The following is a 72,089-nucleotide window of genomic DNA, read 5'->3' on the forward strand; positions in this document are numbered from 1 at the left end:
TGTGTGCATGTGTACATTATGAAATTTCTCCCTGGAGTCATATACATTACACATTACAAAATAAGATAAGTTAGAATCAAATTGTTTAATAATAGAACTACCTGTTTGATGAGAACTGCATTTCAGATTTTTGGTAAAAAGAAACAACACAAGCAAAACAATTACACCATGATTTGTATTTAAATTAAGTAAAATAAAATGCTCTGCTTTGGTTTTGAACAAGGCAAAAAAATTTGTTCTGCAGAGGAGGATTTGTTAAAATGGTAAAAAGTTGATGCGAAATATTCTAAAAAATTCAGTTAAGGAAGAAATAAATCTTAAAAAATTCAGACTATAAAGGTCAGGTTGTGTTTATTAAAAAAATATTGAATTTTTCACATTATTTGTGAAACAAAATTCACACACACTGAAAGAAAATCCAGTATTTCTGGTTTTGAGCCGTTGAACAAGGTCAGAACTCACAGTTTGCAGTTCAATTGGAAGTACCTGTTTTACTGACTAAGTTTCCATGTGCCATCTGTCCCAAACCATATTTGCCCCTCCACCACCCCCCAAGAAGAAAAATGTAAAGCAATCCTTTTTCACTTCCTTCTGCAGTGATCAAGGTCAACTACACAAAATGTTGAATTTAGAAGACACAATTGAAGATTTAAGAGTGCCAGCAGAGACCACCTGAGCCCCCCCCCCCACCCCTCCAGCCCTGAACACAGGGTCACACTGATAACATAAAAAAAAATAAGACTGGACTCCACGGGGATACTTTTAATGTTCACGTCGCATTAAATGTTAAAGAATTCCTTGACTCAAGATGATTTTCTAAAAAATCCCACATTAAAATTCTAAACATTATAAAATCTAAGAATTATTTTAATATATTCTCTGCAGTATTTATTTATTTATTCATTTATTGTTTTTGAGCGGTACATTTACAGCATTTTGAATCATGGGCTGATTATTCATTTATTGAAATTAGCACTCCTGGAGAGCTGAGGCGAGATTACTCCTTTTCTCAATTCCTTTGGCACAACTCTAAAATGATAATGAATATTTTCAAAATGTGTGCAAACCTCCACTCCACTGGGCCGTCGTTTGAAATTGTCATTCTGTTTCTACACGTTACAGCTTCTTCTGTTCGTGCAATTTTCACAAATTATTCTTTGAATATATCTAGATGATAAAAACAGAAATCTGTATTAATGTATGTAAATGCAATAGTTCAAATCTGATACACATTATTAGAATTTTAGTTAAATGGATTTATTTCTGTTAACATAATTGGTGAAGTAAATTGTTCTTCATTGCATCATAATCCCTGTAAATCCTGGCCTGGTAAATAATGAGCAAGGGCAACTGCCCGCTGGAGGAGGAGGTAATGATCCACGGTGGGTGGGAAGGAAGCGGAACAGAGGAAGGCCACAGTTGTGGATCATGTATTGACCATAGCATCACGACGGCAGAGACCGGTCCCCAAGTGCATCCAAATGTAAACTGTGTTACAGTTTCTCCAATTATCCAAACACTCGGCAGGAGAAGCAGATAATCCATGTAGGTTGTACGAGCGCTGTTCAGAATTATAGTGTAAAAAAAAAAAAAAAATATATATATATATATATATATATATATATATATACAGTTGAATTATGCTACATCACTAAAAATCATTGCATGTCTGGAGTTCATGTTCGTCTAAGGAATACATGAGGCACGTTGGACATTTGTGCTTGTCAGCGCTAATAAAAATAAAAATGTTGGAATGACAGACATCCAGAGTGCAACCCTAGAGGATAGTGGTGTCTTTCAACCTATCAACTGGACGAGCTCATCTACTATAAAGAGTATTGAAAAGACTGTAGGTGGCCATGAAACAATCCCATAAGTCATATCGATTGTGCGAAACAGAAGGAACAGCGTCAGTGAACGATTCTCCTTCATTTATTATGGCCTGAATATATTACACAGAACATTCGTCCCTCTGCCGTGAGTCAACAGGAGTAATAGAGCTAGGAGGACGAGGATGAAGCTGGTTTCAATCTGGAGCAGGAGGCAGGAGACGGCCTAAAATATTATCGAAGGCCATCCGGCCACGGCGGATATGCTGGGCCAACATGGTGATGTCCCAGCATGTGGTGCAATATCTGAGCGATTTTATCCCAGAGGAATCACCGGGTAACTTTAGTGAGGGAAAATATCAGGTGTGATGCTGCAGCCTCAGACACTCAGGACACCCAGTGAGCCAGTCTTTAGCAAAGCACTCCAGCATTATATCACTGTTGTTTTTTGTAAATAATAATAATAATAATGAAAAAAACAACACACTGACAATTTCTGTGGAAATGTGAGTGCAATGTGAAAATTTGCATCTGAATAGCGTTCAGTTTAATTTGAAGTAGCTTTGGATTAGCTCAACAAAAAACAAAATTTGACTACAGGGGACGTTCAGGGTCAGTGAAAAGACTGAAAAGTGGATAAAAGGAACATTTCCAGGGTCCAGTGCCAGAGTAAACACAGCACTATTGTTTAAACAGTGCAAAGAGGATGTTTTTCATTTTCAGGGCATTCTATTTTTCCCTGTTTATATCGAGATTGTATTCAAAGTCAGCACATTAAATCAGAACAAACATAAAACTGAAACGTGCACGATTAAAAGGAAAAAACTAACCAACAAACAACTTTAACATCAGGAAATGTCAGTTTTATCACAGTTTGGGTCTTAAAGTCATGAGAAGTAGAAATTATGACCAAGACTGAGACATTAACAATGAAATCAGATGCTTCAAACAAACACTATAGATTCTCCAAAGTATAATTACATAGCACACCTACCTGTTCAATTATACCTCCAATAGACATTATATTATATTTTGAGCATTTTAAAGCTTTTTGATATGTATATACTGTGTATTTTTGAAAGTTAGAAATTAGTTTCATAATTCATAGTTTTTCTGTGAATTTTCCTATTAAAATGAATGATTCACACGGCCTGGAGCAGCACCGTGTGTTTTAATGCACAAATTAATCCGTATTAAACTCGTCAGTGAAACAACTTTGATTTGAAGTGTGAGCTTTGGTTGGGTCATGAGAAGTTATGAGCTGTTTTAAGGGATGCATCTTGAGAATGATAACACTCTTTCTGTGAACGGATGAAACTGACCGAGGAAGAACTGTAAAGCACTTCGGCTGGAGAAGGAGTTAAAGCTCCATTTAGAGACGGCCGCACTCGATGCGGTTCGTGGTTGCAAAGCCGGTTGTGACATGCAACCTTTCTATGTCGACTCCCAGCATCACTTTTCATGTGAAAAGTGTATCCCAGAGACGGAAGAGCTACAACACATTATAGTCATCTTATTAATCCATTACATCACTCAGCCCCTGTGGGAAGCCTGCTTTGAGGTTGATAATTTCAGAAATATGGGCAAAGCAGTCCTGCATGGAAAGATCCGTGAAACACAACACGAAGAGGAGAGAAATAGTCCTAGGTTGAGTTTCACCTTTAATAAACTAATAAATTAAGGGGCCCCGAGTTTTATTACTTCAGAAATGGAATTAAAGTATAAATTCCTCCCTTTTACCTTTTGATATGTTCTCTCATTAAGAAGGGGCTGAAATTGCACCTCCTGCTGCTTGGTGCTCTCTGAGCAATTGTTCTTTTACAGTGTTGTGCTTTCAAGGCAAGAGTGTAATCAAAATCCCGAGCATTGCAATTAGATACAATGGCTTTCCCTATCCCTGTGTGGGCATCTGCTGAACAGAGCACAGAGGGAAAAGCGCAGTGAATATATTGTGTCTGCATTGAAGGAGGGCGAGTAATCTGGTATGTATTGTGAGTGCACACTCCACAGACCACTGGCTGTGAATAGTCTTTCTTTTTTGAACTGGCTTTAAAGTTCTCCAAGTAATTGGAAATAGTGCTTAAACATGATTATGTTGCTGGATTTTTTCAGCCTTCAAAGGAAGAGAAGAGCGTGGGGGAAAAAATCTGTTGTGATTGGCGTGCAAAGTCAATGAATACCAGATAGAGACAAAACAATAACATCAGCGTCAATTTGAAAGATCATATCTGGCCTCGGAATATATCTCACATGGTTTAAATCTGCGTCCATATTCACTGACAGACACCCATTATATTATCTTACAGAATATGACACAGTGCTGTACGTAAAGCCTGCTGTGCTCCCTTTTTTAGGTGTTTCCTATTACCATGTTCTGGATTAATACTGCTAAATACAGATAATAGGTGGAAAAGGGATTTAAAAAGAACCCAAGTCAAGGCAAGCGTGTCGTTTTTATGTATTAAAAGAAGAGAATCCTGCTCCTGTAGTTGTTTTTGTGTGTGTGTGTGTGTGTGTGCTTTTTTTTCTGTCTTAACCTTTGACTGCTCTTTATTTCCTGTGGTTCAGGTCTATTATGAGATGGGACACGTTCTAGCTGGACTTGACTTTTCCTTTTCCTCTCCCCTTTTGTCTTACCAAGTGGGAGGGATAATCAAACACACGTGTTTACATTGTGGAGAGGAAAAAGAGGACGAAGGTGAGTGTTGGGTTTCAACACAGCATAGACCCCCGCTTGAACGAGAACTTTCAGTAGGCACAAAGTATTTGAAACTGACATAATTAATCCAGGGAGTAGGCAGGAAACTAAACTGGTTTGTGAGCTACACAACACGGGGATTTCATCCGCTGCTATTGGCTCATTAAACGTGTTTAATGCTGCAGTGGTGTCGGGCTTCTTCAGTATGAGCTTCAAGGTTTTAATGTGTTTAAAGCCAAAGATTAACTGCTGAAAGAATAAAATGCACTTTATAAATATTTAACCGTAATCAGTCCAAAATCTAAAACTGTACCAGTTATTCTACTACAAGTTATATGATTATATATTTAACTTGAGCTATGATATCATTAATATTTACACCGTGTTTCTCAGTCTAGTGTTCTTGTGTCGTACTTGTTGTTGCTGACTCTGACATCAAGTTTGAACGACTTCTTGGGCAAGTGACTGATGTCTAATTCGTGAAGTTGCGAAACCAATATAGTGAACAACTGGTGCTACAGTCACCAGCGAACCAATAATGAATATTGAAATTAACAGAACTGACGCACACAGCAGCCTGCATTTATACAAATTCAGATTAAATTGCTCCGGCCTTGCTGGGCTTACTAACTGGAAACAATTTGAAATCAATTCAACTGTATTTAGTCTAATGGCTGAGCCTCCGCAGCGTCCTGGCTTTCTCTCCAAATTTACATTTGTTTTTTTCCCATTTTGTCGTGATCCTCTCCTACACCACAACATTTGAGATAATAAGGAACGGGATGAAGGCCTCTCTCGTGTTGAGTGTTAGGAATTTGTCACGTAGAGGTGGCGTGCCGGTGTAAAAATTCTCATTTGTTTCTACAATGGGAGACGGGGAACACAAATATTTTTGATCGGATGCTAGAATGAGAGAGCCCAGCAGTGAATAAATCTTTTGTGGGTTTTTGGCATTTTTCATATTCTCACGCTGGGATTTCAACATCTGGAATTGGTGGTGGTGGCAGCGGAGGAGGGGCGATGGAGGGGGTCAGTTTATTACAGAGCGAGTAAACTTTGTGGTTTCTCCTCATAGAGCAACAACAATTCCCAAATACACAGTACGATACACCATGGTGTTTTCATTTTCTCCTCTTTGACAAGACGCATGCTTTCAGCCGATTTCTCTCCAATATGTGAGGCCCCAACATATTATGTGTCAGACGCTGGGAGTCACATCTCAGAGTAAAATACCTCTTTTGAATCTCACTTTAGAGGATTGAGTTTTTTTTTTTTTTTCTAGCTTTTATCTGCATAAGCTTTCTTGTTTCTCAGCCTGAGACAACGGATTCTCACCAATTCCACAAATCAAGCGTCTGTGTCATCCACAAAACTAAAATTCGGTTCGCACCTGTGGACGAGAGTGAGGATTTATCACAAAGTGCCTCGCTGAACAGCCAAGGCACAAGCAGGCACGCATTTAGAGATTCATGATACAAACATCCGAGGAACTCTGCAGCTTTCTTTCATGCGTGGATGACTCATTATTAGCAGAGTAGTAGGTGAAATTTGGCTGCGAGTTTGTGTCGAGCATTTTGGATTAATACACGTTCGGATGACATTACACTGCAGCGTTTTGCCGTCGGCCCAGATTCACCATCTGCATCCTCGCACAAACATTATTTACAGGATCTCCAAGGTCTGTAATATAGAAGGGACGTGGAACCAATTCTACCAGACGGTGCCAGTTACTGCGAGCGGGGACACGCCGAGGTGGTCAGATCAGGCCGATGTGAATCAGACAGAATTAAGCTGTGATGAGGTGAACCGTGATTGAGTGTTGATCTAAAGCAGCTGGGCTCTTTGGACCGAATCCACGCTGAACCATGAAAGACAGATTGTGGAACGGTCGCTGGCACGCACCCCCGCACTGCAACCGGCCACACACACACACTGGATCGCAGAAATGCACACCTCGTCTGCGAGCGCACAAGTGATGAAAGTATAAACACAGATACACAGTCAATTATGTGCTTGTGCACAACAGAAGTACACACTCCAACAAAAGCATATGGGGGATGACACACCTTGCACATTCTGAAAAGGACAAGTGTGTGCGGTTGTACCTGGGTGTGTGTAAATTCAATCACTGTTGTCGGAGGTCCAAACTCTGTGGGCAGAATTGGTTGCAGATGCCACCTCTCTTCGGCGAGTATTGTCCAGCACATTTTAATGGCCGCCCAGTGAAACCCCCCTCTTTCAATCATGCTCCTGGTAGCGTTGCTTCTCTTTAGGACACGAGGCCTGATAAGGCGTCATTATTGGAAATGTTTTCCACACGCCTGTAGCATCTTCATTCAGACGTGTCAACGGGGTCGGGGGAGCAGCTGAACACGCTGGCCTTCTGTGAATTTCATCCTTGACAAACTCTCAGCGTCTGAAAGGCATCTCGGCTCGTCGAGAGAGGAACCTCTCAGTCGACCTGGAAAATGTGAACCGACAAGGCAAACAACTGATAATTACAAACACTGATAATGTTAATTAAGCATCGCTTGTAGGACCACTGCAATGCCATGGCTAATGAAGACCTTTCATTTAATGAGGAGTGTGGTGTGATTATGGCGAAAGACAAGGAGTCCTCTGATCACTTGTCAGCGACAGTGGTTGTTTCGCACACGTGCTAGTGTTGTCATCAGCATTTGTATTCCCTCGTTGGTAGTTAACACTGATGCCAGTATTGAGATTTATGGCAGTCAAGAGTGTCTACTGTTTCCCCTGTAGCTTATCAACAGGATCAGATTATCATTAGGGGAATGATGCAGTAGCTGTGCAACGGCTGCACGTCTGTGCAGAGGAGAAAATTCACCCTACAGACTTTTCCAGGGACTTTCAGCATCATTGCAGGATGGACAGACAGAAAAGAGCTGCCTGTCTTCACCGCAGGGCAAAACAGTCTTTTGTGTAGAATTTACTTACTGGGTCAGTGTTGATCAAGGTCAAGAGTCTGAAAAGGATCAGCTGTTTCTTTGTAAAAAAAAAAAAAAAAACATCATTTGAGGAATTACCCTCCTGAAATAATGGGGGCATAATGCCATCTTGAGTAAGAAAGGGTAAACAAACTAAAACAAAAAAAAAAAAAACAGAGAAAGAAAGAAAGGGGGGAAAAAACAAGTAGGGTATCGAATGGATTTACATTTGGACATCTCAAACGGCCACGTTATTTTGCAGCCAGTATCCTGAGTCCATCTATGGGTCCTAAAAAAGTTATATTAACAAACCAGAGCAGTTTTTCATGCTTCCGTAATGAGCACATGTTTCAGCAGAGTACTTCAAGCTGAGGGGAAGTCAGCTGTCATCCTTTGTGGACTCTAACTATAGAGGTAAGCAATACAAATGGGCTCTCTCTTATAATGAGATGTTAGCCCAAGTATCACATAGAGCTTTTAATCGTCCGTAACATGCTCTGTGGGAAGATAAAGTGAGATAACAAGCTAAGTGTTGGAGTTCAAAGGAAGTCTTGCCAAGAGAGTCGCTCGCACTATGATGTCGGGTGTATATGTGTCGGCCTTTGTGGAAGCAATCTGCGATGTTTATGATGTAAACAGGCAGCATCGAAGCTCTTTAAACTATCACGATGACACATACATTTTCAGCGACATGCAAAGCAGATCTTTTTTTAGAAACTGAGTTTTAAGTTTGTGCTTTTGAAATCATGGTTGTTGGCAGTGCCATAGATGTATATTTTTTGCTTCTTGTCTTGCAAGGAAAATCCATTTTAGCAGCAGTTCCTTTTTTTCCCGCTCTCTCTCTTGTGACACAAGCAAAGCTATTGCTCCTTCACTGCCGACGGTGTCAAGAAAACAATCTGCTCTTTCTTCGTGCGGGCTGCATATATGTGCAAGTTTCCCCATTTTTCTCCTGCACAAAAACAAATATCGATGTTCTTGGAGGGACTGCATCACAGTTAGAAAGGCCAGCATCATGATGGCACTATTTTGAGTACACCTTAAGGGGAAGATCCGCTTCCCACGCTGCTTCCGCCCCATGTATCGACAATAAATTAATGGACTCCTGTAGCACTCAGCACTCAGCCAGTGAGTGGCACCCCATTGATTCCAAGGTGTACTCTTGCCCATACATGGCTTTCTGAATAACCCTTTAAGGTGCAGGAAGAGTGCTCAGACAGTCCACCGCAAGGATGAAGCTCTGTCTGGATAAATATTTCAACACTTGGACTTTGCTTATTGATTGGAGCAGTAATTTCCACACATGCCACCCAGGGGAGACAGGCACTAATGATGCTGGTTCCACCATGTCCAGCCAAGGCTTTCCCACAAAGACATACTCCCAAGTCCCGGGCCTGTGAAGTATGGGATAAAACATTAACAGCTTTAGAATGTGTTGCATGTGTTTCTTCTTTTCTTTTTTTTGTCAGCCACGAACAAAGTCTGGTCTCACTCATCATCAGGCCCCAACCAGGGTAATGGCATCTTTGGTTTGAAGCCAAACTGCCGGGAGGAAGAAGATGCACAAAAACACTTTTTGACTTTGAAAATAATTTTGCTACACTTCCCGAAGTGTGAAGTTGTGATTTGTTTGTCAAAAAATGTCCAGTAATTGTTCCGATTACATTTATTTGAAATGGATTTGTGGCGGAATATCTGCCTTTGTCTGTTAGCAACGGAAGCCCTGAAATTCTGAAAGATTTCAACCATGCACTGTCTCACATTAGGTAAATTCCTTCATTTTCTATTGTCTTAGCGCCCATGGCATAGCCAGTACTGATGTATGTGCCCAAAGCACTCCAATGGCTTGTCACTTTTCTTGCCTCTGGCAGAAGTACCACTCTAAATCCCAGTTGTTTGTATGCATGTCTTCGCCTGTGCCCCTCTAAAAGGGAGCTGTATTGGATTTGTGTGTCCCCCATGGGCTCCATAAAGAGTAAAATATCTCATGAAGACACTAGCCGCATGCTGCGAGGATAGCGGTTTAATATATGTTGCTGTGTCTCACATCCTCTGGGGTGATGAGGTGATGAGAGCTAGTTTCCCACCTGTGGGGGCAACAGTAACAATTTGTGCTAACGCTAAGGCAAGTCAGCCCAGCCTCAGCAGCAGGAGAGCAGAGAGGGGGAGGACCGCTGTTACTCAGACGTGCTAATTACCTCTCCGGTAAAGTGTGCAGTGACTTCCCCCCTCTTCCCTTGGCCTGGCGCCTCACACCATCAACATAATGAGAACATAACTTTTTATTCTGAATACCTAAATATCTCCTTAAGTGATCGATAATGTGCATCACCATCAATCACGTCTGGGATTGCCTGAAATTATTCCAGAAGTCAATACTGTGTGCCACAGAAGACTTTTGAGAGCGACTAATGGTGAGATATAGCTGCCTTTGGGGAGATATGAGGGATATTCATGCATATGTATAGCGCAAAGTTTCTCACCCCCGAGCAGAAGTGAGACCGGGGGTTGGCGCTCGAAAGGCACTTCTGGGCCCGCCGTGTGGCATTGGGCCCAGCAGGAAGAGCGGTGTAACTGGTGTCTGGTGGTGAGCTCGGCCGTGAAAATGCACCATTAATTCTTAACGCAATTAAGCCGGCATCGAGAAGAGAAATTAAGAGAGCTCCTTATTTAGCAGACGGAGAAGTCTTTTAAAAAAGGCCACTAATACCGTGATTACTTAGATTTGAGGGATATTATTCACTAAGGAGCCACATGGGATGGAAGGGACTACGTTCATGCTTAGCTGGCGTTTTAGAGGAAGTTTGTTCGTCCCCTGTTTATTGTTTTCATCTCACTTTGATAGTTTCAGATAGTGAAGGTTGAATACACAAGGCTTTTTTTTGTTGTTGTTGTTGAGCTGGAGAACGTTTGCGCAGCTATTAAAGTAATAAAAAAGCTCTAACTCCATGATGGTTTTTAAAGGCTTCTGGAGCACAAAGCCTCAGATCTCCAGTGGCACCACATGCGATCAGCTGCTATCATTACTTGTTCCTTTGAGTTGAACAGGGATTACCCCACAACAACTCCTGGGCTGTGGGTTTGAATTATGAAGAGGCAACAGCAACAACAACAAAAAAAAATTACAGTACATCTAAATTTGTGATAAATAAATCGAAGTATTGGCCAACGGTGTGATTTACTGGAATTATCTCAACTGAAAATGCATTGATAAAAATCAGTTAAATTAATTTCCAAAGATCTTCTTCTCCTTCTTTCAAAAATTTGTTTAAACCTTCATTTATTTTCCCAGTTTACAATTAATTGAAAAGTGTTATCATTCTATGATTTACAATTTTTTTCCTTTGTGGCAAAAAAATGCAAAAAAACAAACAAAACCTTCTCTTTTGTTTTATTTTATTTTTTATATATTAGTCCTGGAAAAGGGGGAATGCATCCTGTAAATACTTCTTTCTTGCCTTTTCATCCATCATGCCATTTGTTAAAATGATGAAACTGCAAACATGTTTGATGACTGATGTTTTTTAATTGCACATCATAAACACTGCTGATTAATCTCTCTCACTGAGTGAAAATATATCAACATTTCATGAACTTTAAATGTAATGGATTAAAAATAATCTTTTCGACATTGATTTTACTTTCATCTTTACTCCTTTTGCATATTATTTACTGGGGTTTTTTTTGTTGTTGTTTTGTTTTTTTTTTGGGCTGTGGTCATATCTGTTTGATTATTTCTGCTGCTGCTGCGGGTGAGAAAGAATTTAAAAAACAAACAAAAAAAAAAGTCCTAAATTGTAGGCACGTGACAGCAGCCTGAGAAATGAGCAATTTCTGCTCCTTAGTATGCACACAGTTTTGTGATGGACTCGGGAATACAGCTGTGGAAGCACCTGCAGCTTCATTTGCAAGCTAGCATTCAAAATCTCTGAGGAATCATTTCAAACTCCTGATTGGACACCTGCCAGCTCTTTCGATTCACCAGACATTATTAAATTGTAGCTAATGATTGGTAAATTCTAGCCAATCACATGGATTGACAAGAGGACTCCATAAAAGAATTTGTGTCAGCGCTGCTGTGGAAGAGGCGAAGGCTCAGTAAATTAGTGTCTGTGTGGATAATACATTTGATCCTGATTAGTACATGCAAAATGTCAGAAGAACTTGAGAAACGCTGACAACAAGCAGAAGATCCTCTAAGAGCAGTCAAAAGTTTTTATTTTTGCAAGTATGTCATGGACATTGGAAAAATATTTGTGTATTTGTGAGAGAGAGAAAGAGTGTGTGTGCGTGTGTGTTTGTTGTGTACAAGGCCTTTGTGAAAGCTTGTTCTGTGAGCGTGCTCGCCAGTGGACGCTCATGCATGTGTGTGTGTGTCCCAGAGGGAGGGTGCTGAATAACAGGCCCTTCTTGACAGGCTGGGACGCTGAGAGCTGTCAGCCCCCTCGCCAGGCCTGGGATGAGTAGCGAGAGAGAGAGAGGAATAGAAAAGGAGAGAGAGAGGGGAGAGACAGGGGATTGGGGGGCTCCATGTGTTTAGACTAATAGGAGGCCAGCGTTCAGCTTCTCCTCCAGCAAGAACAGACAGTTGAAATCTCTGGGCAGTTAGCACAGCGCTGCCTCTCAAAGATTTCCTGTCAGATCATGTCTATAAGAGGGGAAGAGGTTCTCAATAGTAAAAGGGGGGAGGAAAAAAAGAGGTGGTGGTGGGGGGGGGTAGAGAAAAAAAATCAGCACCTGGAAAAATTGTCTTCATGAGAATTGAGCAGCTTGAATGGAGTTCTAAAGTTTGGCTTGACAAGGCGATCACGCACAATCCTGGTGTTTGACGACGTGAATCAAAAAAAAAAAAAAGTCAGAGGCCGAGGATGCCGGAGCGTTTAGCAACAAGAACACCATGATGGGATTAATGAGATAAAACACAGCAGTTGGAGTGTTTCACCTTCAGGCAGTTGGCACAAGTTGAATGAAATGTATCTGAATGAAATGATTTCCACAAAACCCCTCACATCTTCATCACACACAAAATCAAGAGGAAATTCTAAAAACTGAATTTCTGAGTGCTGTAAGGTCGAATTCAAGTGCTAAACGTATAGAAATATAAAAGCCTGGCAATTTTAATTCTAAAAGAAATTTTTGCTGCCTTTCAAATGTGTTTAACTTTGTTTCCATTTTGTTCTCTGAGCAGTCAGCGTTTAACACTTAAATGTCAAATGTACTTCTTTATTACAACCTTTAACTTCACATATAGGTAGTTTGGGTTAGTTTGAAAATGTCACATTATTAAATGACTAAGTGCCTTTTTGCAGTAGAGATAAAAAAAAAAAAGCACCATTAGTCATCTGGAAGACGCTTCAAGAAGGAAAAGGAGGGAGTAGGAATAAAGGTTGATAGTTTTGTAGGTCAACAAAATGCCTTACCCTCTTGCCATAACATCCCTTTACTCCGCTTGTGCTTATTCACACATAAAAAAAATTGTGTGTGTGTTGTCTGGGTTTTCTTTATTCTTCCTAGTAGAACGGTCCCCCTGTTTACAAAATGCTCTCATTTTGTTGCAAGAGTTGCTGACAACACTGACCTTAAGCCCATTATGAAGCGCTTTTCTGATTTCTAAATATTTAATTGCATCCTGTTATGTAAATGATGCAAGACTCAAATATCAATTATAGCACACGTTGTGTACAACAGTGCTGTCTCCGCACACTCTCATTTCTTATCTATGGATAATTGAGGTATTATGTAGACATTAAGCCGAGAAACAGACTAGTTTGCGGGCATGCTGCAAAACTACAGAAAAACATTATTCAATGCGCGAGTGAAATGTCAGTATTACCATACGTTGGCAATTCAGTGCTTTTTCTGCAGGTATAAAATCTGGAGTTTTTCACATAATGAATTATTGCCAGTAATTGCCATCGAGAGGCATGATATTGAATGTAAATATCAAAGTGTTTCCTCCTTTTGTCTGGCTGGGGGGGTGCGTGGCAGTGAGTTCAGGATGAATTGATGCTGAATGGATGCAGGCGGCTTCCTTCGCAGTCAGTTCTCTGCCAACACTACAGAGACAAATGCATTTCATCTAATTAGCGATGCCTGCTGCAGAACATGTGTCTCTGTGTATGTGAACAGGCAGCGAGACAAACCTAAAACGCACGTCAGATATCTTAAACATATTGTTTGTAGGGGGGACAAGTGATTTGCAGATCAGCTAATGCCCCGGATTACTCTGATCTGAAGTTAATCTGATATGGAGATTATGGTAAACCAAAATAAAGGCTTCCTGCTTTTCTCTGCTTCCTCACGCTGTCCTTCACCTCTGACCCATTAAAGGATGAGTCAACAGGATACTTCAGAATGTAGAAATAATATAACCAAAACTGAGAAAAAGATAACTAATAAAGATACAACATATTAGCGTAAAATATATCAGAATAATCCTCAACACAGGTAGAAAAGTGTAATTCCAGGTGGAGCAGTTTCACTATTTGCACACTGTCAGAGTGATGTGACTTGTAATGACCGGCAACAATCATTTACTTCAGTTTCTTCCTGTTTCTGTCGAGCACAAAAATGCGGCACGGCGTCTGGAGGAGAAGACACACCGGACGAGATAAACGTCCTGAAACAGAAAACAATTAACACAGTGACCCACAACACTGACAGCCTTCCCAGCTTGGCACCGGCGTGCTCTGGGATCTGTCAAGCTTTCTGGTCGGATGTGTCGGAATGCGTCTCTGCTTATTGAATTGTTGAGGAGCAAAGAGCGGGTTCGGGTGGAGGCGGCGGGGGGCTTGGCTTGCCTGGGGGTTAATACAACAATTTACTCTGGACTGCCTGTGGATGTGTTGCCATGATTTGTTTGGTGAGCGTTGTCAGCCTGCAGGGTTTGGCGCGCTCTCTTCTCCTCCCGTTAAATAGGAAGATCTAGTGAGTTCCGGGGGAGCTCCATCATTTGCCTCCCACTGAAACGCTGCTTAATAAGTCACAGGAATGAAAGATGGCTTGATGCATCACAAATTTGTTTCTCCTCACTTTTTAAAATTTCTTTCTTTTCTTTTCTTTTTTTTTTCTTTCCAGGAACATCGTGGCCAAATCTCATGTGTGTAGTTTCCATTTATCTCGGCTCTGTATTAGTGTGATTATCATTACATTCCCCTACAGTTCTGCTTCATATATTAAAATATGTCACATTATTGTAGACACTTTAGTACGTATCAAAATGAATCATTGTACTTCTGATACATCTGTGAAACAAAACTCACCTGCTTTTATTATATCATCATAAATCACCATTAAAGGGAAGCTACTTTTATTTGTATTGGAAGAAAGAGTTGGCCAATGAAAAAGTCTTACATATTTCACACACATTCACCACACAACAAAACCATCTACACGCACAGACATGAAACATAAAAAGGTAAATCAGTGCACATCATTTTTATGTGGCGTAACTTCATCTGAGTCATCGCAGCCGCTACACCGTTTGGTTGTGAGATCATGAACCTTCATCATAAGGAAGCTCTCAGCTGCTTTTAACGTGTGACTGGTGATGAACCTTATTCTCTGTGCTGTAAGAAGCGCTCTGTAGATAAAACAGAGATTTTTTTATTTTGTTGATGAACCTCAGCCTGCAAAAAAATGTAAATGCTATGTAAGAACAACTTATTATCACTGGCAATAGTAAAATTACAAATTTCTATAAATACACAAATAAGTTACGTTCTTCACAAGAAAAAAAGAGCTGGCAGGTTGTGACTGTCATTTTGGGGGAATCCGGCGTGCGGTTTGATTTACAGCAGCGCTTGTTGATACCGTCACATTCATTCATGTTTCCACCTGACACGTTTTTGTTTCTGTTGCAACCTCTGTCTTTGCACCTCTGCCATTTCTTTATGCCTCAGGTGTCAATGAAACTACGATGGTATGGAGTATAATGAGGTTTATATTTAGCTGCCCTGCACCGCCCGCCTCGCCTAAAGTTTGAGTGCATGCTACAATCTGTCAAAACAAAAAAAGGCCTATATTTCAAATATGTCTGCTCAATACAAATTATTCCTCCCTGTGGGTTTTATTTTTTTATAATTTTTTTATTTTTTTTTGGCCGTGTCATGGGGATCATCAACATTCAGCAGGTTCCGGCCCGCCTGTCTCTGTGCAGTGCCATTAATGACCAATCACAGAGGCGGGAGACCTTCGTTGTGGATTGTCTTATAGGCTCCTGGAAGAGTAGAGCAAACGAACGCAGCTTTTTTTTCATGAAATAAAGTGATGTCCAGATAAATATTGCAGACAGGTGTTGGAGCTGTATCATCGGGAGAGGGGTCAGGTCGGGGCTGCAACAAAGTTGGCGCTGATCTGGAGGAGGCACGAAGCAGCTTTTTGCTAAATGGAGGTGGAATCATCTTCCAGGTGGGTAGCTTCCCCTTCAATTTAAGCTCTCCGTTTCATCAGGATAACCACTGTTTCACTGTTGTCCCCTCGCACAGAAGCAGGAAAAGAGCGGGGAAGGGAACATCTGCTGGCAGGTATGATTGTACTCCAACACAATGTTATCATCCGGACACAGTTTTGTTGAACATTTGGAGAAAATCATTTTCCTCGATCTTTGACTGTCTGCTGGGCTGTGAGGCAGCTGTGGGGATGCTCACCACCTGGTGAGCAGCTTTGAAGTACACTTTGAGGATTAAATTATTCATTCAGGGTGGCAACATGTATCCAGCTTGCCTCTGACTGTGGAGACGATTTTGCCTCCTGCAGCTCGGCTTTACTGGACACTCTTTCAGCTTCATCCCACTTCATGGAAATACAGACTTTTCATAAAAGTCGAAGGTCTTTGTAGACAAGGACTTGGTAATAAGAGAGCGCAGCCTCCCGTCGTGAAAACGGAGATTGTGATCATTATTAACATGATAAAATATTATTGTACATGCAATATTTTATGATCCGCTGCCTTTGCAGCATGTCTGCATGATGTCCCGGTTTTAAAAATGAATGAATGCACCAGGAAGCTTTGACTTTAAAAGGAATCCTTCTTCAATGAAAATTAAGTAGGATATCCACCTCAAAAATATATATAATTTAGCTGTTATTTTGACTTTTAATGGAGTTACAGCACTTTGAAGAGACATCTTTGTGCTCACAACAGTTTGAGCCTACAAATAGAAAAAGCAATTTAGATTTTATTAATAACGTGGGTGACTGACAGGAAATTAAAATGGGCTCGGACTGTGACAAGGAGACCCTGTAGAAAAGAAAAAGAAACAATTGTGCCATTACTGAATAAATATGCTCTTTTTGATGGTCTGCCCATCACCAAGTCTTCATTTCTTTGTTATCAACGCTGTAGATGCCTGCTTCGCCTCTGACTTTGATCAAACAAGCGACTGCACAGAATATCAGCCCTCATCTTCCATTATCACATAAAGGTATAGCCTTCAGTTGTCATGAGAAGGAACTGCTGTAAAATGGTCCTATGATGTTTGTTTTTAAGAATAAAATGGCACAATCATCCGAATCCTTGTGGGAAGTTTTTGTTTTTTTTTAAGTAAGACTAACATTTTGGACATATTCATTGTCATGAACTATGATCTTCTGTCTTTAAGGGCCTCCGTCTGATGTGCTTCATGCCCTCGATGATGGAGGTCAGTCCTCTCAGGGTAAGACAGGATACAAATAGCTCAATGAGACACTTCAGGGCAACAGAATCCAAGAACCAGAGTGCACGATTCACTTTAACAGTTTAACCTGATGGATTGTAGAAGTCCGAGGTGCCGTCCAGGATTTGTAGAGTGGCCCATTAAACCATTAAGCAGCACAACAGTCATCCAGGAAACTAGACAATGACAACTGTGGAAATGTTGTTAAGTGAGTCTCCTTTGTTACCCAGATTTTTTTCTACATCTGTCTGTTTTCAGTGAAACAGTGAAAATGAAATCCTACTTTTTAAAGACTTTACAGTAAATCTTAGTGTTTCCTTGTCTCGCTCTTTCTCTCAGATTCATCGATAAGCCAGTTAAATTACTCTTTTTTCATGCTGACTTCTTCCAGAGTCACTGTTGCAGTAAATTTTGATTTTATTCATTGTTGTTAAGATTCTAAACTGAAGATAATTTGTGTTTGTTCCCATATATTATCAGAACAATATTGTAGAAAATATAAAGCTGAATTTGCTAATTAATTGTAAAATCTCCACAACTGTGATCGTTCCAAAGGTGAAGTCATTCAACCATTGTAATAGTAAAACTATCTGTCTATATTAGAGGAAAAAATAACAATAACAACACAATAAGTAATTCTCAGCAACACCTTTCATACAAACTTATGTAAATTTGTTTTTGCATTTCATTTGACAAAGAAGGCAAAGATCACTCATATTGTTTTGTTTCCGTCTCTTTTTGTACAAACGGGGGGGGGGGGGGGGGGGGGGGGGGTGGCGGCGTTCTTTGTTCCAACACGTTGTAAAAATGTTTTTGGACCATGCTTGTTTTGTGACTGTTTAGAGCAGCTGTTTGTTAAATTGTAGGGTAAAATCTAACGTTTTACCTTCTACCATCAGCTGGATCAATCAACTTGTGTTACTGGTGGCAAAGCTAAGTGCAAAAATCAAGTGTTGCTAACATTCCAGGCAGTTTTCTCTATTTAATCAATCAACGGTACAAACATCTTATTGAATCATTGAGGTAACATACTGCCTTTGCTTTGATGGAGTAAATCAAGAGAAGATAAACAGAAGCCGCAGAATGTAATACGAAAGAAGTATATAATTATTTCTCCGTGAAGCAGCTCAGTATCATCCTACACATTATGATATCTGAAAATGAGCCGATGTAACCTGCAGTTTGATTTACATGGTGGGGAAATGTTGCAGAGCCTGTTTTTCTCTGCGAGCAGGCGGGGAGGTGCTGCATGATTTTATATTTACTGACACAGGGGAGCAAATTATGGGAAGGCCCTGAAGGCCTGTGTACTACAGAAAATGTGAACCTTGTGTTTATGTAACAATTATCCAGCCTCGCTGAAAAACACCACAAACTTCTCACTGCTATTGTGAGATGAAGGTGCAGAAAGAAATTTGCTGCTGCTACTTGAACACCATAATAAAGCTTAACCACATTATTATCCCGGGCTGTTTCTGAAGAAGCCCTTCAAGCTGAATGGTCGTATCGGTTGTCTGGCCATACCGCTCTGAAGCAACCCATAGGAACGCACTCTTAAATTGTCCATCACTCCCACTGTAATTATTATGTGCAATAAAGGTCGCTCGACAATAAAACGTTTTTCTGGGTCATAATAAGCCGCTTCCATCTGACGACCCCCCGGCTCATTTTACAGGAGGACGGTCTTTTTCTGAAACAGGGTTTAGTGCCTGCTGACTGGCTCTGTCCTCGCGGGATATGCGGTATTAGGCTGTGTATGGTAAAGCCTATTATGTCATTTTCAATTTTCCCTTTCTCCCAAATCCGGAACTACCTCCTAAGACTTCCTTTTATTCATATTTATGGCCAGGCTAAGATGGTATCGGCTTATTATTGGGTACGGTTTGTCAGATTTATGAGCACACTGTGCATTGCAGATGTAGGACTGTGACTGCTGCTAAACTCGCACTGAGACTGACCAATATCGCCATCGTCTCCACAGTGCCCCAGATCTCTGGTAGATGCTATACTCTCTCAGGCATATGCAGCTTGAGGCTACTTCCATGTGGCACAGATTTAATTATGTGCCATATTTAGACGTATTTTAAAACGATTTTGGGGACAAAAGGAGATGATGAAGTCCCAGGAATCCAAGATGAAGCAGAGCTACAGTCAAAATAGGAGATAATCTGGTTGAGTAAGCCTACTACTGTCTCCGTGGCTCTTGACAGCCCCAGACAGGTCTCCACTTTTAGTAATTAAATTAGACAGTCATAGTTGGCTGCCAACTTTTTTTTTTTTTTTCCTGATGATTTGAAATGAATGGGAACGCTCTTGAATCACAAAAGGAGTCAAACTGACCCTCTTGGCTGGTACTCCTGAATTCCGCCTGGGAATGTCCGTCCTTGAATAGCATTTATAGTTCGAGATAGACGGGCGAGCCGCCATATGCTTCAAGATTCCTGCAAAGCTTCCTGGTGAGGGGGGAATAATTCAACTTGTCACATCTGCTCACAGACCGGTCCAGAAGGATTTATCACTAATTCAAGTGGTTTTTAAACTGTTCGAATTACAACCATGAAGGCTGTACTTTCCACCATAATCTTCTTACATGTTCCCATCTGCACCGCAGAGGACTTAATGTTGTTCCAAGGAGGAAGCGGCCAACGGGGCCTATGATCACCATTAATGGGGAGTGGGGGCCATTTAGGTGAACTTGGCGTGGGCCGGACAGTGTCGCCAAAGTGGCGGTTATCTCGCACACGAAGATTTTTGGACTGGAAATTATAATGGAAAGTACATCTTCTGGTCTCGCTAACACATAAAACGCTGAAAGAAGACGGATGGAAAATGTGAAACTTTCCAGCTGTTTTTTTTTTTTTTTTTTCTTTTTTAGGCCCATTTTAGATCATTTTGTACAACCAGCAGTCAATGCTAATAAATATCAACAATAATCATCTGCAAATCCTTCAGTAATATTTCAAAGTGGCCAATGAAAAGCAACAATAGTGAAAACTTATTCTGTTTGGAAAGTACCAGGATGTGACAGTCACAGTGTGTGTGTGTGATTTTACGTTGTTACATAAGATGATTTTCCCAGTTTATGTTATGGACAGAAGGTCCTATGACCATCGTTAATGGGAAGTGGGGGCTGTTTAGGTGAACGAGGCGGCGCGGGTCAGGACAGAATTGCCAAACTGACATTTATCTTGGATACGGAGATTATGAATTATTCATGGAACATATACTCTCTGTCTCTGGGATACATAAAGAACTAAGTCTAAAAGTAGAGTGGAAAATATGAAATATATGTTTTTCAGGAAGAGGGATGATGGCTTTGGTCTGTTTGTTTTTTATTTGGATAGATAGATAATACAAACTAGAGAATAAAAAAAGTAAAAATTTAATATTTAATGAAAATAAAGTTCTGAAGGATTGAAAATATGAAATATACCTATTACCTTTAAAATGCCATAAAAGGTTAAATATGAATAAAAGTAAATCTTCATCAGAGGCAGATACTGATGTCAGGTGCCTGTCGGTGAGTGGTGGGCGGGGCCTAACAGCGTCAGTCAGGTGTTTCATTGTACCCGGAAGTCGCAAAGAGCCACGTGCTGTATTTGAATTAATTAGCATTAAAACTAAGCGCGGAAAGGTCGAACCGGTTCCTGGATGGAGGCTGAGTCCGGCACGGAAGGGACCAGGCCCGGCAGGACCGGCAGCAACAGGCCGGGGAGTTAACGGAGGTGGACGGCTGCCAGGTGACCGGACCGGACCGGACCGGACCACCGGGCTGTCAGCCAGGATTATTTCAGAGAATGAAGTGTTGGACCGGATCCATGCTGGACTCCTGCAGCTGTTGGTGAGTCAAGTTCTGTTTACTGGATACTTATCGGCACATCAAACGTTTGTATCTGTCTTCTCCCACATTTCTGTCGCGATGGCTGCTGCTCATGTTGTCTTTAGTTTGTGTACAAAACAAATTAAATATAGAGCTGCTCCAATTTGGCCAAATGAGTGGCTGCTGCTGCTGATGCCTGATTTCAGCGTGTGTTTGCCCCTGTTGTCGCCCTGATGCCTGATTTCAGCGTGTGTTTGCCCCTGTTGTCGCCCTGATGCCTGATTTCAGCGTGTGTTTGCCCCTGTTGTCGCCCTGATGACTGATTTCAGCGCGTGCTCGCTCCTGTTGTCGCCCTGATGCCTGATTTTAGCGTGTGTTTGCCCCTGTTGTCGCCCTGATGCCTGATTTCAGCGTGTGCTCGCTCCTGTTGTCGCCCTGATGCCTGATTTCAGCGCGCGTTTGCCCCTGTTGTCGCCCTGATGCCTGATTTCAGCGTGTGTTTGCCCCTGTTGTCGCCCTGATGCCTGATTTCAGCGTGTGTTTGCCCCTGTTGTCGCCCTGATGCCTGATTTCAGCGTGTGTTTGCCCCTGTTGTCGCCCTGATGCCTGATTTCAGCGTGTGTTTGCCCCTGTTGTCGCCCTGATGCCTGATTTCAGCGTGTGTTTGCCCCTGTTGTCGCCGTGATGCCTGATTTCAGCGCGCGTTTGCCCCTGTTGTCGCCCTGATGCCTGATTTCAGCGTGTGTTTGCCCCTGTTGTCGCCCTGATGCCTGATTTCAGCGTGTGTTTGCCCCTGTTGTCGCCCTGATGCCTGATTTCAGCGTGTGTTTGCCCCTGTTGTCGCCCTGATGCCTGATTTCAGCGTGTGTTTGCCCCTGTTGTCGCCCTGATGCCTGATTTCAGCGTGTGTTTGCCCCTGTTGTCGCCGTGATGCCTGATTTCAGCGTGTGTTCGCCCCTGTTGTCGCCGTGATGCCTGATTTCAGCGCGTGCTCGCCCCTGTTGTCGCCGTGATGCCTGATTTCAGCGCGTGCTCGCTCCTGTTGTCGCCCCTGTTGACTGGAGTTGGTCTGGTCTCAGTCTCCAGCCCTGAATCCTGTTTATAAGCCCTGCTGCTCATCTAATGCCTGTTTCCCTTCTGCAGTTGTTTTAATGTCTGCCGGCTGCAGCTGTGACTGTAAATCCCAAACAAAGAAACACAAAAATTGCAACAACAACAATCACTATTTGTTGCCTTGAATATCAAAATGCAGAGGTTTAACAGGCAGAACTGCCACCAAGGTTTAGATGGCAGATGTTTCATTGTTGATAGATGTTTTTTAATGTGAATAATTTCTCACCCCTTTTTTTTTTATATGATTTCTTATTTGAGTCAATAAATAAGAGTTTGGCATGACTTTAATTTCACCAGGCACACTGAGTTGAAAATCCTTATTTACTCCATTTTCTGTGCAGTTATCCCCCCGATGCTCTTACACTAGTTCACAGTCTGTAAACTGGCACAGATTAGTTGACTTATTCATTACAGAGGGTGTCTGTTGTCGATTGCAGAGCTTATCCAGTGTGATTAATGTTGGGTTTGTGGAACTACCAAAGCAAACAGACTGGTCTTTTAAAGGGCCTCCACCACAAAGGGATGCGTCAGGAAAAGATGCTCACAATATGCCACATGCTCTTTTGTTGTCGCTGCAGTCGCAGCCACTGAGGTGTTTTAGTGGATTTGTCTAACTGCTGCTGCACTTCTTCTTCTTCTCCAATCATTTTAAATGCATTCATTTGGTTGTGTGTAGAGGACCTGATGAGAATCATCAGCAGGAGTCTGATTAATTTTACGCTGTCCATGACTCTGTGTATAAACAATGCAAGGTTTTCAATCCATGAAGACTTTTGCCCCTGGTTTGTTCCTTTCTGCTAATACCGCTTCGATTTATTCATTGGTGATACGAAATATCATGCGGTTGAGGTCTGCTGGTTCTCCAGTATGTATAAATTTGTAGTAAAACTGAGATTTGCTTCTGTCAAAATCCTCTTTCCTGTGACATGGGTATATCACTTGGAGTTCTCCTCACTGCTGGTTTACATGTGCACACTCGCTGGCGTGTGCACGTTCATGAATACGCACATATTCATGCACATGAATCCGCTGCACTGTTTCAGCTCAGTGTTAGTATTGGACATGGACAATTCCCCGAGGCAAAGATCTGCTCTCCACCCAAACAATGAGGTGCAGCTTCTGCTCTCTCAGTGAACGATGGGAAGCAAGCCCGTTCAGGAGGTCAGCTCCGAGCTGTTGACATAGCTCCCTGGTTGCCTGTAGTTCTGGGCAGAGCCTCATTATCACAGGGTCTGCTTGAGGAGAGAGGGCTTCGTTAGGAAGCAGCTGTCAGTGCTGAGGGGGCGAAGGAAAGGAAAAGAGGAGATAAAGTAGAACCTACTCTGTGGTCCATAGTAGTGGTGCTCAAGGGCCAGCTGGCTGCAGTATTAAAGTGTGTTCTCGTGTGTGTGTGCGTGTGTGCGTGCGAGCGTGCATGAGCATGTCAGGTTAATCCTGCAAGAAGTACAGCAGTAGTTTCACTTGTTACAAGTCTTCTTGTCAGTATTTTGTTTCTGTCACAGACCTGCTGTCAGTTGGAATATACTTTTTTTTTAATATATATATTTTTTTTACTTTTACTGGTGCCTACATTTTTTTTTAAACGGCTGCATTTATAAACGACAGTAACAATTTTAACTAATAACATTCAAATCACCATATTGAAAATATCATTCAGTTAATAAAACATGAACTCCTCATTGAATGACATTGAATTCACCTGAAGCCAGTTGGTGTCCAGCCAGTGAAACACTGATTGGAGTTGTGAGTTTGGCCGTTTGCCATAAAAACACTTATATTTTTGAGTTGGTAATGTGACCCGGGACTCTGAGACTAACCTATAAGAACTGCTGATATGCAAAAAGCTGAAATGTTGTACATCCTCTCATAGAGGTTAGAAGTTGATCAGTTAGCTGAACCGTTGGTGAGGTCATCCTGCGACTGTTCGACTCGCTCATGAAGATGACATCAATGACGCTGATTAATGTCAACAGGATTCTCAGTAACCGTTAAAGGAATCACAGGAGCTGGAGTCACACAGGGATCATGGCAGACAGCCGGATGGAGCATGGTGTCCTCTCATGGAACGAGCAGTACGACTGATTGATGGAACTATGGCTGAACCTTTTACGATTGCTGTCATCAAATAACTTTGTGCAATTGTATAAAATAAAATAAGCTTTTGTGGTGCAGAAAGGACACTGCAGACCAACATGATCCTACAAGTGTAGCATGGTGCCAGGTGGATCATGAATTTGGGGCTTTTGTTCCCTCCAGGTCTGGACGTCTCACTGTCAGTTGGAGGGAAATGAAGTAAAGTGAATCTACTTGACTATACAATAGGAGCTTTGAGTGTGAGGTGCCAGGGAAGTTCAGGGGAGGAAATAAACTGCAGAAAAGAACTGTAAACAATTGGTTCGCTAAACTCTATGCATGAGGAAAAATTGATCTATTTTCAGAGTCTGGGGTGAGCAGAAAATGGAAGAAGTGTGCGAAGTATATTCCTTTCTGCAGTCTGCATCGACTACCTCGGCACCGTCACACGTGTCAACACAGGAGCTCGCATGATACACAATCTGATTGAGCCGAAAGTACGTCTCAAGTTTTTTGAGAAGTCCAGTGAAAGAGAATATTGAGAGAAGTTGGTTTTAATCCAACTTGTTGGACATCAGTCTGCGCTGCCAGTGTCAAAACCACAAATGAAGAAAAGACCAAAAAAAAAAGTGTTCATTCACTTGTAGACTTGTAGAAAATGCTAAGATGGCCTCTCTTTTAATTTACCACCTATTGAGCAATATGAAACACCCTTATTGTGAATACATTCTGTACATAAAGGCACACATGACTTCAGTGTCGAGTGAATTTACATCCTGAAGGATAAAAGATTCAGACAGAACAAACATGACTCTTCCATATCACTTTTCCATTGTGGCATACGTCCCCAGTTAAAGTCGTAGAATAATTGCTAAACTTGCAATTTGCCATTTTTCAGGTACTATGGGAGGCGAAATGAAATGCATAGTGGAGGTCTGCAGCATGTGTCAGGTTTCATGTCTGTCACAGTCGATCAGTGACCGGAGCTAATGAGATGCTACATGCTGCCTGAGACTCGAGCTGGAAAACTGCTGTTCTGCTGCACATTAGAATCTGGGGAATTCCAAAAATCCAGCATCTGGTGAAAAACAGAGCAACCCTCTGTGGCACAGCGGTCATTAACTTCTGGGATTTACTGAGATACGATACCCTGTTGAGAAAAAGTTTCCAAGCTGATGAGAGAACAGTTCTTCCAACTTTACCAATTTTCTGCCCAGCGTAAGAAACACGAGTCAGGAAGAGAAGCTGCCAATGTCTTCCTATTAGGAAATGTAATGCATACTAAATGATGACATACAGATGTAGTCAGAGGAGCGTGTGAGCCGCAGTGGAATAGATTCATATGGTGCTGCTGGAGGACAGGTGAGACTGCAACCTTTTAGAAGTGGGTGGGAATGATATTGCTTATAGAAGAGTAATTTCGATCAGAATTTGTCTGCACAAATTCTTCATGCATTGCTTGTATTTATTCATCTGTTCATTATGAAAAGTTTTCTAAAATGTATATATAAAACAACAAAGGCTTTTGAGCAGATATTCCAGGCACACCTTTCTTTTTCTGTTTGCATGAATTGGTCCCACGGAAAACCAGACCTCTGTGTCTTGTCTGAGTCATAAGATAAAATGCTTACAGGAAAAATGTGATCATAAGACTCACAACCCTCGACATGAACAGCCTGTTTATCAAAACGTGCGCTGTAATTATTATGTGGTCTAATTGAAGTTGTTTAGCAATTTTGCAGCTGACAGCTGAATTCTTCCAGGAAATTCCAAAGTTTGACCGTTTTGCAGCCTTTCAAATGTGAGAACTTGGTGCTCTGCTTTGCCAGAGGATTTTCAGCTGAATATGAAAACAAGCCTGTGTGGACACATGATGGGTATTCTTCATTTTTGTCTGAGATTTAATCTGTAAATATAATGAAACTGCGAATAATTACCTACTTTAGTTTTTCGCAGTTTAGACCGCACTGCCAAAAACCCCCAAATCACATTTAGACCCACAATACCTCTTTGTGTTTATAAAGTTGTCATATTTAAAAATGCCACCAATTTTGATTTGAAGTTTCCTTTATCTGATCAGGAGTTCTGCTCCTTCTTTGGAGCAGTAATGATGAAAAATCTGCTCTAAGCCTCTAATGCTCTAAATATCTTCTTGTCTTAAGCTGTTTGGTTGATGAGCCACAAAAATCACATTGACATTTATGTTTATTTTGTGTGAAAATTATATATTTTTTTCATATCAAGAATTCCCTAAATATTTAAAGACACATTTCTGTCTTATTCACAGTAATGAAAGTAATTTTTTGTTTTTTGTACTTTTGCCTCGACTTCGTAGTAGAAATTGTTGTAATCACTCAATTTTCCTGATGTTGTCATGACTGAAATGTCAGTAGATTAGAGTTCACCCAGGACCTCGACTGTGAGCACACCTCGGACTTGATTTCACTTCAGCCAAAATAATCCCCTGGAAGATAACAACTGGCCCAGGAAACATGTGCCATTGTTTTAAGACCAGTTGCTCAGTCACTGAACTCCTGCTACCAAATCGATGGGGATCTTTAATAGCAATTTCCCGGCAACCTGATGCTATTGATTTCAGTCGACAAACATTTCACTTTGATCATTATGATCTTGGGCTTGCAGCCCACTTCCTGGGGCTTCTCCTCATGAGAGGGCTCACAATTGGTCTTCAAATGGCAATCCAGTGATGGCTGCCGCATCGACTGTTGCTCCACAACACCGACAGGAATTGAATTGTAGTTGAGGAAACGAAATACACAACATCGACGGACGTGCCTGAGAAACTCTCTTCTCACACTGCTTGTCAAAATGTTTGTTTTTTTTTTTTTTTCTCCCCATTCCTGAAATGGTTCATTATTTTCCAATACTTTATGCCCATTGGTTAACCTCATTGTTCAACAAACCAATAAAATGTGATGAGAAGAAGAACAGAGAAGCAGCTCTAGAGACTAATTAGAAGTCCTCCAACTTAAAAATCTCCTCAAAGTATGGTTGTTGCCAGAACAGAGAGTCAGTGACCTGCAGTCTCATTTAGTGTTTCTAAGTATCTAGTAATGTTCCTTGGGTTATGTTTAGAGCTCAGGGAGTCACAGGAGCAGGGGCTGATGGATGAGAAACAGTAGATGCCCGGCAGGCACTGAACTCTAATATAATGCAGTCCTATGCCTATTGCCTATTTTTTTCCTGTTTCTTTTGTGTGCTTCATTATACTTCTTTTTGGTAGAATATGTTTCTGTTTTAAATAATTTAATGTTCCCATTTTCCAGGTTTTCTCTCAGAAATCAATCAGCGGCTGTCTTCCCGGAGATAAGCACGCCTTATTAATGTTAGATCTTTATCGTGCCAGGAGGACCACCAGCACCGCTGCTGAGTCTGCTGATAATTGACATTTTCTCTCAATGAGGGTATTTATCATTCTATCATAGTCTGCGGGAGGCCTCACAGCTGACCAAACCCATACGATATTCTGAGAGAACGGGGATATTTTTTTATTTTTTATTTTTGGCAGCATGTAGCCAGCATGCCATGCAGTATTCATGTTTCCTCGTGAGAAGGAAAAGTTTTTCTGAAGGGAGAAAGGAAGGATTTCCATTGCAAAGCAAAGCACTGAACAGAATAATACAGGTTGAATGTGAGCTTTTGAAAAGGTGATATGCACCAAGTGACCTTTAAATCTGACTTTTTTTTTTTTTTTGGGGGGGGGGGTGACTGGGGAGGTGCCTTTCAGCTGCACACACAGCGATGTGACCAATATCTTCCTCCAGGGGACACTGGATATTGAAAGCATCCACCACAGCTGACAGTGATAATACCATACACAGGAGTAAGAGAGCGATGTCACCTTCGCCATCAGAATTAGCATTTCTATTACATGATTAGACGATTTGGAACCTTGAGTCAGATTGTAATTATGCAGATTTTGGTGTATCTCAAATATAATGTGCATTTTTTTTTTTTTTTTTTTTTTAAGTAGAAGTTTGTTTATTTGTTCAACACTGAGCGAAAGGCATATTTAGGGCTAATTTTAAGCATTCCTAATAGCTTTGATTTGGTGTTAAAAAGACAACTCTCTCAGACAGATTGGTTTAATAATGGTGTAATAGTGTCACAGTTGTCAGTACCATACAGATCGAGCTGGCGTGGCCTTCAAACAGGACGAAGTGCAGCAATCGGGGGTAAGACGATGTCGTGGATGCTGTAGCTAATCAGTTTCTGGACAAATGTCAGCCCGGTCATTAATTTTTGCACACTTTGGCTGCCATTGTCAATGGCACATGACATTAGATGCAACACAACCAAATGAAAAGCTAAGGAGTGAGACGTGATATATGACGGAGATAAATCCTATCGGGGAAATGCATTTTGAATGAGACCACTTTAACTGAATTTGACACACTTCATTTCATCCTCATCTATCAAGTTTGGCTTCAGACGGTGGTTGATGTTCGTTGCTTAATGGAGGGGACGTAACGTATAACAACATAAACTTTGAACGCTGTCTAAGTGACCTGGAGTCACTTAGACCTGTTTTTTTTGTACTTGGGCGGGGGGGGGGGGGGGGGGGGTTTAGCAGAGCGGAGGTTTAATCCCTCTGTGCTCGCTGAAATGGCAAAGTGAAACAACTAAAACAAAGCAATTAAAATGAACTTGCTTCAAGCTTATTGTGTTCTCTCTCTCTCTCTCTCTCTCTCTCTCTCTCTCTCTCTCAGCAGTTTAGATTAGGAGATAAAATCCTCTTTTACTCTCGTTGAATACTGCCGACCAACATTCAGAGCAAACTCTTTTCGTTATGCTGTTTTATTTTGTGTGATAGTCTGTGAACAGTATTAAAATTTGCTGGGAAATAATTTGGGGATGTGGTTTGAAAACATTTTATTGAATCTAATCAAGTTCAGGAGTGAGATGGACTCGAGCCAAGACCAAAAACAGAAAGAAACTACGGCTACGGAGAGTTTAGTTGCTTGATAACCTTTATGTGTTCAGACCCAGAGGGAGCCCAGACAAGCCAGGGGCTCAAACCCACAACCTTTTTGTGATGCTGCTCCACTCTGACATATTGAATAAGGGAACTGGACTCGAACCAGCTGTCGGAGTCCATCACTGTTTCGACTGTGCAGTTATTGGTCCTAACTAGCATCTTAAAAATTTAGACCTCCAGACTGCTTTCGCTTATCAAAATCAATCAGATATCGACTTTGGGAAAGTCTGAATTCCAAATTAAATGCATATTCAGTGTTTCTCTGTTTGTTGGTTGTAGATCACATTCTGTTCATTGTGGGTTTTTGAAGCCACATACAGGCATTAAGAAATAAGGATGAAGGAGTTGTTGACGTGCTGAGATTCTATTGCTGCAGAGACTTCTGTGCTTTGACACGCTGTAATGAACAGACATTTACTGTGATTAAAAACGTCTCTGCATAATCTACATCACCTTCCCCATGTGGAAGAGGGCTGAAAAAGATTTTGTTTGTCTCTGTCTGACATGTGAAATCAGATTATGAACCCCTGATATAAGACTTCATTAGCGCTGCACTCATTTAACCCCACATACACAACTCCACAATGCAAGCAGAACTTGTTTGTCTGCCGGCCATATCACTCATCAGAGCGCAGCACTAAAACTTTTACTATATAGCATTAATTGATTATAATAAAAAGCCAGACCCAGCTATTTGCCTACACATAGATCACACACTCAGCATCTGGCCTTCATTGGCCTAATTATTGCAAGTAATGAGATGCTAATTTCAATACTCATGCTGCATGCATGAGTGGCCAGATCCATGTGAAACAGAACTTTATGACAAAACTAATAAATAAAACATCTTACTGGTGGTAAACATTAAGCAACCGAGGGAAAGAAAACAAAATGGGGAGGAACATGGGGCCCGATGATTAGCAGTACTTTTACATAATCACGCCTGTGCCTGAAGGATGGTTTCTTTTGCCCCACTGTTTACTGCTTTATGAGGAGAGTGATGGGCCATTTCATTAGCTCAGCAGTAATTAATGCACAAAATTAAGCAGCCTTTGATCAATTGTATGGGCCAGTGTTGTCAGAGCTTTCATTATTTCACAATGTATTCCACACTTAAGTACTGAAACAGTAATTCTAAAAAGTTGGCCGGCATGCTAGCATCAGGTACGGTAGATCAGGAGCCCTTATCGGACTTCTGCGGTGTTTTCCTCGTCTTGCTTCTGTGTGACACTAATGCAGAACGTGCATGCTGTAAGTGTGAGATCGGCGTCCGGGGAAATAAGCTCGATATGGCAGTGAAAAAATTGGCTCTGATATCTTTCCCCAGCCTGTGTAAGGAATAGATCCCCTGGGGCCGTTCCTCACAGCGCGATAGAGGGGTTAACCTGTGAAGTGTTGTTTGTCAACACAAATATTAATGCAGGAGCTTTTCTCGGTTCACCTACCTGTTGATAAGCCCGTGGTATCCACCCATTACTGGTAATAGCCACCGTCTGTACCGGCGTTAGTATTACAGATACAAAAGGATAAGTGATAATAAAGATTAATGTGATAAACACAGAAAGCCGAACACCCCTTCAGATTAATCTCAGGTAGCTTAATGAAAAGTCCCATAAACAGCATCCTGTGAGCGCCAGCGTTGGCCTCTGAGAGAGGAAGCAACAAAGCTCATTTGGAGGATGTGCATACTTAAATATTACTCAGCTTGAGCTTCATCTGAAGGATAAAGATGCAGCTCTTTCATATTTATTTGTTACATAGCAGAGTAAACAGAGTCAAATGGATGCAACCGTCGAAGTCATTCAGAAACGGCCCTTGAACTGTTTCTGCACTTATTTCTCAGAACGCCGGCTTCCGTCAGTTCAGTGGCAGAAGTGCACAAGTGCAAGAGACCCTTAAGATGTAAATAGTTGATTTAAATTTAATGGGGCTGAGTTGAGTTGTCTTCTACATTTGAAGAATTTAAAACCACAGAATCAAATGTCAGCTCGAATGTACTCGATACTCATCTCTTTCCCGAGCGCGGTGATTGATTCAAAACCTTGACTGTGTCACGGATCACTGAAGTAGAAACAGAAAATGTCTTATTCTTCTTTCTCTAGTTCTTTATTGCCATTTTGGATGGACCAATTTTCTCCCTGCAGATGTGCTCACATGGCTCGGCTCACCAAAACAACCAACAATTTAGAGATGCCACATTCCCATTTACCCGTAGTGGCTTACAGCCCAGCTGATGGCTTCACCTTCACCATTTTCAGATATTTGCAGCTGAGGCTTCAAACCCAAAATATGAACATCTGCGTGGCATGAAGTCACAAGATGCTTGAGAAAAAAGTTTTGAGGAATTTTTCTCTGTATAACAGGCTTTATATTCTCAAAATATGAAATTGTTCTTGACAAGGCAATATTTCAGATGAACAGCTGATCAAAGTGTAGTCTGACTCATGAATTATTTCCCTGGGTTACTGAAGTCTCTGGCACTTGATCTCCAACTCTGTCGAGAGAGGGGATTTGAATTGATGTGACTAATGTAAAACAAGGCCAACTGTCAGATGTAAGCCAGTCACTGCTAGTGCACTTTTGCACCCTCCATTTCCAAGGCATAATGATGCATAGCCATCACACTTAAGCCCAGTCTAGTGCCTACATATGGAAAAGGTGTCAGTTGCAGCGAAGGAAATTATGCAGTCCACTAGCTCCCTGTCTAGCATGGCATCTCAGCTGCATGCCGCTTTCCCAGAAGAAGAGATGACATGTTTATGAGTTATTCCCCTGATGGGGTCTACACCTAGGAATACAGACTTGTCCTTTACCCCTGACTGGCCTACTGAGGCAAGTCTATGGTGAATAACTGAATAAAAAATATTTCTAAGATACGGCTTTCACCAAAGCCATCGTCTTGGCCGGTTAATAGTCACGCAGAAAATAGAATTTGCCACAGAAGATCTCCTATTCACTGCTGCATAATTCATATAACTAAATTAACCTTGAGGCTTTAATCATTTTGAACCCCATAATCTGTACGAGTTGTAAAATAACGGCAGATAGATACCGAAGATTTGAAGGGAATCATAAACCAGTCATTTTAGAAGCGTTTTGAAAGCTCGGAGACATTAAGTGTGAACGTGTGCGTCGCTCGGACGAGGAAAACGTGACCCCTGGGCTGTTTGCTCTTTTGTGGCCAACTATTTGACTTAATAAATTTCCCTTGTGGCAGCCAGTTGAACGCAATTTTCAGTGCTGAACGGAAAACTGGCTAATAAAGTGATTAGCCATCTTAAGAACTCGGCTCGCAAAATAGATATTAAGCAGATGCAATCATGTGGAAATACTGAGCGCTGAGGGCACGCTGACAATGTGTTATCCACAAACTGGCATAAAACATCTCAGAATAAAAGCCTTCGTAAGTTCTACTGTCTCGCATGAATAGCCAAGGCTTTTGAAAAGAAGAAGAAAATAACCTGTAATAATTTGTCCCTCCAGTCGTGTGGAGATACTGCTGTGGCGTTCCCCTATTTGTCACTGTCAGCCTCCAGACTGAGGATATGAGAAGGCGGAAGAAAGAATGGGAGCGGCGGCGAAGGGGGGGTTTGTTGCAGTGGCGGTAACGGGAAAGGGGGTGTGTGAAGAAAACGCTGAAGTATGTGATTAAGAATAATGAGTAAAAAATTGCATAAAGCCTTCTCCCAAATCACATATCAACTCCACGCCTGGCATTATCCCTGAAGCATCTCATCAGTCCTGGACCAAGTCCCGATCAGTCTGCAATGCAACTACATGTGCGCCCACTCACACTCACACACAAGCGTAGCCATTAGCAGCTAAAACATGAGCCAACATCGCGCTCCCTTTCTCTTCCTCTCGCTCTCCTTCGGTATATATCTTTCTTTCCCTCAGTGGATCTGAATTGTCTTCGGCGCCGACGGCGGGAACAAGACCTGTCAAGTTTTATATCAATACAGTGACCTTCCGTCCCTGTTCCAGCTCTCCAGCAAACACAGCCTGGCCTGCCTGTTATCTCCAAACCACTGTTTGGAGAAGCATCTCTATCAGAACAGTGGGACAACATCCAATGCATATCAATTGGAGGACTTTGATTTTTATTTGTTCTGCATTTGCTCTGTCTTGCTATGGTACACAGAAATGACAGCAGGGTCCGCTGTATAAACTCTCAAACCACTTGATTCTTGTTCGAATTTTGTGGAGAAATTCAGTGAGTGAATGTTGAATATATGCGTTTTTTCTCATTTTCCCTCCTGCTTCTCTTCTTCTGACTCAATAGTGGCTCTGTCTGTTCATTTGAAGCAAATTTACTTGATGTAAAATGTTTATAAACTTATTAAAATGGGGAATCGGACCCTTTGCTGTGATACGTAAAATAGCTCGGGCTCCTCCCATTTCTCTTGATCCTCCTTTATGTGTCTGCCACCTGATTGGAGTTCAGCTGTGCTAAATTAATTCGTTTGGCCTTGATTTTGGAAACATGCATCCCTGTCTGGATCAGGTCTCGCATCTAAAAATGCATATCAAAGCAAAAACTCAGCATTTGGATTGATGCTGCCTCCCACAGAGCTCAGAGACGGGATCTGAGGGAACCTACGAAAAATGATCTGCTGCATCGAATGGCCCCAAAAGGACAATGGCCCTTCAATTGAATGAGAAAATTGAAAAAGTGTGGAACAAGCAGGACTTTTCTTAGTAATTATGGGAGATGGGCCATCATAAAAAGGTGACGAAGAATCCAATAGTCCCTAAAGCTCAGCTCTGGTCCTGTGTGGACTCCAGCAACGTGCTCATGGCAAAACAGCTTTCCTTCTGTCATTAATGCATAAAAGCTGCTCTGAGTTTGCAAAAACTAAGAGAAGCAAACCAATATTAAAACATTTGACCTCAATTCTCAGGGCAAGTATGAGTGGTTTGTGCGGTTTCCCAAACTGGGCCTTTGTCAAAACCGCAAAAGGATGCAGACCAGACTGAGAATAAAACAAACAGTAAGTAAAACAGCATTGCCATTTCTTATATTGCTTTAGTATCCTTAAATCTCAGGAGAATCTTTAACAACCCCTGCATCCTTCTGCTCTTAAAGCCCAGCAGCACTCAATGGCTCAGGCTCGACAAAACACTCAGGAATAAATCCGAGCAGTGAAACATGCACAGTTCAGCGCAGGGAGGAACGCTGTGGAAACAAAACAACAGTTTCAGGACGCTGCAGCTCAGCCAAATGTGGCCGGAGAAGACTACTGGTTAGAAAGAAGAGTGACAGATCCTGACTCTGGAAGGATCGTCACTAAACGGTGGAGGTGAAGTGTGACGCCTCATATCAGCTCTGAGATCCCACATCACACCAGGGCTTATGTCACACCGATGACTCACACCACAGCACATGTGACCTCACTGACCGTCAAGGTCACAATGACCTCACAGGAGGTTCAGCACTCCAGACTTCGCTCCATTCAGTTGGAAATTAAATCATTTTCATGAACCACATGCAACTCACGCAGGTGGCCTTCATATGACTGGTGGCAGGATCCGGTTTCATCAGCATCCTGTGTGGAGGCCTACAGAGACGAAGACTTTTAGGGGCATGACAGAAAATGGACAAATGAGACAGCACCCGCCTCACGCTTCTGTTGGCAGCCTGTTGTGTGTCGTATTGAAATGTTATTTAAGTTTAGCTTGGTTTGGCATCTGTGTCTGAGACCTGAGTCACTTTTCTCATGAAACTAACGGGATGCTGGATAACTGATGTATTAAAGCTGGTCCTGAACGCGTTATCTCACCTGAGTTGAAAATTCAGGTTTTCAGTGTCTGCTTTATAAAACGTCCCAGCAGACTGAGCCGGAGGTTCGCTGTCCAACAGGACAATAACCACGAGCACAAAGCCGAGACGACAGGAACAACTCTGTGAAAATGAGCCAGATGCCGAGCCAGACGCCTCAGCAATATCAGGGGAAATGGGGAAAAATGGATGCTCACTGATGTTCCTCATCTAACCTGGCAGCGCTGGAGAGGATCTCTAGGGAAGATCGACAGTCACCGAACTCAAAGAATGCTGTACAATACGGAAAGAGGAATGAAGGCTGTAATCACTGCCTGATGTGGAAGGAGGAAAGGATCTGCATACTTTTCTCATTTCTTTCATTTTCAGCCGTTTGTCTGTCAGGCTCATGTGCTGCTGGAGCCAATCCCAGCTGGCATCTCGGTGGGGGGGGGGGGTACGACCTGGACCTGGACCTGGACCTGGACCTGAACCTGGACCTGGACCTGGACCGGTCGCCTGTCTATGGCACGGCCAACAAAGGCAAGGAGGGACAGCGACAAACAACTTTTCACACTCACGCAAGTTAGAGTCCCTAATTCATCTGGAAGTGGATGTCTGGAATGTGAGCGGAAACTCGTACAGGTCCAGGAAAAAAAACACACCGCTTTTGGGTATTGGGTATTAATTGGTGGCTGATTTTCGGCTCCAACCTGAAATGAACGTGACATTGAAGGAGCCTGAATACTTTCTGAATGCACCGTGCATCCAGCAGAGAAGAACATACAGGGGTGACCCTGTTCTGTCCCCTCCCGTCCCCCTCCGTCTGTTCCAAGGCTGATGTCCTCGTCCTTGGTCAGCTTATTTGGCTTTAGTGTTCACATTTCTTCAGTGGTTACATCCGCTCATTGGCCCCACGTGGGGCAAACTGGCCTAACAGAGTTTTTGGGCTTAAAGCGGCCTCTTGAGCATTTTTTGTTTTTTAAATAATTTCTGTGGAGCTGCAATGAAGAATCGATGATCAGTTTATTAATCAGTCAGTGAATCTTTTGTTAATATTTTTATATATTAAAGCTTTTATAAAGCCTCCACACACTCATAAATCTTTTCTGCACTCTTAAACGAACTGAGCAGCGCAGGATGATGAAAGCTAAGATGCTGTGAAGCCAATCAACGCCCAGGATACTGAACAGCATGCTGTCATTAGTTGTGTCTCCTCTATCGGCCAATAGTGTGGCATGTAAGACTAAGCCAAATTTAATTTAATTTAATTTACATTGAATATTTTAAAAAATCTACGAAAGCTGAACCGCGATGTAGCGAGGAATTACTGTGTATAGGAATGTATAATGGGTGTCTATAAATCAGACCTATACTATATCATTAATGTTTATGCTGTTAAGATGTCTTGTGACTGAGAGGAATTTATATTCAAACATCTTGAATGTAATCTGTTAGGTGGAGCTGGGAAAATAGAGCCACCCAGGGAGGTGAAGGCTGAAGTGATTGTTCTGTTCCATCCGTCAAAGCCACAACTCCTCTGTAGTGATTCAGTGCGCACTAATTGAAATGCATTTATTTGGAAATTGGCAGTTTCATTTGAATGTTACTTTGACTGATGTGCTGAATGAAGTCTTTCTTTTCAGAGTTTATCTAGTTGAATATAAAAAATACTTTAATGGTCCATGCTTTCTGTTTTCATTAGGAAAGAAAAAAGCTTTTAAAGACAAAAGCCTCGTTTCTTTAATGCCAGTAATCTGAGGATGCCAACTGCTGCGATGTGATGCACTGGTTTGAATTCTCAACTCTGTAATTCGATCACCATTTTGTCTTTTCTATTTATTTTAATAGCATAAGTAAATTTATATATAACACCCCCCCCCCAAAAAAAAAAGAAAAAAAGACCCTTGTGTTATATTGAAGACGATTTGAAAATAAAGACTGACACTGAAAAAGTACTGCCATTTTCCTATTGACTTCAATACATTCGGCCCCTGATGGCCATTAGATAGAGTGCAGGTTTAAACGCTTTACTTTGCAGCCTCAGGATCTTCACCCACTTTTATAGACGGTGAATTAATGATAACAATGCAACGCAAGTATGATGTTCGACAGCTGCTGCTGTCGGTGAACGACTTCCCAGGTAAAAGGATAAAAGCCGTCTGTTAATGGACAGGTCATATCGACTGCCTGTGGCCAGAAGAGCTCTGCTCGGCCAAATGAACGGCATCGTGGCAAAAAAAAAAATATTTTAATTAAACTGCTATCACTTGGCCTCTCTCGCACCAGGCAATTTCTTGCATAAGGTTAAAGAAAGGAGTGAAAAGATTTGGGGAGGTTTAAAGAGCGACGTTGGGAGTGGAGCACCAGTATGGGCTGTGAATTAAAGCCTGGAAGTCATTACTGCGACACTGGCAGGATAATAAAGACTTCAGGTCAGACGGGGGACGTGTTCATCTCGCCGAAAGAGGTGCAGAAAACTGGAATCATCAGATTTCCAGGTGTTGTTTTTTTTTTTTTCTCTCTTTTTAGGTTCTTGCTTTATTGCAGATGTTTCTATTCTTGACCCGACGTTTCAATTTTTCATTTTTGTATCCCTCCATCTCTCCCCTGCCGTACGAATCGCCTGGCGAGGACATGGAGTGCTAGAGGACGACATAATATCCGTCATCCTCGTCCTCTCTCCCTTCGCTGTTCGTGAACACTGCGTCCATTTAGCAGCTCTCCTTCAGGCCCTTCACCTTCTCCTTCTACCACCTTCTGGGTTTTTTTTTTTCCCTTCCTCAGACTTTTCAGTGGAATTTTCACATCCAAGAAATGTCAGAAATACTGCAGTTTTTATTTGTCCTCCCCAGCTGGACACTCTGGTCTTTGGCAGAGCTGTAACATTTTTGACTTGAATCTGGACACGAGTCACAATTCATTTGCTGGAGTTTGGTTTGTCTGTAAAACTTTATCAACACTGAACTCTTCCACTTGAATATGAATATACATATATATAGTAATGCAAGAGGAGCACACAGCCAAACTAACAAAATGCTGGAAAGGTTTAGTCGCTACACAAACAAACAAACACACACACAATAATCTCGCAGGGTTGAGCATTAGTTAACAATCCAGGACAATGCAGATGGGGAATGGAAACAGACGCAGCGCGCTGTGTAATTATGTTCTGCTTGGCCTTGCACCTGATTCTTATCAGTGATATCTGGTGTTACAGGTTCATTTACAGGTTTTCATCCCGGCAACAAATACCTTTATTGTATCTTCCCTTTAAAAGAAGAAAGGGAGAAAAAGAAAGAGCCTTGATAGATAATGGACATGGACTCTCGGCTCGCCTGCTGGAGTTCAGCTGCCTACACATTCTCCATTGCACAACACCTTTTACTCGCTGAACCCAACATACGCACCACTTTCTTCCATTTTTCACCACAGCTGCAGTGATTATATGTTGGACTCTGGCGGAACATGGCCGACCTGCACTCAGTATTGTCCCTGGATGGATTTATACGGCAGAGGTCTGAGGCTGCTGCCCCGATGGTGGGCTGCTTCTGCAGTCGTGCCCTGCGGTGGTTTCAAACAAAGGTCTCATCAAGCAGACAACAAAGATGTGTTGTGTATTTGTAGGTGGTTTGAGATGAAATGATATTGATTTGATTCCAAGTGCCGTGTTTAATGGCTAATTGTTATAACGTTATCCTCAGGCTGCCTTCATAAATTCAGAATCTTATTTAATTCACTCAGTCGTCGCTCAGAATACATGTTCAACATTAAAAGCAGGATCTGTTGTGATGGCATATTCTTCCGTTAACAGCGAGCCAAAGATCATAAATCCAAACATTATAAATCTAGTCAGATAAATTGGAAATTGTGCAAATTTATTGATCCCTGTGGAGCAACAGTGACTTTGTAGCAGAGGGTGTAATGAAATTCAGAACAAGAAAACACTGGAGGCCGATATCAAACACTGAAATATGTCAAGACAAAAGGAAGAAGTGTTTTCAAAAAATGCATCATTTTAAAGTCCTTTCTTTGAAACAGACAAAGCCAATAGAGAACATATTGTGCTCCTGATTGCTGTATTGAAATATTTTTTTTAACTGACTTTTTTTGTGGACACCAACTTAAAAAAAAAAAAAAAAGTACTTCTCACTTGATTTATTTGCTCAGTAAATGTCTTCCTTGTGTGTTTACAGTTTTTGTCTCTAGTTTCAAGCCTTCTTTGATGCAACATGAAGTTAATTTATTCAGTGATTGTTCCATTGACTGGAACACAGACTGTAAGGCAGCGGACACCCTGGACCACCCAATCAGGACCTCCTCTTCCAAATTTTTGGTTTCAAAAGAACTGACAACAAACTAATGCAAACTCAGGTTCAGGTTTTTTGAGCATTGAGCAAATGGCAAATGATACTACACAAAGACACACAAAAGACACACAGCCTGAGGTATCGGTGCTCTTCGTGCAGAATAGTCGGCTGTACGTCTCACCTGAATATCCTCAGTAATTCTCCTTTTTAATAACAGTCCTTTTTATTGCCCGACACCTTTCTGACATCAGACCATAAAGTGTGCTGTCTCACCTAAAGTGAATTCCTGAGATCCTTCATACGTTTATGTGCTAACGCTGACATTGTGCGACGCTTAGCTGCAGGAAGGAAGCTGATGTTTTTGTCCTGTTGGTGATCAGGAGAGTCGGCTGAATGTTTTATAGTGCAGGTGAAGGCCTCCGGCCTTGCAGCTCATTTTAAAAAATAAAAAAAGAACAGACATGAGTAACATCTAGAATATATAGATGTGAGCAGCTTTGACTATTATTGAACTGCAGGGAGTTCAACGTTACACAACTGTATGAAAACCAGACTTGTCTGATTCAGTACAGAGAGAAACTCACATTGACTTCAGGTCTCCAAGCTACGTCCAGTTAAACTGATGATTCATGAAGCCGAGTTTTTGGCTCTTCAGACAACCAGACCCTTTGGCAAAGAGGATGACGTACTTGGATTGGACGAGCAGATGAATCTGTGCTGTTTCAAAACTTTCAGCACTTCACAACTGAAAGAAAAGAGAAACAGAAAACTTTTTTGAGTGACGCCAGCGTATCATGTAATATTTGCAGCTTTCTCAGGCAGCAGACCGGGATTCCTCTTTCTTTGACCTGGATTTGTTTCGCTTTGGTTTGAAAACGTTGAAGCTTTTCAACTTTGCTGACAAACTTCAATTAAAGAGGATTTCAATCATGCAGTCTGTTTTCCTAGTTTAGAAAATGCACTAGGAAATTTTGAAAAAGAGAAAAAGTGTAGATGCAACCTTTTGAATTTGGATTTTAATTTAATATTTCTTTTGGCCTTCAGCAGACTATTAACTTTAAAGGGATTTACTCAGGACTCAGTTTTTTGTTTTCATCATTGCAAACAATTTTATTAAAGGCTCATAATATAAATGCTTATGAAATAGCTTTGCCTCATCAATAGACATAGAATACAATTCTTGAACTTTGACCTACAATAAAATTGGTTAACAGATTAAAAAAAAGAAAGGGGGCAGTAAAGAGATGCAGGCTTTTTTTCTTACTAGATTTGAATAAACTGCCATGTGCAATGAATTTGATTTACTGAAAAGTAATAAAGTTAATGTAGAGAACACATCAGTTTAAAATTAAACAGCAACAATATGATTGATTGATTTGAGAACTGAGTGAAGAAAGAAATGCCTTCTGTCGTTGTCCGTCCATTTTTCTGTTTCACCTTGACAGGAATTTCAGTTCATGTGTTGACTTCTGTTGTGTCGCGGTTTGAAAGTCAAGCTGCTTACAGACATTTCCTCGGACTTTATCTGTTTTGAGCTCATGAGACTGTTTTTGAAAGTTGAGTTAATCCACCAGAAGTTGTCAAAATGCAAAGTAATCTCTCCTTCCTCTGAATTTTCAAGCCATTTATTCCCACGGATGAATTTTTCAACTCTTCCATTTCCAGACAGAAGGGTGTGGAAATAAAATCTGAATACAGGCAGAATACATTTAAATATATACTTACATGGCACAACAGAGTTATATTGGACATTTCAGTATGGATGGAAATATAGTAATAACTTCACAAGCTAAGAATAAAAATGCCAAGCGTGTGTGTAGAAAGTGTACTTGGCAGCTTTGCAACATTCTTCATGGCAATAGAGCTGAATTACTATCACCATACATGACACGACACAACACAACACAATGTGATTCCCTCTTCATCCAGAGCACCACAGTGATGAATTTGTGTTGGACTTTGTGTGCGTCTTTGCTCCACGTGTCATGGCAACAGCTGCTGTGACATAACTGACTCAAAAAATGACATTTTCACTGTAACTGGAACAAGACAAGCAACACAAACGCCATACGGAGGCAAGCATGGTGTGGACAAGTTCACATTTTATTACAGCCCGAGAAACACACACACAGGCACACAGACAATCCCTTTTAGTGTGTGGCTACAATTGATTTTTACATCTGTGCAAACCTCCACTTTCTCTCCTTCCTTCTAACTTTAATTCAGAGCCATAATGTTTAGTCCACATTGAAAATACGAACCGCGACAAGTCGCCCATGTGAAGTTGAGTACATGAGACTATTGAATCGACATTGAGACTCAACATGTTGAAGCAAGGAACAAAAAGAAAGTTGGCAGCCGGTAATATCGGCCCCCTGGGGAGAAACCATTGTGAAGTGTCCTTGCAGGCACAATTGGATGCTCCGAGTCGTGAGAGAGAGAGAGATTGTGAAGAGACGTGAGAAATCCTGGAACAACGTGCATGTGAAGAATCGTTCTGTTATATCACTCCTTTCTGCTGTCACGTTCGCATGAAATCCTGAAAATAGAGAACTCGCTCTTTATAAATAATTTTTGAAAACTTTTAATGGTTTTTATTTGCGAGACAGTCACTAATGGATTGTTTGTAGCTGTTTATATTTTAGCAGCATTCATCTTACACTGTGTGTGTGTGTGACTGTGGACATTTGATATAAAACACAAACAGTTTAATCATGCCTGCAGGCCCTAATGCAGCATTTCAGAGCAGCAGCCCTGTGCACTAAGGCCTGTCTGGGGAGCCTGGACTCCCAGCTGCGTCTCACATGAGCAGTCCAGTAAAATTAGTTGATGATTGATCCCACTCTTGCGGGAGTGCAAATGTTTTTTTTTTTTTGCTTTTTTTTTTTTTTTTTTTCCTTTCTCTTACCTCTAAATAGATATTATATTCAAATAGAAGATCGACTGCTGACTTTGTAATCCCTGTGCAACTGTAGCTGACAACCAAGAAAAGTCAAGTGGTGTATTTGTCTGTGTGCCACGCTTATCTTTCCTGCTCCCCACAGGCCTGGCTTGTCAATGTCTGTAGCTTCAAGCTACGCTTAGCTGTCTCTGATATTAAAGAGCACTATCTCTGAGGTGGCCATTTGAGGAGACAGGTTTCTTTTCATTCCTGCAAAGACGCTCTTTGCCATATTATTGTGAGCATTTTCACCGTGTCAAGCTGACTGCACTTGCATCGGAACATAACATTTGTAGTCTTCTCCACATTCAGTGGATGTGGATTCAGTGGAAATTCACTCAATCGGCTCTTTGTGTGCATTTATGAAAAATAAATTATGGCAGCAGTGTTGGCAATCAGAATCAGAAATAGTTTTATTGCCAGGTATGTGTAAGCACATTGACAGTGTTTCAATGTTGGACAAGGAAAGGCAGAAAGTAATAAAGGAAATGTATTTATAAATATATATGCATTGAAATTAAAAATATTTGAAGCGGATATATTTACGATAGTTTTATTTTTATGTTTTTATTGAAACGATTAAATGTATTCAAATGCACAAGTAAATGCAAGTTAATCCATATGTATAATGCATCTATAAAAACCATTTAAAAATAATTAGCATACATTTCTAACTCCCTTGCTCACCATTTGCCTTTTAAAAAGTCTGATTATCTGCTGCTGCTTTATTGCAGCATCCCTGTAACAGCTGCGGCAGAGGTGGAAAAGCAACCTTTGTCTGTTAAGCCACAAATACATGACACAATGTGAAGACATTTCTCTGAATACATTTAAAAGACAGATAAAAACTTCTCTTCACCTCGGCCTTTATCTGACCCTGAATTTTCCGATGTGGGCCAGAAATGCTTTTTTGCACTTTGCTTGACACAAACTGCTTTCTCTTAAAATGTTATTGTTCTGCCCTAAATGATGCTCACTATGTATTCCGCTTTCAAAACGTTTTTAACATTGTTATTGTTTTATTTTCATCATGTTAAATTAGTTAGAGCATCATATCTCTCCTTTTATGTTCATTTCTATCTCGGTGCCAGCACTTTCTTTACTGTAAAGCTTTTGAGCTACATTTCTCATTTGAAATGTGCTGAACAAATCAAGTTTATTTTCATTATGTTGTTATTATCCCGATTCTATTTAGAGGCAAGGCTGCATAAGAGTGTAATGAAGGGTTCTCATAATTCTGATGAAATGTAGAACTAGTTTCAGCCTTTTGAAATCAGCTACCCTGCATGCACCAATTAAGAAGTAATTACAAAAGCATCCAGTTTTATCTGTACTAGCATGAGTCCGGTGGTCTGTTATGTACTTATTAAAGTGAATTATCTCTGATAATCATTCTGATCGGGGTTCAGCTCATGTTAGCAGGCTTCCTGCTGAGTGCTAATGTCTAATTACACTGGAGCACGTCTTGATGGGGAAAGGTGCCCCGCAGCCCTCCAGCTCCACGTTCTGCCACGCCGCTCCATCCTCGTCTAATTACACGCTGGACCGTCACGTATGCGTCATGGCCAATCACTAATGATAAGCAGTTGATCAAAGCACCCGGAGAGAAAGTGATCAAAAGGACCATGAGATATGCAGAGGGAGTACATCCCTGTGAGATCATATTTTTCCCCTGAAGATGACCTTGATACCCCAAAGATGAGTCATCCATATTCTCAGCTGTGTGTGTGTGTGTGTGTGTGTGTGTGTGTGTGTGTGTGTGAATAAATCCTACCTTGTGTGTCATGCATGCGCATATGTGCGGGATGACACGGGACTCATAGGTGTATTTCACCGGGACGTGCGCGTAGGCGTTCACTGCAGGCGATCAATAAGCCGTACAGCTATAAAGAGACTCATGGAGAAGTTGTTAAAGAGTATCGTTAAGTTTACCAGCTGCTGAACAAAACAAACTGCAAACTTGCATATAAATGTGTTTCAAAATAATTAGCAAGGCTTAAAAAAAAAAAAAGGCACTCCATCATCACCAGGGCCGGCGACGCACAGAAGTGCATATTAAAATATCAATCTTCACATTAAAATCTTTTTGTGCACAGGGACGCAGATTTGTGTTGCTGTTGTCTTTTCGTGGAAATAAATTGAGTGGAAATCCGCTTCCAAGGTTGGTCATTACCAGGGCTAGGTAGAGTGATTTCATGGCAGCAGATTGGAAAATGGCCCTTTGTAACAACTCCATTTACATAGAGGAATGCTGATGGTTCACAATAATAAATGCGCCACAGTCGACAGAGAGCCGCTCTGCCCGTTGTCTTTCACTGACACTTGATAGTAGTGCATGTACAATTATGCATAATGCACTAATGGCGGCTCTCATAACTGTCAGAGAAGCTGTGGGTAAAGTGTTTCCTTAGCAGACAACTCGATGCTACGACTACTGCTGGCACGTTTTGATTTCGCTGACGCCAGTACCCTCGACAACAAAATAGCTTCGTATCAGCTGAACGGCCTCCCTGGACCATCCTGGCATCCTTGAAAAAGTCGAAAATTGCTTACGTAGATCGGAGTATCACAAGTTTTCTTTCCTTATTTGACTGGAAAATAAATTCTCAGCGTAAGAAGTCAGTTCAATATGTGGACGTTAAGTGTTTTTATTTAGAGGATAGAAATCCTTGTTTAACGAACTTAAAGGATGATGTTTCTGTAACTGCGGGGAGCGAAGCAGACATCAGCACAACATTAAAGTATTTATGGAGATATATATTTCATGCTGACTGGTCCGTGAGGATTACAGTGGGACACATTAATGGGGAGAAGCAGCCATTACAACAACAAGCTGATGAAAAATTGATTACGTTTCCTTGCTTAACTCTGTTAACTGTATCAGACGGTAATTAGCGACAACAATGGTTACAGTTTAAATTATGCTGAAGTGTTGAAAAAAATCTTGTCGGAAATAGAAACATGATCCGTGCTCGTAGGCATTACGTACACAATGTCATTCCTCTGCAATACAATTACAACTTTAAAAATCCCTAAACTTACAATGTTCATTACATATAACTCTTTTAAAAGATTTGTTTTTGGAATATCAATTTACAAATGTACAAATTTAAAACACTCTAAAATATGTTAAGGATCCCAAATGTACTTTTTAAAAGAAACCACTTTAAATCCAGTGGGACTGCAGCTTGTATAGAGTTTTTTTTTATTTGAAAATGTGAAGAAAGGAAAACGTGTATATAATTTTAGTGTCTCATATATTATTTTTTATGCTCGTTATGAAAAGCAGCAGCTTAGATACCTGTGATGGATTCAGACTGATGATTGCAGTGTTGTTTTTTTTTTCCCCCATAATTTTTCCTTTTTTTCACTCCTTGTACTCAATTAGTGTCATTCCTGCTAAATTAATACGACTGCTGTATCGTACATGTCAGCATATGAGCAATGTGTGGGGGAAAAAGAAAACTAAAAATAAAAAATTCTCCGTCTGTTCTCACTAGCCGATTCTGTTTTGACGTACCTGATACTGTAATAACAGTAATATGTAGCTATAAAATGTATAGCTGTGACATGCCAGGTAAGTCAAAGTTGTGTTATGAATCCACAACTTTCTTCACTTCTCATAAATAAGAAAGAGGTAAAAAAAAAAAAATAATTATAATGTTTTGGTCAAGTGCGAAGGACTTGAAGTGTTTTTAATCATTTAATCATTAATCATCAGTCAGCTGTCACGGAACGAGCCACAAAGATAACGTCTCCCATGCTGTGATGCCATCAGGGTTATTTATTTATTCTGGGCCTCCCTTCGACTCCATCTCCCCCGTTGGCAGCTCAAATGAGTTTCTCTTAAGATTTCTTCTTCACAGCTAATCACTTGTTACTTGGATTGAACAAGTACAGTAAAGTCACACTTGCTTGCACTTTACAGAAGAAGAAAATAAGCACAGCTGAATCATCGCCTGGCATGAGGTGATTCTCTCCAAAGCGATTGGATTTCACCTTCCCTCTACCCTCCAATCGAAATGTATGAGCTCGTCGTTTTTTAATTTAAGATTAACTTTACTTTTTCTGTGTCTGACTCCACAGACGGGGGTTTGGTGTCCACCCCCCCTCTCTTTGTCTGCCCTCTCGCCGCCGCTCTAAATTCCTAATATGTTTTGCTCGTTCAGTGCCTGCCGTCAGTTACACTTCTGCCGAGCATCACACGTCGTCAACCCGCTCCCGATGACATCCCAAAGTCCTGACCGTTGATTGGCAGGTCAAGCAGCGAGCACAAGCAGGAAATCGATAGCAGAGGACCTCTGGACTGTACAGGGGGGAGTCTTCAAGGAACTGGCCCGCTGGACACTGCCAATCACCAGCCCCAAAATGTAAGGCCAGCCAGCCATGAACAAAAGCTATCTGGAGGCAGAAGTACCAGCTCGGATGGTAGATGGATTTATGTTTAGGGAGAAGTTTTTCTCATAGTCTCAAAGCAGAAAAGAAAGGCAGGCAAAGTATTTTTTTTTTATTTTATTTTATTTTTTTTATATATTTGCATTGCTTATGCTCATTCATATGCTAAAACTCAAGTGGGATCTAGGACCTTTGGGATTTGGCATTACCAAATGTAGGCTCTTTATCTTAACATGCAGTTGAAGCAGGTCTGACAGTGGAAGCACGACAGCTTATTAGCATCTAGCAGCCATTTCCAGCCACCGGAACACACTGAAGATACAAGCGGAGTATACACAGCGATATTCACCATCTAGCCTCCTTAAAAAATGGCCTGAGGGACCCTTGAGGCTTAGTGGGGTTTTGCTTTGTCCTTCTCCGTTATGCTTCTCCTATTTTTACCCCCCCTCACACACACTTATGGATGCCGTCGGCGCATCACCAAAACAAACGCTAACCTGCCACCGGTGACAATAATTCTGGGGCAGGTTGGAAAATAAAACCTGGAAAGGAAAACAGAAGACTGTAAATTTAGCACGCACACTCAGACGATGTTGTAGCTCGGGCTCTTGGAAGACCTCCAGATAGGGCTCACTTCTCATGGAGACACATCTTCATCATGCGTCTCACTGTGTTCCACTGACCTTGGAGTTTAATCCTCTGCGTCACAATGAATGACCTTTGAACCCGGTCATTTTCACCCGTGAAAATGTATTGCGATGATTCATTGTGCAGAAAACTGAAGGGGCGTGAACTCATCATCATACGACTAGCCAAGAAAAATACCATTTATACATCTTTTTTTTTTTTTTTTTTTTTTTTTACCTTTTTAAAAACTTAAGTGAATCCAAAATTTGTGGTTTTCTGGAGTCGCCAAGCTGATGAGCGTGAAGCTAATATGGCAGACAGTTGTGTATTGCTTCAGTGCAGACAAGGATGAATTGTATGTTTACAATCATTTTGATGTTTATTTGCTGCAAGGGCAGTTTGTGCCTTCAGAATAAGAGCAGAAGTGCTGCGACCTTGCCGCTGGGCCCGGTGGTCATTTAAACATGTTGTACCTTGCTTTTCACGGTGCAGATGGTTGCGGGTCGGGGGTGGGGTGGGGGGTATATATATATTTCCATGGTAACCACTGGAATTAAAAATGCATCAGAACTTCTCGGTGCTGAAGAATGACTGCAAAAAAAAAAAAAAGCAATGACAGGTGATGGGGCGTTCTCTGGCTGCTTGACAGAAATGTACCACATTATGAAACAACTGTTCCCACACATACTACATGCGCCGACATCCTGACGATCACATATCATCACCCTCACCTTCCATGCACCCTGAACGGTGGAACAGCACTCAGCATAAATTCTCCCGTTGCTGACAATGGCCTCTCACCGGCCTCTGCCCCATCTTTTTACGATCTCTTGTGTCTACAGTTCATTTCTAATGCTCTGTGGAAAGATGTTGTACTCTGAGCTCATGCCTTCACCCTACATTTTAAATGTGGATGTTTGTGAAATGGACTGGAATGAAATGGTGAGGAGAGGCGGGGGCTGTATCTCATTTCCACCTCTCACCCTCTGCCTCTCTGACTTCAGCCTGCCGCTCTCACTCTCTCCCTGCAGATTAATGATGAAATGTCCGGCATCTGAAATTGTGTCTTCCCTTCTCCTTCAATGACTTTTCAAGACAGGGCGATAACAGCACCCACTGAAATGAGTAAATTATACCGAGCGCTGACACGAAATGGTCTGACTTAGCAGTTATGAGGTACAAAATAGCAAAAATGCAAGCACTCCTTTGGGGACGTTGAGCTTTGGTCAGACACATTCTCTAATATTTAGGTTGAAATGGCATCGACATGTCTGAAGGGCAGTTAGTGGAGGATGTTTCAAAACACCCTGACCTTCTGCTTCTGAGCTCCCAGCCGCTGAGGATGTTGCTTCTATCATTTTTCTTTAGTTCACAAACTACTGCTGCGGTTTCCAACAGAGTTGCAATGAAGACTAACATAGTAACTTCCAAAATAAAACGGTAAATACTTGCTGGCAGCATAAAAAAACTAGACTAAAACAAATTGCAACAGAAAAAATAATTAATTTTTATCGGTTGATTTGTGTCAATGCACCAAGTTACAGCATCCTCCTATTTTCCACTGGCCTTCAAGTTCAATGATGAATTTTCCATTTTCTCTGGTGTCCATGGTTTTAATGACAAAATAAGTGGCATGACTTGTGATTAATGTGTGATTTAATTAAGCTTTGTAATGATAAACCATAAATGGAAGGGAAGGTGGAGCTGATGAGGACTGAAGGATCTGACCTCTGTCGTCGGTGCGTGGTGCAATCTGTCAGTCAGACAGAAGCCACGCCTTCACAGATACTTTGATTAACGATCTGTTTTCCTTTACATGAGGCCGTCATTTAAAAAGTAAACATCCTGTTGTGTGAAAGAATCCAAATCAGACAATAAACTAATGAAGGAAATTATTATGGAGGTAATAAATGAAAATGAGAAGTGGGGACATTTTCCCGTAGACATCAATACTCACTGAGTCGCCCCCTCCCGGTCCTCAGATGGAAAGCACTCTTCAGTCTTTCCCCACTTTTCCATGCCGTTGTCAGCGGCTGCACACAGTTCAGTTTATGTGTATCAGTTTTTCTGCAGAGACCGTTTCCACACAGTTCGGGTCTTTAAAGAGTTTTATTCACACATAAAATTGAAAAATGAGCGTTAGCATGAGACTTTTATTTGGTTCTGCTACCTCTCTGCACACTGCTGTTTGAAACAATTAGGCCGTTAGTCATGAATTCCTGTGGTGTGATTCGTTTGTCATGACTGGAAGTGACACGGGCTGAAGTCATACATTTCCCAAAACCAGGAATCCGTATAATCGAGCTTATTGATTCCAAATGTTGGAGTTTTTTTTTTTTTTTTTCTGTCCACGTCTCTTGCGTTAAGGATAATTGAATTGTTTCCGCAGTTCAAAATAAATCTAAATAAGTACATTAATAAACGAGGAAGACATGCTGGAGAAATGATTCCCTGAGAATTAATCATAACAATCTCTGTTAGTCTGCTGCTGTTGCCGGCTGCAGATTTCACACATTGGTAAAGTATTACACAGCTCTGATTTGCTTAATTTGCCTTTTAATTGGAGGTTTTAATGCTCAGTGAAAATGGCAACTGCATAATCACAACCATCTAATGTACACAAATGCTGTGTTCTGAAGTGATGTTGACTTCTTTGAAACTTTCTGTACAGACAATGTCAGAAATGACTCACAGCTGGAAAAGAAGTTGTAGTTACGGCACGAACAATTCTCTGCCCTCTGTCAAATGAAAAACATCAGTAATTGTTTTTCACACAGAAGTACTTAGAAAAGATTATATTTTGACACTCCTGTTACTGTTCTGCTTTTAGTAGAATTCACAGCCAACACGTTTGACTTCCACCAAAACTGAGAATCTGAAATCTTAGATCACCAGACCAGAAGAAAGGGTGGAAAAAAGGCATTCCTCATCACCTCTTAAAAAAAAAGAGGCAACACAATCAGACCCCGTGTCGACAATCCAGGGAGTTCTCCGACAATCGCTGTGCTGACAGGAAAGTGTTTTGGCACGCCGGCCGAACGGTTTCCGTCTCCTTTGCCACCGTTGAAGCCCGGGAGCTGCATGTCAGCGGTCAGGCACTATAAAATACTTAGCTGCTTGTTATTCTGCTCTGCCAGCACTCGGGAAAGATCTGGTGAGAGACGGATGAGCCCGTCTCCCCGAATGGAAAGACAGACAGTTTTGTGAGGCGCTGCTGCCTTTGCCACTACCTGCATCTGTTTTTTTTTTTTTTTTGTGGCTCTTCACCTCGGGGATTGCACTTAGAATTATTAAGTGAGTGAGTTTAAAGTTACAGCTCGGGGACAAACATGTCCCGGAGCAGACAGAGCAGTGAAAAGTTAACATTTTTCATGTTTTCCTCCAGACACCCTGAAATGGTTTAATAATCTTATCGACCAAACTTGAGAGAGTGAAAGTGAAAAAGCAAAGTTTGACAATAATCCAAGTCATGAAAACTAAAACGATGGCCCCTCACATTTAGAGCCACAAAAAAATTTCAAGCCTGGGATCTAACATTTTTACCAGAAAATGTTTAAGGATGAAACTTTGTCTGTTATAGGAAGCTAACTTAATATGCATTTTCCATTCCCGATTTACAACTAATGATTTTCATGATCAATTAAGAGTTTCTCTGTCGTTCAGTTGATGATCTGTGAACTAATCTTAGACCAAATCAAAGGGAATCAGAAAGAAAATGGTATTTGCTCTCATGTTGTGGCTGCAACTTTGGCCTGATGAGAGATTGCTTCTGTTTTTCGTCTCATTTGGACTTTCTGCTACAGGAAAATGAAAACAGAGTAATTTAACGATGGTGGTGATAACTCAAAAAATAAAACAGGAGAAGCTGGAGCCATAAAATGTTTGCCTTTCTTTTGCTTTATAAACTGATTATTAAAATAGTTGCTGATTCATTTTCCTCTCATCAACTCATTGATTAATTAATAATCGTTGCAGCTGTATTGATAAAACATTATGTAATATGTCATTATCATTGTGTTAAGGTGCGTCAAAACAACAACTGCAGTGTTACTGTTTAAAAGCAACTTGATTCAAAGTGTTGGCAAATAGTTTCTGCAACTTAATTGGCCATATTTATTAATAAGTAAGTCAAAAGGCATTGATTTTGACGGTGGAGGATGAGCTGCTTGCTGTGCAATAGCAAGACCTCTTGCTGTTTTCTGCAAGCAGGACTCTTGCTGTGTAGCAGTGATTGCAACATATCCTTCTGATTACTGTCGGTGAATGTTATTAGGTGTGCTCTGATTGGGTTTGCATCAGCTGCAGGGTTCACTCTACAGGCTTCATGGGAATATGCAAAGTGCTTTGGCAAGTAAAGCCTCCATCTTAAGCACAATGCCGCCGCCGCCGCCGCCGCTGCTACTGCTTTCCTTTTGTGGCCATAATTTGACACAGATGCTGGGTCTGTCACAAAGGTAGTGGAAAACACATTAACGATGGAAAAGCAAGCCTGTCCCTTCATCTAAAGACAAAGCTGTTTGAGGATTGTGGCATAACCACCAAAGGATGCCGTTTGATTTTGGAGGATTTTTTTCTTAAACCATCGCTTAGTCCAAAAAATGCATTTTCTTCTGAGTATGGAGTCGCTCAACTGGAAGCATATGTTCCCAGACATTCTTTAATAATCTCTCTGTCTTTTGGGGAATAGTATTCTGTATTTGTTTTGGGAGTTGACGCCTTGGCGTTGATCCCCTTGTTGAGCTCCGGGGGGTTCGATGACCACAAAAAGAGGAAGCAAAATCCAGCCTTGCGTTTCCTTCTCTGCATTTCTGAGCCATCAGATACCAGCGTACAGTCTGACATGTGCAGCAGTAAGGAAAGTCAAGAGGCAGGGACGCGTGCGTTCCCCCACCACAGGCAGTTCTCAGAGGATTACATACACATAGAAGAAGACATTAAGCCCTCAGCAGATATTTTCATTCCTTTATGCTGTTTGTGTTTGTCTGCCTTTTGGTGTGTGCGTGCGCGTGCGTTTCCCATTATTTATGTTGAGCCCAGAATCAACATTCACACATCAAAGAGATGCGGCACGCTGCATGTTAGCGTCAGCCGTGCCTTGTAAACAGCTGATGTTTTACCTTTTTATAATGGTATTAAATGGGTAATCATCGCTCCGACAAAATATAAATGTGCGTCTCCATCATCGTCTCATTTGTCCAGTTTCTTTTCACTTCCTAGACGTCGTAATGCTGGTCATTCAATCTGAAAGCAATTTAGGCCATTAGCTTGATGTTTGGGAGGCCAACTAAACCATATGCATCTACTCTCCGACCTTCATACGGAACTGTGGGCCAATTTGTTTGTTAATAAGACGGGCAGTGTTTCTCGGTGTAGGAAACGGAGCAGTTCTGACAATAATACAAACTACAGGATGTATGGAGGGATTGCACAAATGCTCACTAAGCAGGAGGAAACATTTAGAGAGATCTCCTCGAGGTTAATTGGCTGGGTTACGTTCAGCACTGTAAGCTCCGTAATTAGCAAGGTGCTTATTCTGTTGAACTTTCGTTTTAAGTAACCGTCAGCTGCAGCGTGGGGGAGGATACAGTGGAAAGATGTTTCTTCAGCACAGGCAATCTTTGATGTATCAACTCCTTATGTGTTTTTATTTTTAACCCTCTTAAACCCAAAAAGGCTTTTCTGTTGTTGTTGTTTTTTTTTTTTTATAACGCTTTGACACAGATTCACAATCAGAACGACCTCAGTTAATGATATCACTTCAATTTCAGAGCTCATTAAACAAGAAAAAAACAATATTTATTTATTTTATAATGAAAAACACTGTAAAATAAACGGAATATTTAGTCACTTTACTGATGACCAGAACAACCAAAGAGAAGTTGAACACAGAAAGTTGAGTTGTTTCTATCTTTATCTGATCAGGAGTTCTGCTCATTCTTTGGAGCAGTAATGATGAACAATCAGCTCCAAATATCTGACTGTCTTTATTCTGTCAACACAATAAACTCACAAACATTCGGGACTGATCCAGAGACTCTGATTGGCTGTGACATCACCCGCCGGAGCCAATAGGAGCGTCCGATGACAGCGTCCTCCAAAGATGGAGGATGAGCATGGATGAAAAAACACAGAAGGAAAGCAACAATCTTAGCTGAAATTAAATCTTCAACTTAATAGGTTCATCAAAATTATACTCATTTTCATTTAGTTTACTTTTTCAGCTCTAACTGCTGATAATAATTAGAGCAGTTGAAAGTTATGAATCGAGAATAATCTCTTAATTTTTCAAAAAGTTGAAAAGTCGTGAAATGTTGATCTGTGAAATTGAGGTAAAACCTTTATAATTTTGTGTTTCATCATTTTAAGATAAAGGATTAAAATGAACTATTACAACCTATTGACATTTCAGCATAAACAGTTTTTTCTGCTGCCAGCTTAGAACTCTACGTTTATAACGGCTCATAATTAGGTCATTAAATCTATTGATCCACAAATTACAGATCACAAAATATGCTGATGCAGACTTTGTACATTTTTGGAGAGGAGGCTCCTGTTCAAGCCTTATTTTAACTCAGTTCTTATTTCCTAGTTGTTCTTAATTTTATTCTTGGCAAGAAAAATGGCTTTTGAGGCAATTTGCCTTTGAGCAGTGAGGAATGAAGTTAAAGACTGATTTACAAAGAATGGAAGATGTGACCATCGTTTCATAAAAAAGGCAAAAAGTGAACACTAAGTTTGTATTAAACACTTTCCCCTTTGGCTTTAATGGTCATGTGGACTGTAGAGCTTGGAACTGTATTTTATGTGCACGCGCTCTGTTTTTTCACTGTTGATGATTAATAGTCAACTTCTACATCGTGCTAAAGGTCATAGCACATAGAAACCTATTAAGTCACCATTTAAACATCTTGTTCTCATCTTGTAACATCTGAAGCAGTCATCATATTCCCTTTAAAGGGGAAAGTGTGCAAACACCCAAAGAGCCAGAAAACTCCTTTGGGTTATTTGAAGTAAGAAGACGATGTAATTAACTGCCAACTCAGCTAAATAAGCATCCAGTCACTGGCATGGCCCCAGTGATTGCTGTTTGCCATTAGTGCTACTGTTTTCTCTTTCAGTCTCTCCCAACAATACTTATTTATTTTCAACTTCTTTAGTCAGCGAAAATCATCAAAATATTTTCCACCAACCGCTGCCTGCACCACAGTCAGTGAAGGTTTTAATGATTTCATGCTAGCTTAAAGAAAACTGATCCCAATTATTGGACCTCCCTTTCTCAGGGGTTATTAAACTGAAGTGTTTTTTGCTATTTCATCTGCTTAGAGCAGGCAGTGAACTCGTACATGTGGATTTGATGGTGCTTTTTATTAAATGTAGTTGTGAAAACCAGAAAAAAGGAAATGTTCAACTTGTCTTCAGTGACCAGATGATTATGGCATTGTGAAGTAAAAAATTGTGTTTGCTTTCGAGGATGAAGAGTGTCGGTGTCTTTGTTGATTTCACGCACAGAATCCAACATTAGAGATGGAAAGCATTCAGCTTCTGAATGTGAAAATGTGCTATGTTCTCTATTTGACGGATGTTTCTGTGCTGCAGACGCACTTGAAGCTTTCAGGTAGGCGGTCATCAATCACCGGCCCACTTCTGACATTAACTTTTTCGTCAATGCCGCTGTCTCCAGTTAGTCTGCAGACTGAAAGATTTGAGAGGCACTTTTTATTTGCACGCTTTTAACTCCGCCCAGCCGGGGTAATGGAGCTGGTTGTGTGCAAGCAATTAATGCAACCACAATGCCAAAAGTGGTGATTTGTCATACGCCGGTGATACATAATCATTATATGGAATGTAACGCTCCTAAACTGCACGGCCTCGGTTGATGATGTGATTCTGTCAGTCCTCAGGTTTCTACGATCTTCCCATCTCCACGTGCAAAGACACACACACGCGGGCAAATAACACACATGATGTGGCACTGTTTCCTGTAATATGTGTTGTATTTTTTTCCCCTTGATAACTATTATACTCAGCTTCATCTGCGGCTGCTTTGGTTTAAGTCAATAAGCAGCAAAGAGGAAAAAAAAAAAAAACAAAACAAAACACCCTCCACAAACATACTTAACCTTTGTTACTTCGTCAAACACTTTTCCTTCCTCGCCCTCCCTCCCACTCGCTCTCTCTCTTTCTAACGGCGTGGTATTTATAATTAAAATGCAGCCGTTCCACATTGTTGTATAGACTGTCATTTGTTGTGACTCTATAAGCAACAGGGCTGCTAATTTATTGTACCTCTAGTTTTAACTCCCAGGACTCTCTACCTCCTGTCTTCTCTTGCCCTTAATATGAAGGCATTTCAATAGCGATGAAGCCCCTAGGCTGACAGCCATGAGATTAGTATGAATGTATTACCCCCTTGGGTGCCATAGCCTGTAATAAGTTCCCCATTAATCGTATCCGTTGGGGAAAATTTGTTTAGGCCTTAATTACATATCATTAAAATTGGTCTTGATTCTCTGAGATTTAAGCTCAGAATTAGACTGCACATTTTCTGCTTTCTTTGCCTTTGGCCATTCTGCAAATTTATGTTGCTTTGCTTCATCCACCAATGTGATTTCTCATGGCCTTAGCGATTACACTTATGCTTTCCTCTTTCTTAAAACACACTTGTTTTCAATGTGAAATGAATCTGTAATGTTATAGTTTGTTTTGTTTTTTTTTTTTGGAGTGGGGGGGCTGTTTGTGTTTGCATTTTACACAGCGTTTTTTTTTTTTATTTTTCATTCGTGTTTTGTTTCTCTCTTTAAAGCTTTTGGAAATGTGCTTTATAAATGTTCAAGTTACTCACTGGATTGTGGAAAAGGAAACCTCTGTAAGCAATAAGCTAAATCACTGCTTCAAATGCAGGGCTCTTGTTCACCGGGGATGGGAGGAGGATGCTGAAGTTTTTCAAGCCCAGTTAGTCCACGGAGCTAGAGAGCATGTCTTTTAAATGGTGGCTTAAATTTCATATTGCTTTGTGCAAGAGGATTTTCCATCTACACTATTGGAGCATGAAGCAGAATCATGCTTGTCTTTAAATCCTTGAAATTGAGTTGCCAAAAAAACTGCCAGCAGCCGGGTTCGCGTCTGACTTTAGCTGAAAGGCGCACAAGGGGAACCGGTGACCTCTCACAGCCTCCGCTAATCCAGCTCAAATGATACCCAGAGTGTTGTGCAGGGCAACGCCTCCACTGTGTTCCTGTTGTGGCTCATTACAATGACCATTTATTGTTTGACTTTTATGAGGCCAAGCTGAGTGCACGGCCTACATTGTGAAATATCATCCTGGTTTCATTATTCGTCCTGCTGTAACAGTAACACGGTCTCGAACTCAGCAGGTTTACTTGGTTTAAAACAAAAAACACACTCAAATGAGGGTGACACTTGAGCTTCCGCTGCGATTTATAGAACTGTGTTTTCTGTCAGGTTGGCTTCGGACACCGATGAGACCGGTTCTGCAAAAATAATTACAGCTGCAGTGCCTACAAAAAGGAGATCACGATTCATTCAAATCCCTGTGACGAATTCACGTGTCCTCTGAGTATGTGGAGACTTGACTGACTCGGCATAATTAGACAGACTTAACTACGGCTCATCAGTCTGGTTGTGTATGATTTGAAATATCAGTATGTCACGAGGTTTACGTGCTTGTTTTAGCTGCTTTGGCCTTTTTAGTCAGATGTTATGATAAAATATTGATTAAATAAATGTGCAGCAAAATTGAAACAGTTATGTTGTGTTTCTCTTCGGAGTGATATGTGATGATTTAATCCTGCCGGTTCCTCCTGGAGCACTTTGTTGAAACAGCTGCAGTCGTCTGTCAGTTGACGGAGCGGCCTCCATCAGAAAGGTTACGCCTGCATTGGTCTAATGTCAACATCCGAAGATGTTTTTATTCATCGTGACTCATGTTGAGACTCACATTAAGGCTTTTTAATTGTTTCACCAAGTTCTGCACATATTCAGAATCAGGACAACTGCAGTTACTTAGCGGCATCACTCCATCAAGACGTGCTTATGAAACAAGAAAAAAGCTCCTCATGCATTTGGGTCGTTTCTATCTTTATCTGATCAGGAGTTCTGCTCATTCTTTGGAGCAGTAATGATGAAAAATCAGCTCCAAATATCCGATTGGCTTTATTCTGTCAACACAATAAACTCACAAACATACATGACTGATCCAGAGACTCTGATTGGCTGTGACATCACCCACCGGAGCCAATAGGAGTGGCCGACGTAGAGACGTGACTCTGGAAGCTGAACTAACTTTGTTCATGAGTTTACTGAAGGAAGCAAGTTTTCCACACAACAATTAATGGCTTGTTAGAAAGAGCTGATTCTGTAGTTTAAGGAGAAAAAATAAAAACAGCACGACTGGAGCTGAATCCACCGCAGAGCAATAAAGGAAGACGAGCGTTCACTACAGACAGGAAACAACAAAGGCAGCACAAATTTGATGAAGATAAGTTATTGTGACTCGTCAATAATGAAGATAATCGTTAGTCTCGGGCCCCGTCAGACACCATTGGTCACATAAAAGTGTTAAGATTAATATTAATTTTTTTTTTTTTTTTTAAATCGGGCCTTCGTCCTCAGTAGAGACTACTTAGCTTTGTTTTCTTACCCAACATGTTTTCTGTGGCAAAAAAAATAAATAAATGCATCATTAATGGAGTTTTATTAACTGGAGGGAGAAAGAAAGATTTTCTTTGACCAGGTCTTATATTATTCCCTGACCTTTTGAATTGTGATTGGCAGAATAAAGGGAATTGGTGTCTTGAGTTTCATTTTTCCGTCCACACATGAACTCCTGTGTGACCGGGCTCATGAAACCTTTTCCTCGGATTAGAAGTAATCAATCAAACTGCGGGTGAGGATTCAAGCCGCTAATGTTTTTCTTCATCTCTCTGTTTTTTTTTTTTTTTTTTCCTCCCCTTTGAGTAGCAGCGGGGATATCTGGTTGTAAAGTTTTAATGCCGCGTGTAAACAGCCTAACCGATCAAATGTGATCTGAAACAGCTGATGGTCAAGGTCTGTGCGACATCATCACATTCAGAAGCAGCTGATAATAACCACGATACCTGCGGCACGTGATGTTTACCTTTCCTGATAGCATTTAGTTTGAGAGGAGAGCCCAGACAGGAGGACTGTTCACATAATGAGCAGACAGCGGTAACCTTTTCACAGCCCCCCCCTCATACAGACCACCTGTGGAGAGGTGGGTGTTTTCGGTCGATGTATTGTTGCTTTATTAAAGATTCAATAGTCAGACGTTTTTGTGTCTCCAGCAGAAAGACGCATTATTTCAAGCTGAGAACTGCGTTTCACACGTCTGTTGGAAAGAAGAAGGAGAAGTCAGACTTTTTCTGAATGTGACCTTGTGCAGGACTGAGGGTTATTTATATTGGCCTGCTGTATGGGCTGCTCCCCCAGTTAGAGACCTGGGAATGGCACCAGTTCATTGGAACAATCTGACTCGATATGCCGATGATTTATCAGGCCGCTGGGACCATTTGGACTTGTAAAACATGAGGTGAAGCCAAGACCATTAAGCTATGTAATCAGCCATAGTGAGCCTGATACCGCACTCCCTACTTCAATATGTTTACGGTCCAAGGACCAAAGCACAGACTTGTTGGTTGTTAATGCCGCTCTTCTGTGTTTTTCTTGTGTTTGTCTCAGCAATTATTTCCTCTTTTCAAAATCTTGCTATATGCTCCATTTGTACAAATTGAGCATGTGTGGGAACCAGAAAGATCTCCACAAAGCACTTCTTTTTCTTAATGCATTTCCTTTCGCTGGGTTGTAATAACACGGCACAAGAAGCTTTGTGTATCTGCGCTGCAATATGTTCGCCAGATGTGATTGTTCCACATCCTCCTACTTGAAAAACATTATCTTCTCCAATAACAATGTCTAAATACACCTTCAAATTTACTCCTGTAACCTTCCATCAGAGTTAAAGACTTGGAAATTAGTTTTCAAAGAAGGATGCTATTGACTGATTTTCCCCTAATGATGCCTCTCAGGGAGTTTGTCGTATTTGCAAAGCAGCTAAAAGGGGAGACGCTTAACTGTAGCCATAACGTCTTTTTATAATGTTCACTACAGTAACATAATGGTTAAACTGCAGCGCACAGACGTCAGGCCAGTGGTAATTTGTCAGATAAGTTCTCATCTTGCCATACAAGATTAATTTCCATATGCTGTTTTATTTCCCTAAAGACTTCTCTTTAAAGTAAGCAAGCTTCGGGTCATAAAGGTATTCAGCTAGACCCAAAAAAAGAAAAGGGGGGGATATTGCACTTGCTATACCTGTACATGAAACGCTCAGACGTGTCCCTCCAACAAAACTCCTTCTGTTTGAAGGAAACATCGAGAGAAAAGTAGGTCTTCAACTAACTTTCACCAATTTGCATTTAGCGCATCTCTGCTCACCTTGTAGTTCTCGTCCTCCCTCTTATCTGCATCCTGCTCGGAAGATTGACCTATTAAATCAAATACTTACAAATTAGGGCTGCATGGTACGCAAAGAAAACATCATTTTTCAATATGCAATTTCAGTTAAAATAGTCATTTTTCATTTTATGTTCAGAGAAAAAAAAAAAAAAAAAAAAAAAAAATATATATATATATATATGTGTGATGATGTGATGCTTGTGGCTGTAATTAGAGGCAGTAGCTCATAAAAGCTGGTGATGTGATAGATATGAAACAAACATGATCCTTTATCGTCCAGAGAAAGTGACACACTTTACTGTTATAAAAAAAAAAAAATGCTGCTGCTCCATTTCTTTATTTCTATTTTTTTTTCCCATTTGGTCATATTGGGATTTGGATTATATTTTGAGTAATTGTGCAGCTCCACAATAAATTACTCCTGACACAAAAGCATTACCACAAACGGCAGCATCTTTCTTCCTGGCACACACACTGTCTGTAGCGATTGGTTAGAGTTAGCATGCAACACAGCTGCATTTGAACACATCACCGTCACAACACCGACTCAAACGGAGTGTGTCTCCGCTGGACTGATGTCCTGAAGGACTTTGTTTGCGACATCAGGGCAGACGGTGGTTTAAAGCTGACCTGTGGAGTTTTTTCATGTGAGCAAAACCAGTTTACAGAAACAAATTATTATTCATAATAATTTTACGAGTTCAGTAACTTTTTCTGCTATGTCACTTTATCTTCAAGATATCACACGATAATTCACGTAGATTCATTTATCATCTGCATCGCTTTCAAATTATTATCTCGTATCAGTGGGCTTTAACAAGCAGCAAGAAGTGGTGAGGTGATTACTTATTTATGCCCTGGGTGTTGTCTCACAGGCTCTATGCAGACTTTCTGTCTTTATAGGTAGGAGTTACTGGGGCTGCAACCCTAAAGGGAAACCTGCAGACACTACTTAGGCCTGGAAAAAAACAAAAAGCAAACACTTTCTGCACTTTTGAATGTAAAACCAGCTACTTTGTGATCTAACGTGGCGATTGTGTCCGAAATGAAACTCATTGGTTTGTCTCCACTCGCTATTCAGAGATTTGTGTAACCTTGTATGTAAAATTCAGACACACAAAGCCTGATGATATTTATTGCTTGGCTACAAGTAACGATAGTCACTTCAATTATAAGGCAGCTTCAAAAACATATTTCTTTTTTTTTTTTTTTTTTTTTTTTGGCAAACAGATCAGACTAGGTCAGAAATAAGATGGAGTTAGAGAAGGAAGACAAACGTAGTTTAATATAATAACAGGTTCCACACATTCGAAATTAAAGGCACAAAGACAATAATAATAATAATAATAATAATAATAGTAATAATAATAATAATAATAATGACCTTCAGTGTTTTCTCACTCTACATCTGGGCTGCACCAAAAATGACCAAAGCTGCAGAGTGCACTTTAAGCGGAGCAGTGAGTAACTTCAGACGCAGACTGTATTTCTGTTCTCTCTGCTTGTTTGTCCTCTTCAAAATGCACATTTCAAATGATGACCCACTCATAAAACTTTGCACCGCCAACGGTCAGAAACTCCACAGGGCACCTTTTAATAGAGCCGCAGCTGACACAAACACACTCAGAGGTGAAGGAGGGTGACAGATGGGAGGCTGTAAATGCTGCACTGTCGGCACATGACACTGTCACGACATTGGAAAAGTGAGACAAGAAGTCTCGTATGTGATTTTTGGCTTGGAAGCACAACTTACCTCTGGCCTCGGTAGCTTAACACTATAATTAATTTACTTAGAGCGGTTTGGAGTCTGCGCTTAGAAAATCGCCTTGATCTCTCAGAAAGAGTGTCGCCCTCAGACAGAGGAAGCCTAAAAATGATTATTCCACACAGCGTCATTCTCGTTTGATGACGACGATAAGATGAGTGGAAGGGGGAAGGCCGTTAAAGGAATTGGACTCACCGTCGTCCCCGGAGATATTTTGTATTTTAATGCGACTGTATGGGAAACACATTTGTTCAACCGCAGGTTCACGTGTTAACAGCAGATTTTATAAACCCCAAAGGTGGAGTGCTTTTGGAGAGGAGGAGATTTAAGGTCATGTTCCTCACATCTGTGCAGTACATCACCTTTACAGTCACGACTGCAAATAGAATCAGGGGCCACTGCAATGGATGGGGATTATAATTTCATTTATTGTACATGGTTTGTAATCTATGTGCATATTTTAACAATTAGAGCAGGAACAATTAATAAATGAATCAATCAGATCTTTCAGTTGAACACATCTGCTTCTCGGGCTGTGTCAGCTGCAGAGGTAATGAGGGTAAGGGTTATGATTTATTTTTTTGCTTTTTGCTTTAAAAACAAGACATTTGAAAATGTCAGACTGGGCTTTGGGATTTTTTTTTTTAATTCTACGATGAAGTGACAGTCTGGTACACTGAAGCGGAATAAATTGCAGCAGCACAGAAATAAATTCTACATTTTAATATTATTCAGACAGTTTCAGACAAAGAAAGAGCAACACCGGCTCAAAATATCAAACGTCCTGTTCAGATTTTACAGCCACTTGAGGCCAACATGACGGGATGCTTTTTTTTTTTTTTTTTTTAATTAAAAAAAAGGCTTTCTCTTGACTTGTTGCAGGCCTGCATATATCTGCCGCTCGCAATTTAGAAGCTTACCTGCTGTGAACCTCTCCATCTCGTCCTTTCCCAGAATTCCTCCCTGCATATCAGCCGTCAGCTGGTCTTCTCGTTTCACCGTGGGAGGTGGGAGGGAGGAGAGGAAGGAAGCCTTTTGTGGTTCACTTGAACTCGAGTGTGTTCCAAGACCTTATCAGTGTGTGGCTGCCTCAGACAATGGGAAGTGCACGTGTTTGTGAACGTGCTGCAAGCCGGCTTCATGTCCGCCATCAACACACTCCTGCCTTCCTGTCGTCAAACTCGCATTCACTAACGCTCATTTTGTTGACCGATTAAATTTTATGTCATGTTTGTTTTGTGGAGGCAAACTTTTTGATAAGTAGCACAACACAGAAACATTTTTCGACAAATAGTTATGATAATAGTTAATAATTATTCTTTATTATATTTTACAGGACTATATAATCAAATCAGGTTTTATAGTCGTTTTCTGTGACCAAGTCGCTACCAAGTATACAAAAAACAAAACAACAATAAATAAATAAAAAAGAAAAGAAGAGAGTTTATGAAGTGCTTCGGCAAACAGATTAAATCAGGTCAGATATAAAATGGACTTACAACATTCTTCAATATAATAACAGGGAGCAGACACCACACACACAATCACACAATGGGAAGTACCCGTGTTTGTGAACAGACCATCAACGCAGTCCCGACTTCCTGTCCTCAAACCTACATTCACTCACCAACGCTCATTTTATAGACCGATAATTTGGCAGCACAATAAATTTCACGTCACATTTATTTGTTGCCATTTATTTCAAGCAGTCCGTACATTTGAGAAACAGTACGAGTAGAACAACACAGATAAATTTTCAAGTAACCAAGTTGTTACTTTTATTTATGATTCATTGTGCCTCTTTAGATTTTATAGGATGTGATGGACTCTATAGTGAGCTCGCCGGTAAAACTGAAAAATCACTTTTGGACATTATGCCTGATATTTATTCCTTATTACATTTTATAGGATAACACTATAACACTATATCTGACTGCACTGCCTGTCCTGCTGGGGTTTGGTTCATTTTGAAGCGTCTCTGGAGGAAGATCTTCTCGGTCTGCGAGGCTTTGAACCGAGGCCAGATGGCCCGAAGTAACTGTGTACAGCAGGAAGTCAGCAGCTGCCTCTGGGAGGAGAAACAAGAGAACTACCGAGGCACAAATCACCCTCCACCTACCCACTTCAGGATAAGCACATGTCAGTCTGGAGATGTGCGTGCCTTTCCTCTTTTAATGCCAGACAACAATAAAGTTGAGGCATGCCCTCGTGTTTAGCCTCAGTGATCTCTGCAGGGAGTGAATATTATAGCATAATGTATAGCAAATTATACCCAAGTATATATACGGATATCTCCTCTGTTGCATGTTATGGATCTACAGAGAATATTTCACCAGTTATGCTATTGTTGGAAATTTATTATAGCTTTTTATTTTTGCTGTAGGGACATGTTCTGGTTTTACCCGTGTGGCTCTGGCTTATGAAAATAATTTTTAATTCAATTTAATTTTCTTTCTTTCTTTTTTTTTTTTTAATAGGCTTTGCAGAACATGAGCATTTAGGGGTTCAGGAATGACTATATTTACACAGCACACACAAGTATGTATTAACATTTCCAGATACAAATATTTCAGTTCTGAAAAGGGGGCAAAAAAAAAATCACTGAAATTTCATCTGGCATGTGAGAGGTGTTCTTTTCATATGCAAATGAAATGAGACGGCCATGTAAATAATACAAATAACCTGCATAATGTCACACAAAAACAAATGTGCTTGGCGTTGCTAAGCGACAGCGGCTGCTAATCCATGATATACAGCCACGTCTGTATTTAAGAGCCAGAGGTGTCGAACGTCGTGTTGAGTCAGTTTGCTCAGGACCGAGTCACCTTTTGTTGGGATTTGAAAGATGCCAGCACCTGAATTGTCCTTGTAGTAGAATTATCTGGTTCAATTTGTGCTTTGCTTCTCTGTGCACTGCTGAGGACAAAGGTAGAAATGATGTGTTCACAAGAGTCTGATTAACACGCACATTCTATCAACTGTTTGTTTTGAAACATTGAAGAGAAAGAGGAGACGCTGAATTTAACATAATTATAATAATAATAATGTTTGGATTATATTATATCATCATTATTTATTATGACTTATTTTGTAAACTGGTTTGATATTTTTAGTGATTTATTTCCTCGTCAGTTTCAGAGGCTCTAAAATCTCTAGTCCCAACACGTAGGATGTCACACTGTACTAAAGTTTTATATGAACAAGAATCAACCAATTACTTGTCATTCTTTTCTGAGCCGTGCAACATTATAACAGAGCAAATGTGGTGCTTTCGTCTACACACGAGTGGATTAAGGGCGTGTATTCATTCGCTTATGGTTAAATATGGGAATGGAAATGACTGCACACAATTTCTCAATCTCTGTACAATGACATTTACACAAAAAAATCATATAAACGCACAAAGCCTTTATAGCTTAGGCAAAAATTGTGCATATGCGTATATCTGGCTTTTTGCAAACGTAGTTTAACTCGTGAGTCGCAGATTTATTGCACTTGGCCCCAGATTATCCCTGCAGAGTAGAGTTATGGTGTGTAACAGCATACCTGTACAAAATTTGAGTTGACTCCAGTCAGACCAACACGTCTCATCCGACCAACGTTGTCTGTGTCGGGCAGTTCAAAGGTGGCACACGGAGAAGAGCTGCAGCCCAAATGTGGAAACTTTCCCCATCAATTGAATAATTGATGGCGTTTCTGAGATGCCTGTTGTGACCAGAAGATGAAGCGTAAAGCAAAGAGAGAGCGGGGAAGAGCTGAACACAGTTTACATCTGAGAAATGTAATGATTCCATTCAAATTCCTTTATTTGTCCCCAATTTCGCTGTTGCTGCAGCACAGAGAGCAAAAAACACACAAATAATGCTAAATGGGGTAAAAAGGAAGCGAAAGAAAGGATAAGTGTTAAGATGGGAGTTGGAAAAATAACAAGGTAGTAAAAGGTGTTGGTGTTAAATGTCCAGTCTGCTATTTAATTGCACATATTTAAATTATTTGCAGTTGGATGAATGTGGTCGACTAATTAACACCTGTTAAATTCCAAATTCTGGATATCTCTCACTTTTGCCTCTGAGGTTTTTCACCATACAAGAAATTTGTTTTGGTCTTTTTGATTAAAAAATATTTAGTAAGTAGGAAAAAGGTGAAAATTCAAATATGATAAATATATATTTTTTTTATATCTACAAGATGAAAGATGCCATAAAAATATAACAATGTGCAATACAAGCGTGTGTGTGTCTGTGTGTGTTTGTGTGTGTGTGGTGGGGGGGATATTAGTGCAGACAGGAAGTTAACACGTTGCAAAAAAGCATTCTCCTTCACTAAAGAGCTTAAAGGGCTTCGACTGAAGTTTGGTTTCAGTTGCAGAAAACAGTTGTTTGAAGAAGAGACCGAATAATCTGATGATCTTAATCTGGCTAACAGGAAATCCTCCCCTGAATGTGTGAGTCTTTGTTGTGAGATACAGTTTCATCCATGTTGATGTGGAAAAACTCACACTCAGTCTGTTACAGTCTCGGGGATCTCTCGTCACATTCTTCCCGTTTCTGCGACAGCCACTGAGTGAAATCCCACAGATGGAGAGTCATTATTAAATGATTAAGAAGGCAAACTACGACTTCATCTCTGACTCAACATGACACACAGGCAGAGCTGCTGTTGTGAGGTGACATGACTGAGAGCCATTAGGAGCATGAAACAATAGAAATGTGGAACCCTGGGAAATCAGGGCAGGTGATGAGGACATTTTTCTGCTCCTGGTTGGTGTGTCCGTCAGTTTCCCTGCTGCTGGCGTAATGAGTAAAACTTCAAACGACTCAAACTACTTTGGAAAAATTAAATTGAATAGTTCGATAAAGGAGTGGGATTAATATTTCGACACTCCCTTCAGTCAGCCTCCTTTTGGAACTTTTGTTTGCGATATTCAGTGGAAATAACTGAAGTCCGTCTCCCGTTTTGCTGCTGTAGTGGTTAATGATGTAGTAGTGGAGGGAATAAGTCGGATCCACACGCTCCTTTATTCATATTTATACTTTGCTATTCCTCATTTTCAGAGGCAAGATGTGCATAACACAGTAGCAGCTGATGAAAGGGGAGAAAAAAGACCAGCCTGCAGGTTTTTATTTATGGATTCAGCTTTTTTTTATTATTTCATTTTTTTTGTTGGACCAGGCTGTGGACATTCTGGCCACCAGTGAATTTACTCCACGCTCTCTAAAATGATGACCTACACTCGGCTTTGTTGTTGGTGGGGGGGGGGGAGGGGAGGTGCAGTAAGCTTCCCTCTGCAGTCTGATCTCCCTCCACTCTTCATCAGTGACATACCATTAACTACTACACATGCTGCTCGGTGAACCTACCATCCCTCGTCAGCGCAGGCAATACATTTTGTTTGTCCTTTCTTTTTTTTTTTTTTAATCAAAAGGTGGCCGCGGCCAGTGGTGCACTCCCGGCCACTAGCGAGGCTCCGCTGCTTACCATACAATAAGTTAATGGGCCTTACAGATGTCCTTCAAAAGGTTTGCTCAGGACTGATGTTATTCATTCATTCGTCTTCTAGCGCTCATCTGTTTCCGGGTGGCAGAATTCATTCTTGTGCAGAGTCCCCCTGAATGGAGATGGAGTCTAGTTTAGTTCTTATTTTCTTTTTTCTCTCGTCGTCTCCGTCTCGCTCACCACTCGTTGTGTCTGGAGAGGGCTGGAAGCTCGTCTGACACTCCAGCTGAGATTTAATGTAAAAGTGTAATAAAGCTTTGAAGAGAGTCAGCTGCCCTCTCAAACGCCATCCCTTCAGGATTCAGTGTTTTCGAAGGGTATTGTTGTGGGTTGTTGAACACTGGTGCTTCTCCCCGGTGAGAGTGGCGACCAGCATATTGGCCTGTCATCCTCGCTGATGATGGAGCCCGTATTTTATAGCGGTTGTGCTCAAAGTGAAACTGAGAGGAGTTCCCAGCAAAGTGGGAGATGGAGAGGGCATGGGGTCACTTTTATTCCCAACTGCTTATTTCAAATTTGATATGAGTGTTTGGGCTCCCATGGTATCCAGGAGGGCAAAATGACTTCTCGGCCCAGACCGTCGTCAGTCTCCATTCCAAATCACCTCGTCAATAAAGCTGTAACATTAAGAGACGGCGTGTCGGGGGGTAAGAGCTGCAGTGGGCTGCTTGGAAAACTGATGTCTTAATTATTTCTTCATATCTTTATCGTACGAACGCTGGACTCCCTGCGGCAGCAGCAGACCTGCTGCTGTCTCACCACACATCCCCTTTTCAGCTCTGTCCAAGTCAAGTCATCTTTCTGTCCAGGCCACATTTAAACACAACATTGAGCTAAAAGAGGCAAATATACCATAGAAAGAATCGCACAGACGTAGAACAACAAGAATGTAAATGAACATATGCACAGAGCAGTGAACGGAGAAGTCCTGTAAACGGAGAGGTGACTCTATCTTAGATATAAAAATAGATATAGAAGCACATCTGATGTTAAACGGCAGCAGATTCCAGAGGTTTGAAGCAGCAACTGTGAAGGCTGTCAGCTTTTAGTTTTAGATGTGATCGTAGGATGCCGGCTGTCGGAGCGATGAGCGTTCGGATCTGAGGGAACGTGGGTGGGCTAAAAGCAAGGTGACTCCAACAGACTCCAACCAGACTGAGGTGGAATTCCATGTTCCTCACAAAGTTGATAGACTAAATCTGTTAAATGCTTTAAATCTTTGTGATTAATGTGTGATTACAGTAGACAAATTCATTTCAGTGCTGCTACTTTATTTATTTAGCCACACTGCATTTCATCTCATTTAGGAAAAAGTGAGCATTGAGGAGAAAAAATTATGCCGTGGGCTATCTTTTAATTAGTTTTTTTTTTTTGTTTGTTTGTCTGCATCCTTCTGTTGCTAAAAACTGTCAAACAGAAGGGTTAAAGTTAGAACAAATTAATTTTACTTCCATAGAGGAAAATGTTCTGTGTTGTGCAGCATGCGATCTCCGGGTGGAGGGGGGTAAAGTTTGGAAAGGGGAGAGAACGAAGAACTCATCAAAATGCCTTTTCTGCTGCAGGAGTGTAAATAATCGCATTCTTAAGTGTCAAGAAATTAGTGTTTGTCATGTCTGCGCTGGTTAAGCTGACAGTGCTGCCTCCGACGGGGCGATCTGGATCAGTTTTCAATTCCTATATGACAAGAGCTACATTCTTATAACAGAATAATGTGAGCAGTGCTGACCCGTTGAAGCTGCGAGGCTGTTTGATTTGAATCTCATTTGAATTGAGTGCCAGAGATTATTCCTTTTCTTTTTCAAGTTTGGTGTAATATAAGTTGAAAAAGTTCTTTTGCTGATGTGGCTTCTGGAAAAATTCACCCACTAGACGTGTTAAAGGACAAAACGGTTTAAATGAATTCCTCCAGAAATTCAATGACGGATTCATTAATAAAGAAAATGGTCATTGAGCGTAAATCTATCATGGATGTTAGCAAAACCTCAGAAGTGTGCAGACGCAAAAATCATTTTTTTTCTGCTTAAAATGGGCAGCCGAGGCTCGTAGATGGCCGTGTGGTCTGATCCGACAGAAGATGAAGACGGGTCAGGACTGTTTTCGAGGCAGATCGATGAAATCTGAGGCAGGTGGTCCTAATTTTATGGCTGCTTTTAAAGTAAAAATACCGTCAAAGGAAACATCCTTGTGCAGTTTCACCATTTGAAAATCCGCCTAAAATGGTGAATTGTTCAAAACAACGCTGTTGAAGTTACTGAATGTGAGTAAATGTATCTGTTCATCGAAGGGCTTTGATCTATTTAGGAAACAAAAATTAATTAAAATTCTGCACCGTTCACTGACTGATCAGTATCCATACTAGTCATAGTACAAGTAGTTCAAATGTAATGAATACTGTCGATGTATTTCTTTGAGTTTTCAACACTGAAGTTTTCTTTTAATTGTGTATCTGTGTGTTTGTGTGTTTGTGTGTCTATCTGTGTGTGCTCAACTGTGTACCTTCAACAAGCCAAGTGAGAAGAGGTAGCGGCGCGGCGCGGCACGGCGCTGCACTGCGTCGGCCCTAATCTGTCTCCTGACAGTCCGGCCTTATTTCGCAGCAGAATACTCATATTGATCTTTGCGCCTGTTACACAAATAAATAAATAAGTCGACTACACCGCACCTGAGTTCACAACCTGCCCTTGACAATACTGGGAGCATGTGTAGAGAGAGACGGGGGTGTAGCTGTGGAGGGCTCGCAGTTATGCAGCAGGGGAGCAGAGAGTCTGAAAGGGTTCTGCATTGTTGATTCAGGATGACATTGATAGACAGCGGCTGAAGGAAAGCTGATAGCCATGTTTGGCGTGCTGGTTTTTAAAGGACGGACGTGACTGCCGAGCCAAAGTTGACTGAGCACGAATTCAGCAGGCGATCGCCCCAAGTGGTTGTGCCAAAGAGAGGTGAGGAAGCAAACTTTCACATACGACTTGCTCGACTTTCCACCTTTTATTTTTTTGCCATTATCATTCTCCCCTTGAACCGCTTGTTCTTTCGACTGGTTTTTGTTTTTTGTTTTTTTAACATATGCCCACTTCGTATAAACTTTTCTCTTTATCCTCCTCCTCTTTCGACACGTCAAACCTTCGCACAAACGTGAGGAATGGCTGCAGGGGTTGTCCACTCCAGTGAAAATGGTTACTTCTAATCATTTTGTGCAGCCAGAAGTCCTGTAAGACTTCAAACCTCACAGAAGTTTGAACTCAAACTGCCGTTTAAGGAAGGGGATCATTTGTCTTAACTTGTCTCCGCTCGGGCCTCGAAGGAGCAAAAGAAACAAAATGATGGAAAAAAACGTACGGCTGCAACGGCACCAGGTGTTTGACCTAATGAAGGATTTCATGCTAGGTTGAATGAGGCCAAAAGATTTAGGCTTTGAACGAACTCAGTAGTTTCCCTTGGCATGATCAGATCATTCTGTTCCGTAGAGTGTGAGAAGCCGTCGGGACCCCGGGAGTATTGTGGACTACTTAGCATTGTGTCAAACCGAAAGAAAACAGTATCAAATTCAGTTAACTGTCTCGCTACAGTAAGTCTCTGGTTAGCCTCACTTTTCAAAGTGCCACTTGACACTCCTGGGGGGGAGGGAGGGGGCCGCAGCGGCAGCAGCAGCTGCTGTTTTTCCAAGCAAAACAGTGTAAGGCCAGCTCAAAAAGCCGCTAAGAGCCCCTGACAAATGAATCTGAAATGGGGACTGAAGGCCAGCAGAGCGACGGCCGTAGAGTTTGTGGGGTAGTGAAAGGCTGACTTTCCTCTACGAGTTCAACTGCCTCACTTCACTGACCTCTGCGCTCCCCCGCAAGGTCATTAGGAAATTATTATTGCTATTTTTAAAGAGGCTTCTCGTGTATTTGAAAACCGATAGCTAGCAGCTATTTCAGCGGGGATGCATTGTACTTTTGGAAGCACGATCTGCTGTTCTTCTGTACATTTCTACCCAACGGACTTCACGTAGTCCTTTGTAGGTCATTTGTAGCCCCCCACCACCACCACCACCACCCACCCAGTCCCAAACATCCCATTTCTTTTTCCTCAGATTGTTGTTTCCGTCTTTCCTGAATCCCAGCTGACTCTGGGCCAGGGTGGAGTTTACCTGGAAAGGGTATTTTAAAGAGATGGAGAGAAACCGCCGCGTTATTAAATTTAACGTCTCTGAGTGACCTAAACGTTCATGTCTTTGGACGGACCCACGCAGGCTCAGGCAGGAAGGGAAACAACCTGCCCTTTGTTTCCTTCTTCATCTGCAGTAATTCTCACCTGGGACAGTATTTCCTCCTCTCCCACCTCTAATGTAGCCATTTAAAGGAAAAAAGAGAGAAAACCTAAATATTTTACTAACAGGCCGGTAGCGACTCCTCGTCCTCCTCTATTTTTTTCTGTCCTTAGGCTGACATTTTGGAAAGATGGAACAATTCACATATAATCAAAAGCTACTATGTTACACTGTCAGATAACGGTGTTCACTGGGGACTTTTTTTTTTTTTTTTTTTATAAAGGAAAGCCAATGGGCAGATTGATGATAGCGAGCCAGACAGTGATGTCTATAGTGTGACATTAAGTAAAGAAACAACATAAAATAGGAGACATCCCACCGCTCGCTAAGTGAGTTGTGTTTCCTCATATTTGCTGAGCTCTGAGTTGTTGAAGACTAATTAATTCAAGAGCAAATGTCCCCAAAGGCTGCAATTAATGATAAACTTATTAGACATGATGGTGCCCATGAGGTCTGGATCTCATCGCGGTGTCCGTGCTGCTGGGTGGTGTTACTTACCCAGCTGTCACTTCAAATAACCGAACAAAATGTGTGCGGATGTGTGTTCACGTGTGAGTCTGTTCCTTCTTCATAATTCCATTTTTCAAGACAGTCAGCCTTCAAATTATCCCTCACTCCACTTCTATCACTTGACATTTGACATGACTCTGTTAAGTTTTTATTGACACCATGGCCGCCGCTGAGGTAATGGGCTCTGAATGTAACCTACAGAGAAGTGTGTGCGCGCGCGCTTTCTAATGAGTCTGTCAAAACTGGAGTCTCTGGAGAACGGACGTCTTCCATACTGCCTTCCAGAGACTGTCAGTAAGAAAGGAGGTCATTGAATCAGCCCTTATTCTTCAGCTCTAACTCTTTCAGAC

This window comes from Echeneis naucrates, chromosome 4 (assembly GCF_900963305.1).
Source record: "Echeneis naucrates chromosome 4, fEcheNa1.1, whole genome shotgun sequence".
Taxonomy (NCBI): Eukaryota; Metazoa; Chordata; class Actinopteri; order Carangiformes; family Echeneidae; genus Echeneis; species Echeneis naucrates.